Source organism: Neophocaena asiaeorientalis, unplaced genomic scaffold, assembly GCF_003031525.2.
Source record: "Neophocaena asiaeorientalis asiaeorientalis breed wild unplaced genomic scaffold, Neophocaena_asiaeorientalis_V1.1 scaffold26, whole genome shotgun sequence".
NCBI classification, from domain to species: Eukaryota; Metazoa; Chordata; class Mammalia; order Artiodactyla; family Phocoenidae; genus Neophocaena; species Neophocaena asiaeorientalis.
This window is the reverse complement of record NW_020173108.1, coordinates 10280629-10352717: the sequence shown is the minus strand read 5'-3', so window position 1 is coordinate 10352717 and position 72089 is coordinate 10280629. Positions and strand designations below refer to the sequence as shown.

General features: G+C 41.6%; 1 non-coding gene across 1 annotated transcript; it reads left to right on the top strand.

Annotated features, from left to right (window-relative positions):
- Window positions 1-33845: 33845 nt before the first annotated feature.
- LOC112398708 (small nucleolar RNA SNORA43) lies at window positions 33846-33980 on the top strand. The gene has a single exon (XR_003003046.1). It is a non-coding gene; the product is annotated as a small nucleolar RNA SNORA43 (small nucleolar RNA).
- The last annotated feature ends 38109 nt before the right edge of the window (window positions 33981-72089 follow it).

Sequence of the window (72089 nt, the reverse complement as noted above, 5' to 3'; positions counted from 1 at the left end):
GTCATCACAGTCAGTAAGTTGACCACTCCTGCCCAGTGGCTGTCAGTTCACTGCAGAAGATACAGGAAAGAGAGCAAGAAGTTGCAAAGGAAATGTATACTTCAGTCCCACACAGAGATCTAAAGGGCTGGATCTAGACTTGTTCTCTTTTCAGAATTTGGAATTAGAAATAGGCAGAGATGGAGTCTCGGAGAACAGTGCCTCTGGCATTATGACTCACTATTTAAGGATATCATTAGGAGGGGAAGCACATGTCCTTCAGTCAGTCATCAGGAAATCACGACTGTCCGCTTATTCTACCAAATCCTGCAGAATTTAGCTGGAGAGGGTAAGAATCTGGAGGTGGAAACTTCGACACTGTAATGATTTCCTTGCCTAAATCCAATCTTTTCTATTTCAAGTCATGAAAACACATATTTTTAGATGGATTGATAGACATACACATATACAGAGTGCATATATATTATCTTTTCATAAACATTTACCTGTCAATGTCTGTAACTTAGGGTGCCTTTAAATAAAATCCCAACTGAATTAACCTAAAATACGATGTTCTCAATAACAGTTCCCAAAAGAAGATGAATCCTAAGAAGGACTACTTAAATTCATTCCAGAGAAAATAGGGAATAAATGAGAATACCAGGTAGAGTTAGAGGGTTATTATGATGAACTGATTTCTATATAATATGACGGAAGATTAGAGCTCATAGGGTTCTGCATTTTAAAACAAATCACTGCATGGAGGCAGAGGAAACATCACTAAGAATTTTGTTCTGATGTCTGGTTAACACTTTCCTCTCTTTAGAGATTTCAAAATTTCAGAGGGAAAGCACAATTTAAGCAGCCCTTTCACCCATTCAACAAAAAAGGCATTGAGGGCCTCCCATGAGCCAGGCACAATGTTAGGCTCCAGGACAAGAAGGTGAACAAAAAAGACCTTTCTCATTCCTGGGGCTGAGAGGATAGTGGGGAGAGGGGGAGACCAGTAAACAATACTGGCACTGATGAATGTGTAATTACAAACTGAGATAAGTGCTTTAAAAGAAAAGAATGGAGCCCTCTAAAAAGCAAAGAACAAAGGACTCAAGGTGGAAGCGGGGTGCAGGGACACGGAAAGGCTTCCCTGAGAAAGGGCTATTTGAGCTGAGAACCAGGGTGAGTTAAAGCTAACCAAGGAAGGGGTCGGGGGGAAAGCAGCCGATACCCAGAGAAGAGCATGCGCAAAGGTCGATCCCGCCCCCAAGCTCAACCCTCACAGGGGCCTGGCTGTGCAGCTCCTAGTTAAGGGTTTAGCCTTTATTCCGAGAACAGTGGGACGCCTTTCAAGGGTTTTAAGCAGGTTGGTGACATGATCAGATTTGTGTTTTGAAAGAGCACTCTGGCTGCAACGTTGAAAACAAATTGGAAAGACATTGTCTAAAAGCCATTGTTTCACAAAGTAAATGCTAAGGCCTGCAGCTGTCACAATCACTTTCTTGTGGTCACCTGACCCCACTAATATTTTTCTGCCCCCCTGTGGACATTTGGAAGCTATTTGAGGCTGAGGATTAAGAATTTATTGATCCCAGATTATTATACGATTATGTCAACATTTGGGCTAGAGACACAACACCTTTCTGTCTGCTCAAAATTTTGATTAGCATGACTAATCACCATTCTTGTCCGTGATTGAACAAACAAGGCCTAACAAACAAACTTCCGCATTTTACAGTCAGGCACAGTATCAGATTACCCTTCTCCTCCTTCCACCTCCATCGTTGTAAATGCTCATCATCTTTGTAGTGGCTCTGTCTGTGTGTTTTTGTTTTGTTTGTTTGTTTGTTTTTGCGGTATGCGGGCCTCTCACTGTTGTGGCCTCTCCCGTTGCGGAGCACAGGATCCGGACGCGCAGGCCCAGCGGCCATGGCTCATGGGCCCAGCCGCTCTGCGGCATGTGGGATCTTCCCGGACCGGGGCACGAACCCATGTCCCCTGCATCGGCAGGCGGACTCTCAACCACTGCGCCACCAGGGAAGCCCCCTGTCTGTGTTTTGACACTCCACGTATCTCACCCTGTCTCTGACTTCCCTGGTTTCTCATCATGAGCCCCTGGTCAGTCGCTTCAACAGTGCTCTTGCTGTGGTGCGTGACTGAGGACAGCAGAGAAGGCACCGTCGAGAGAAAGAAAGAGTCTTGGGTGCCAGGCGGGTTCCAGTCATCCTGAGTTGTTTGTAGCTTTATTGTAGAAAGGCCTGATCGCATAGGCCAGTTTACCAAATTTCAACTAACCAAAACCATGAGTGTGCAATTGCCCTCACCAGAACCCTGCATTGCCCTCAGGTTGCCTCAGCAGTAGTCCTGGAGCCCAGGGGGTGCTGAGCTGCAGTACAGGCTGGTGGTCTCTGCTGACATACACAGAGGAAAGCAGGGGCGGGGAGCCGGGCCAGTCCTGATGGCCCCAGCCTGGAGAACCCACCTTTCGCCATGCCGGCTATGAAATGTTGCTGTAGAGCTGATGTGCTTAGGGAGTATCCAAAACCTCCCCTCCACCGTGTGAAAAACTCTCTTCAACATTCCAGGCAAGTGGCCATCCCTTGGTGTCAATAACATGGCTTTAGTTGTTGTATCTTCCTTATATGGAGCCTAAGCAGACTCCTCCCTTAACTTCCACTAACTTAAACTAACTGTGGCCCCTGCCACCACATAGAAGGCAAATCCTTCCTTGACAAGGTGGCCCTTTAGTACTTTAAGTGTGTCATTATGTCTCCTCAATCTTCTCCACGCTGAAGCTCCCTATTTTCTTGCATGGGTGCTTCTCTGGTGAGCTTTCTAGGGCCCTGTTGTCCTGGCTGTACTTCTCTGGACTTGCTAGGAATTTGAAAAATACCATTCTTGAGAAATGTGTAATTGGCTGATTAAACAAGCTGGGCTCAATCAACTTTATTCTTGTATCCATTCTTTTCAAACCAGTTCTTTTTCCATCTGTGTACAAAATTTGAAACAGACCCCATAGATTTTCCACTATGGGAAATATTATTAGTCCCTTTGTTTGGGCACTAAACATCTAATAACTCTGTCCCAGTCTAATCCACCCCAGTTTAGTGAAAATTCCAAATACATGTCCAGTTTAGGGCTTACCCCCCACTCCTGCTCAGATCTGACCCAGTCTTTGAAGCCTGGAGTTGGGAGCAGTGTGGTTGCCTGCTTTACTGTTTCATAGCTCTTCCTCTTCTTCTCACCAGCTGCTGTTCCCAACCACGCCAGGGCTGGGCTGGGGTAGAAGAGACTAGGGGAAACTGGCTGGTACAGTTAGGTCTGTTGATGTCCTCTAGGCATAAGACATATGCAAAGCTGATTCTCTTATGTAGCACTTTTCCTGTTCCTCAGAGATGCTCTGCTGGTGAGAGCTAAGCCACTGCTTCTCAAAGTGTGGTCCACAAATGAAAAAATTATGATCACCTGGGAGTTTGTTAGAAATACACATTTTGGAGCCCTTCTATCCTAGGGAATCAGAAACCCTAGGAGTATGGCCCAGGAACCTGTGTATTAACAAGCCCTCTGGGTGATTCTAATGCAGGCTAAAGTTTGAGAAACATCGATCTAAACAATGGTTCCTCCCCTCTGGCTGGTCACTTAGAACTTTGTTCACACCCTGGGTTCCTGGGCACATTGCACCTCCAGGCCTGTGTTCCCCTGCTGAGCTAAGCCCACAAACCAACCCCGGGAAACTACCCTTTCCCTGTAGCTAAAGGCGGCACATTTCCCTCCCAACATTATCTTCTCATTGCTGTACTCCTCAGGGGTCCCTGCGCCTAGATTGTCCATCTTAGACTTATGGGGACAGGTAGATGTGAATGTCTCTGTGCCCCAAACTTCAGGAAGTAAGTGCCAAGCTCTCAGGATGTTCTCTTGAAGCCTCCCTCTCTTGGCTTAATGAGAAGAGTATGCTCCTCTCTTTACCTCCTGTTGAAGTGGGTGATGAGCTCTTGCTGACCAAACTGGACTTCTGATCTGTTAACATGTTCCATGAAATTGATCTAGCACACCCCTTTGGGACATGGGAGGACTTTGATCACTCTTGAACTATTCATGTCCTTTGGGGCCTACTGCAAAAATCCAAGACAACAGTAGAGTTAATATTTGACATCTTTTTGGACATGGCAACCAAAACTCAGTCCAATTGGGTGGTTGTACTTTTAGTAACGCAGTCCAAGCTCACACCGGTCACATCCCAGCATTGACATATAAGGAATATATTGTCAATTTCCGTAAATAATTTTCACTCATGTTCCTCTTAATTCACGTCTCCCAAAATTTATTCTTAGTTAGGTCTTTGTGTCAGTTTTAAAATGGATTTATGCTTCTCTTTATATTAAGCATGGTTATGTGCCACTCACGCCTTCTTGTATTCATACATTGCTGAGCTCATGGGACTTTTCAGACATTAACTTGCCTGGTATCTAGACTATCTGTCCAACTATGTTACCTACTTTTAAGTGAAATAATCACTGTTCCCATTATTCCTAGCATTTTTCCTTCTTGTTCATCAGAATTAAGAACAAATTGCTAATTTCCTGATCAATTCCTCTACATCCGAGAGATGAAATCATCAACAAGGCAAATGAAGTACTTATCAGATGTCCTGCTGTCATTGCATTCAATATCCTACAGATGCTCATTCTGTATAGGAGCTATTCACCTTTCCTAGTTGGGCACTCACTGCTGCTCGGTAACTGATTTCTTAACTGCTCTTTATTGCTTCTCCATGGAGCTTACACTAACTCTTCTTTACCCCTTAAAATCCAGGCACCATTTCTTCCCAACACTACTCATAGATGACCCCTCATCCATTTAACGAAAGAACTAATGTCAGACAACATGAGCTCCCTCAACTCCCCGCCTCTTGATCTCAAAATCTCCCATAATTTGATTCTTTTACTTTCTCCCTGTTACTATCTCAGAAAACATACCTCTTATGCTTGCCAAGACCATGCCTCCAACTTTATCATCTTTTCTTACCCTCTTTGGGACTTTCATTTCTTTTGCCTCCTTAACGTGTCTCTCTCCACCAGCCCCCTGACATTGGCCTAAAAAACAAAAGTTTTAGTCCCATATCCTACAAACCAACCAACAAGAAAACATCCCTAGATGCTCAAGTCGCCATCATGTTGTTTTCCTTTGCTTCACTCCTGTTGACCAATCTCAGCTCACTTTTCTCCATTCTCCTGATAACTTTCCATTCAGAGTTAGTCAGTGATCTCCTAACCATCAGATTCAAAAGCTTTTTCTTATTTTTCTTCTTCTTGGAACCATAGACTTTTCATATTACACTTTATAGTCTTGACTCTCCACTGGGCACATGATAAGTCCTCAATCCAGATCAGTCTCGATTGTTGTAATGACATCAGCTTCAAAACTGATCTCCCTGCTGAAAATCTCATTGTATATTCCATTGTCAGAATTACTTTTGTAAAGGAAATTCAGCTTTGCTTAAATCTCTTAAATAATCTGGCCCCAATATCCATCTCCAGCCTTATTGCCTAATGTTTCTTGACACACCAACCAAAGTGGATGACACAGAATGGAACCATTTCCCTCTTCTCCAAACAAAATGTTTTTTATTTCTTCAGGCTTTTGATTATGATGTTTTTCCACTTTGAACTTCTCCTCCTTCCCAGTTCTTTGTCATAGTACTTATGCTTTAAAATCTATCACAAATGCTACCTCTTCTGTGAAGACTTGCCTGATTCTGTTAGATGAGTGACTTCTTTTCCTCTAAATTTCTATAGGCTATTGGCATCCCTCATGTTATACATTCAAATATACGAATATGGATAATCACTAAATTTAGAGAGCATAACTTCTTTCTAAAATGACTACATCTTTCTTACACAAGGAAAACAATATAAAACCAATCCAGGGCTTCCCTGGTGGCGCAGTGGTTGAGAGTCAGCCTGCCGATGCAGGGGACATGGGTTCGTGCCCCGGTCTGGGAAGATCCCACGTGCCGAGGAGTGACTGGGCCCATGAGCCATGGCTGCTGAGCCTGTGCGTCCAGAGCCTGTGCTCCACAACAGGGGAGGCCACAATAGTGAGAGGCCCGCGTACCGGAAAAAAAAAAAAATTAAATTTAAAAAAAACAAAAAAAACTTATGACTACATCTTTCTTACACAAGGAAAACAATATAAAACCAATCCAGGGCTTCCCTGGTGGCGCAGTGGTTGAGAGTCAGCCTGCCGATGCAGGGGACATGGGTTCGTGCCCCGGTCTGGGAAGATCCCACGTGCCGAGGAGTGACTGGGCCCATGAGCCATGGCTGCTGAGCCTGTGCGTCCAGAGCCTGTGCTCCACAACAGGGGAGGCCACAACAGTGAGAGGCCCGCGTACCGGAAAAAAAAAAAAAATTAAATTAAAAAAAAACAAAAAAAACCCCAAAACCAATCCACCTTTCTTGTCTTGCATTAGTTTAGACAAAACACCATCTGAGAACTGGGAAAACCATAATTTTCTTTAATGTTTTGCCTGTAATTTGTAAAACAACAGAAAATATTCCTGTGGACATGTTTAAAATTTTTCCCAGATGCCATAATCTCAGTACTGTATGGCAATGTCTTCATGACACTCACTGAACATCCAGATGCTGAAAGAGTCTGGAGGACAGGAACTAAAATGATTAGCAATTGTGGAAATAGGCCCTTTGTGGAAATAATTTATATATGAAGAAGAAGAAGGAGGAGGACAAAGAGGAGGAGGAGGGTGAATTATTTGACTCAGAGAAGAAAAGGTAGGGGCAGGAAATGTTAGTTATTAGTCTCTGAGTGTCTAAAAAAACTATTACATGAGAGACACTGAGCAGCTTTTTCATGTTCCTACTCAGAGGAGGACAAATGCTTTGGGCTGTTGCATGAGAGATTACAAAGAGACAGTGGGATAAGTCTCCAGACTCTAAAGTTGATAAAATTGTGGGGTGTGATAACATGTTGTCAAAGAAAGGGAGGACATCTTTCTACACTGGGGTCAGGGTGGTACCTTGGCTGAAAGAAAAGATACTGGAGATAGGGTTTTTATTCATGAGGTCATACATGTAGAGAAAGAAATGATTCTATCACACAGTGTATGAGAAAGCTCTTTCAGAAAACCTAAGTTAGGAATCTAATCTATACCCAAGGAAGGGAGAAAGGTTCTGAGAATATGGCCCTGTGGGTAGATGCAGTCTTTGAAATGACATTCTGTTTACTTCTCATGGATCACCCACTCCCTAGCATTGTGACTCTGGGAAAGTTATTTGACTGCTCTAAGAATCAGTTTTCTCCTCTGCAAAGTGGGGATAATAGCTGTGCCTCCTCCACAGAGATGAGAGTATTCTCTGAGATGATGATCGATAAATGTTATTTTTTAAAATTGTATTAGATATGTAGCACCTTCTAGGTACTACATTAGGCATATTCCCAATCATTATCTCCTTTACAGAGCAATCATCCAAGCCCTATATAAAACAGATGATGCGACGACTTTTCACCAGAGTTATGTTCTTTAATTAAAAATGAAAGCCCTAGGTATCAAAGACCAGCCTGCTGAGTTTCTTTACCTTTCCCAACCACGAGACATTTCCCTGATGTCTGCAGCATGTCTTTGACGTCTGGGACAGAAGACCAATTTGCCTTTACCCCCACATGGCTCCACCTGTCACCATTATTATGTGATCTTTATAAAATTAAACAGAGAATGTACCAACCTTTTTTTTTTTTTTGCTATGCTTTCTACCAAAACCATTAAGCTTACAAATATGGTGTCTGTTTAATAAGATGAATGGATACCAGAAAGAAAATTCCTGTAGTTAATTTTATATCTTCAAAACAGTATTTATACCCACTAAAGTATGCGTGATCAATTTGAGCTATAATGTATTTCTCATCATCTGATGAACTTGTGATAGAGGGTCTCTTTTTAGCCAGTGGTTATTATAGAAAGCATATTTTCCTCTGGGTCATTGTTTCTTTCTTCCTCTGCCACTTACCTTCACAAAAAGCCATTTTCTCAAGGATTCCAGGGTGTGAATCCTTTAACTCTTCTCTGTTTCTATCAAGGGAAGAGATCACCATTCTGATCTGGGCAGTAGTTACTGTGTATCAATATAGACAACTGGTAAGCTTTCAATTCCCTATTTGAGAGTCAATTAAGAAGCACAGAATGCTAAAGTTACCTATGTAGTTGTAGTAGAGTGAGTGTGTGTGTGTGTGTGTGTGTGCGTGTGCGTGCATGTGTGTATATGTGTATGCATATGTATTCCCTTTTTTTAAGGAAAGTTTGGATACTCAGGAGCAAGGATAATGAGACATATGCTCCATTCTTAGCAAAATAAAGAGTTCAGGACAAAGCATTATATATAGCTTAATGCAAAAATATATTAATGACTATCTCTATGCTAATAGTGAAATTTAAAAATCCAAACTGCACAGTTGAATTTATATGGCTGAGTCAGAAAGAGTCATCATAATTGGAATTCGGCAACATGTTTGGATGATAGAGATCAGTGGGGCATGACAATCTTTACTTGGAGTTATACATAAAGATAGCTTAGGACTGGAATGAGACATGCATGATGTATAAAGGAATCCTTAGACACTATGAAAGTAGTTCGCCACTGTGAAGAGAAAAGGGGAAGGTTAAATTACTTTGGCTATAAAACCCTATGTAGGGCTTCCCTGGTGGCACAGTGGTTGAGAGTCCTCCTGCCAATGCAGGGAACACAGGTTCGTGCCCCGGTCCGGGAAGATCCCACATGCCGTGGAGCGGCTGGGCCCGTGAGCCATGGCCGCTGAGCCTGTGCGTCCGGAGCCTGTGCTCTGCGACGGGAGAGGCCACAGCAGTGAGAGGCCCATGTACCTCAAAAAAAGAGGAAAAAAAACCCCCATGTAATGCAAAAACCAACTGAACCAACTGTGCTTTCCAGGTGTCTTAAGAACTGCATAATTGCAGAACTTGGAGGAGTATATGAAGATGATTTCAGGGTATGTCTGATACTTTATTACAGAAACAGCAACAATAATGATAAAAGTTTTAAATGATCCCAAGATGAACAAAGGAAATACTACTGCACAGGTTTAATAAGACATCCTTTTATAGAAGATGCCTAAAGTGTCAGCCTTTAGAGTAAGAACCACTTGAGTTTGAGCCCCAGTGTCACCACTTACTCTCTGTTGGAGCTTGAAAAAGTCCTTTACCTCACTGAGCTTTAATTTGCTCATCTGTAAAAGCTGACCAAACAGGGCTAATGTGAGGTTTAAATGAGATATGAATAAATTTCTTAGCATAGAGTCAGGGGCAAGGATTAAGGGCTCAATAAATGTCAGCTATGGTGTTGATAATGATGAAGAGGAGGAGGAAGGAGAGAATGAAGAGGAAAATCAGCTAGATTGTCTATCTATAGATGCTTGTTAAAAGAGACTCCCAAGAAGAAACAATTGTCAGATGATGAAATGAGAGAATCCTCTCCTTCTAGGGGAAAGTTATATTATAGTAAATCATTTAGGTGCATTCCTATCTGTCCTTGTAGAAGAATATTCACTGTAAAATTGAAATGGGGTCATATGACTTCTGTCAGATGGAAAGAGGAATTTTTTTACCGAGAATTAAGAACAAACCTTAAATATGCTATTAAAAAAATCTGTCCTTTGGCTAAATCCCAATATAGCTAAGAGTTTATGAAAGAGAGCAGTTTGTTTGTTTCTTTTTGCGGTACGCGGGCCTCTCACTGTTGTGGCCTCTCCCGTTGCGGAGCACAGGCTCCGGACGCACAGGCTCAGCGGCCATGGCTCACGGGCCCAGCCACTCCGTGGCATGTGGGATCCTCCCGGACCGGGGCACGAACCCGTGTCCCCTTCATCGGCAGGCGGACTCTCAACCACTGTGCCACCAGGGAAGCCCGAGAGCAGTTTCTGCACTGTCCCTGAGTCTGCAGGTACAGTGGGGGTAGAACGTAGCACATCAAAAGTTAAGGTGCAATGAGCAGCAGTTCTTGAAATTGACAAGCCAATCCTAATATTTATATGAAAATGTAAAAGACTTCAAATATTTGGAGCAATCTTGAAAAAGAATAACAAAGTTGGAGAACTTACACTACCTGATTTCAATATTCTGGGAAGCTACAGTAATCAAAGCAGTGTGATTGTGGATTCACAGAGCAATGGAACAGAATACAGAGCAAGAGACTCCCACTTGGGTGGTCATTTGATTTTTGGCAAAGGTGCCAAAGTAATCCAATAGGAAAAAGAAATTTTTGTCAATAAGTCGTACAATGAATAAAAGGAAATAAGTATCAATAAATTGGATATCCATATTGAAAAAAGTGAACTTTGGCCTCTACCTCACATATACACATACATTAATTCAAGATGGATAATAGACCTAAACATGAAAGCTAACACCATAAAATTTTAGTAGAAAACATAAAAGAATGTCTTCATGATTTGGGGGTAGGCTAAGGTTTTTTTTTGTGTGTGTAATGGGACAAAGAAACACTAACCATAAAAAGTGTTTTGATAAATTAGTCTTCATTAAATGAAAAGCTTCTTTCATCAAAAGACACTACTAAGAAAATGAATAGGCAAAATGAAGACTGGGAGAAAATATTTGTAAAATAGATATCCGACAAAAGACTGGTATCCAGGATCTAAAGAACTTTTACAACTCAGGGACTTCCCTGGTGGCGCAGTGGTTCAGAATCTGCCTGCCAATGCAGGGGACATAGGTTCGATCCCTGGTCTGGGAAGATCCCTCATGCTGGGGAGCAACTAAGCCCATGTGCCACAACTACTGAGCCTACGCTCTAGAACCCGTGCGCCACAACGACTGAGTCCACGTGCCACAACTGCTGAAGCCCGTGTGCCTAGAGCCCGTGCTCCGCAACGAGAGAAGCCACCACAATGAGAAGCCCGCGCACTGCAACAAAGAGTAGCCTCCGCTTGACACAACTAAAGAAAGCCTGCGCACAGCAACGAAGACCCAACGCAACCAGAACTAAATAAATAAGTAAATAAGAGCAATCATTAAAAAAAAAATAAAGAACTTTTACAACTCAGTAATATAAAGTCAAATAACTCAGAAATAAAGGGGGCAAAAGATTTGAAGATGCTTTCCAAAAGAGGATGTATGAATGGACAAGTATACAAGAAGATGTTTAACAACATTAGTTGTCAGGGAAATGTAAATTAAAACTACAATGAATACCAGTATGTATCCACGAGGAAGGCTAAAATAAAGAAAAACTGACAACATCGAAATTTGATGAGGATGTAGAGTGATTAAAACTTGAAAATATTATTGGTAGGAGTGAAAAGTAGTACAATCTAAAGTTAGTACAATCTACTTTATGACCCAGAAACTCTACTCCTAGGTATTTATCCAGGATAAATTAAAACATGTGTCTACAAAGGCTTGTACAATAATGTTCATAGCAGATTTATTCATTATAGCTAAAAACTAAAGATAGTCCATCAACAGGATAATGTAGAAACAAATTCTGCTCTATTAATGCAATGGAATACTGCGATAAAACGGGGAAAAGCCATACTGATTACAGACAACAATATGAACAAATCTCAAAAACAATACCGAGGGGGAAAAGGAAATTTTAGAACAGGCAAAAGTAATTTATGGCAGAAAATGTCAGAACTGTGAGTGCCTGAGGGGGGCGAATAATTGACTGGGAAGGAGCCATGTGGGAGCTTTCTGGAGTGTTGGTGATGTTCTATATAGGGGTTTGGGTTATACAAGTGTCAAAACTCATGGAATGTTTCTTTAAGATTTGTGCATTTCATTACATATAAATTTTACCTCAAATAAAAACAAGACCATAAACAAATATTGAACCCTAATTAATAATATGCATACTGAAATGCTTGGGGGAAAGTGTACTGACATTTGAACTGGCTTTGAAATGCCTCAAAAAATAAGATGGATCGATAGATGCATTGAAGGATGGATAGATGGACTGTTAGGTGATATGTGATAAATCATGTGATTGATATGTGATGAAATAGGTATAGTAAAATGTTAATGGCACAGTCTAGGTGGAGGGTATGTGGGTGTTCCCTGTAAAATTCTCTCAACTCTTCTGGATTTTTGAGCAGTTTTGTAATAAAATGTTAGAAAAAGAAGTTAAGGTTGAATGGGTAGTTGATGGGTTGATCTGGGTCTGACCAAGACCCAGATGAGTGAGTCTGGTCCTCTCCTGTGGAGTATAGAATAGAAGAGCCAGGAAGGTTTTAAGCAGGGCAGTGCTATCATCCGATTTACATTTCAGAACGACCTCTCTGCCTGAAGTGTACAGGGTGAATTGTAGGCAGAGGGAGAGGAACTAACTGCAGTCTAGGAGACCAGATAGGAAACTATTCCAGTTGCACATGTGAGATATTTAACAGGGTGAGGTCTATAGAATTACAGTAGGCGATAGTTAGGTAATGGGGGAGAGGGCCAGGAAGGAGTCCAAAAGGGCACCCAGGTTTCTGGCATTGTTCACAGAAAGAATGGCCTGACAACCTCTGGAGGAAATGGAGATGAAGCAAATGAGGGGTTGGCGGTGGTGGGTGAGAAAAGGTATTTCATTCCATATCAGACATGCTGACTTTGAGGTTCTCTGTGGTTCTCTGAGATGAAGATGTCCAGGTGGCATTAGTAATAAGGGTCTGGAGCTCAGAGAAGAAGTCTAGGTTGGAGATATGGATTTTGAAATCATCAGCTAAATGATGGCAGTTGAAGCCATGCCAATGGATGAGATGGTCCAGGGGGAGAACATAAATGAAAGAGCCCTGGGGTTACTCACTCTTTAGGGTTTGGCTGAGGAAAAGGAGGCGGGCAAGGAAGGCCAAGGAGGAACAATGTAGAGCGATGTTTGTGGATCTCAAAAGGACTAAGGGCAAAATTCATAGAGAGGAGGGTACACATAACTCTGTTCGGGCTTTTGGAGTGGGAAGAAGAGGATGCAGCAAAGTTTTCACAAAGGAAATACCGGTGGGACAAGACTTTAAAGGGTGAATAGGCGTTTTCCATGTGAACAAGGGAGGTAAAAGAAAGGCAAAAGGAACAAAACGATAGGCCAGAAGTTTCAAGGAGTATTTAGGGAATTTCAGGCCATGTTTTGTGGGGGTTTTTTTTGTTTTGTTTTGTTTTGTTTTTTGACCCTAGGTTGGGGGTTACAGTTTGGCTTTTTCACCAAATATCAGCCTGTTGGAATACAGTGTTGGGTTAGGGAAGGACGATTTCTTTACTTCTCCCTGATATAAACTACTAGTTTTCAACAGTAGTGCACACCAGCATCCCCTGGACAGCTTGTTAAAACAGATTGCTGGGCTCCACCCCCAGAGTTTCTGATGCAGTAGGTATGGGTGGGCCTGATAATTTGAATTTCTAATAAGATCCCAGGTGATGTCAATGCTGCTGCTCCAGAGACCACACTTCGAGAACCACTGAGAATGCAGAGAAGAGGTGCCACACTAGCCCCAGAATCAGCTTCTAAGGGCAGGCTTTCCCTGTCAGAGGGGACTGGTTATATTGGGAATAAGGGACTGTTCACATCACACAGTCTTCACATCTTTCTCACTTTCTTGGTAGACAGCTCCTTCCTGTTTAATCTTCAACTTCTAAAAATTTTGGAAAATTTCAAGGCTGGGTTCTTTTCAACAAAGCAGACGCATGCTCGTTTGAGTGCCAGGGCCTCCTCTGTCCACTCACCCTGGTGACACACAAAAAAGAAAATGACTGCCGTGCCTCTCTCCCCAGTCTTGGCTGCCTTGTGGAACTGATTTACATCAGTTCATCATTTTCCCCTCCTAAGCCAGCCCAGTTATTACTGGAAGATAAAATAAGCAAGCATAAACGATGATAATGTATCAAATTCCCCACAATAGCTCCTGGTCTGGTGGTGACCCTAGTGACACCACAGCCTCTCCTAGAAACTGGTGACACTTTTTCATGTAAAATTTACCTCTTCTACAGTTCTGCGACATTTCGACAACACAATCTAATGCAACATCCCCAAATTAATCAGGAATTGTAGTCCCTCCACACCCTCCCCTCCCAGATTGTAGGGTTTTATGGCATTTGAATTTAGGCTGCCTATTACTTTGTGAGAATGAGCTGCTTTTAACTCTCCTCCTTCCCCCCAAACCTTGAGATTACGGGGGTCTTGGGTATATCTCTGTGCCACCATGGTGTAGGAATAGCATAGTTGATATGTCTGCAAGGTGAGTGCCAATTTACTACCCCAAGCCTCCCTGAGATTGGCGGAGAAGAGCTGGGCTGTTCCTCTTCCCACAAGAGGAACACAAAAGGGATGAGCAGGGATCAGAGGATCAAATTAATCTGTAGCAAGGAGGACATAGCGTGACCTGTGGGGCCCATGACAAAGGCCATGGTGAGAGGGAAACTGAGCTTGTTAGATGACTGATCATAATCCAGAGAGGTGTTTACATCAGGTAAGAAAGTTTAAATAGGGAGAATTATACACAATGGTAGAGACAGGGCCAAACTAGAATATACTTGCGAGATACTTCAGAGTTTTAGAAGGCATTCAAATCAAACTTAGCCAAAGAAGAGATAAAGTGATGCAGTTCCAGGAGATTCTAAGGGCGACATTATCACCAAAATACGAGGCTCCTATAGTCTAATCCATTCCTCTACCAAACTAGGTTCAGTTTATGATAAAGATATTAAAATGGGGGGGGAGGGTGTAGGATTCAGAGCATCAAAGAACCCTTACACAGTGTGTGATCTAATAGAAAAAAAACAGTGCAGCTGAGCCTCAAAACCAGACAATTCAGGGAGATGTAACACTGGATATTTAAAAGTCTGTCATGTGAAAGGGGATGAAACTTGTATGGATGGGTAGATGTTACAGGGAAAAGATTTTAGAGCAAGAAATATAATAAGGAATTTTCTGGAAGGTAGAACAGCTTGAGGAATTAGGAGCATGGCGTTTGGAGCAAAGCTGCTTAGGTTTGAAGGTCCTGTAGTAACCTTCTGATTGATTTACCCTCTTGGTACCTCAGTTCTCTAATCAGCACAGTGGCTTTAAGAATAGCATCTTCTAAGAGTATTGTTGGGAGATTAAAGAGTTAATAGTTCTAAAATGCTTACACAGTGTCTGGCACATGCCAAGGGTTATAGTTGTTGTTATTCTTGTTACTGATAGAGCTACCGATGGAAGAATGGCTTTGAGGGATGGTGTGTACCCTCCGAGTTGTTGTCTGAGCAGAGATGTTCAGGTAGGCAGGAAATCAGAGAGGAAGCAGTGGTAGGAGGGCAATGGCACCAGATTGATGGTTTCAGCGATAGGCAGACACGGGACTTCAGAACAACTACAAAGGATTAATTCTCCACCATCTCTATTTCCACTCGCGACAGCATCGTGACTACTTCTAAAGGTTGTTTTTTTCTTTAGTAAAAGCATGAGAACTCACTCCCACAAATACTTCCACAATTATAATATCTTTAAAACTGTCTATAGATGATATTTACTCCACAATTATAATATCTTTAAAACTGTCTATAGATGATATTTACATTTTCACAAACTAATAAAAGTCAGTCTTGAGAAAAAGTGAGCATTTTGAATCAGGTAAGATGCAGGGACATTCCTTCATCCTTTCATTCAATATTTACCAAGTAATTCATACGTCGGGCACTGTGCTAGCATCGGGGATACATATATTAGTAGTGATAAGCTACATTCCCTTGCCTTAAAGGAGTTTACGATTTAGTCACATGGGTCAGAAATAAGATACAGGAGGTTAAGAACCACTATGTGAAATAAACCTAAGAGAAGCCCTTCAATACTGAGTGCGAGTCTACAAATCTACAATTCTTGCCCCAGTAAGTAGCAGCAGCAACAGTCCCGTGGACAAATTTAGTACAGAGAACAGATAAAAACCAAAGCCAAAACCCAAAATCCCAACACACACACACACACACACACACACACACACACACCCTGCCGCCCAACCCACAGACAGCAGCCTAGAATCCGCCTTGAGGCTGTATAAGCATGTTGAGTTAAAGGCACTGAGGGTCACTTTGCTTTTGAGAAGTAAAGCATAAGGGCAAGAAAGAGCAATCCCTTTGTGATGAAGCAGAGAAATGACTTCTTCAGAAAGAAAACAGAAATTCTCTAAAGTAAAATATAATCTAAAAAATAAAAATCCACCTGGCTATAGCCATTGAGGTGTTAAATACATACATTAAATTCCAGTGGGATGGGGTAGATAAATATACAGTACAAAAGAGAGATTGCTGAGAACCTTTATGAAAACTACATATTGTAGTTTAGAAGCTGGATGAAAAAATCTGTTGCTAAAGATAAATTTAACAAAGAATAGAGAATTTAAGACATGCAGTTTCAACAAAAGAAGTTTAAGGTAAAACAAAAATTTCTCCTGCAATCACTTTTAGCAAAATGTTGATGGAGACTAAAGTCTCTTCCAGGAAGTCATTACGTAGCACTTAAGACATGTAAGTGTTTCAACTCTCCAAAGCCAGACGGTATTCATTGTGGGGTCCCAGGAGGACTCACATGTGAATGGCCACGGTATTGGTCAGAACGTAAAATACAGCCTCAATGTTACATACTTACCTAAACATCAGGCTCCACTGGGATTTTTGTCTTGAATAAAGGTTTGAGAATTGGGTCCCATCATCTATTAGTGCAGAGGAATTATTTCTGGAAATTAGAAGGGTGTTTTGTCCTCCAGAGATACAAGAAATTTAAAAACTCTGAACCTCTTGAATTCTAAAACACTTTCTTCAAAGATTAATTGAATCACTATGCTGTTATAATCATGATATATTCTGAAGTAAAAAATAAAATCAATATTCAATTTAAATTCTTTCTGGGGAAGGAAAACAAAATGGGGAGAAAAATAATCCAACATTAATTTCTAAAAGTGATTTATATTTTTCTGTTTTTTTCCCCAAATTTTGTCTCTTGAATATGTATCATTTCCATAATCAGGAAAGATGGTTGAAACAAAGAACTATAATATACCAATATTAAGACACTTCTTAAAATATTTATCTTAAAGAGTGCAATTAATTCTGGTAGCTCCACTCAAAAAGATTTAGGATAGCCAAGCATAATAAGAGTTAAGGTGACCACTCTGGATTAAGACTCCAAATAGACAGTGCAAGATGGATGGTCCAATACATGGTATGAAATTGAACAGTCTAACATTATTTTATGCTAGAATACAGAAAAATTATTAGAGACTTTGTTGAGCTATTTAAGCCCTCAGTGTAATCTGAGCAACTCCCCATTTTAACCTATGTGCTAAGGGGAAAAGAGGGATGCTGTACGAAATTAATAACCAGGAGAATTAGTAAAAATATGAATTAAGTTTTCACTCTATATAGAGCTAAAGTATAGAATATTGTGTCAAAGATTATAGTGGGAAAATCATGGAGGTATATATTTTACAATCATTAGTTATATTTGTCTCCACAAGTATAAAAATATTATTCTATCAAGTAGGTAATATAAAGCTATCAAAAGCAATAGGACATCAGTTGATTACCTACAAAAGAGATTACCTTTATTTCCCTTGCTCAGTAGTATCACACATACCCATTGGTTATTGTACTATGGGGTCAAGGGCCAGCTTATTTTAGTATTAGCAGATGTTAGCTACTAATGAAACAGGACACCTGGTGAGGGGGACCAAATATTTGATCATTTATGGGAGATCTTTATTTCTCTTGCAAGATTTTTCTTTAAGAGAAGCTCTTGGTCCTTAGGAAGACTAGTATGTTTCCCAGGGAACTGAAAGCTCTGTGTAGAATAACCTCTATTATGCATGAGATACCATCTGTCTCTGGGTCAAAGAGATGATATACTGTGTTGCAGGACACTGGTTCCTTTTTGCTCCCATTAGATTAAGTCAGACACTTGGCTTCAAGGGACCGTCTGCACCAGTCCCATACCGCGAAGTTTACCCATGGCCTAATGTCAATCAACAGTCTGGAGGGCAGAAGCTCTTCCTATGTAGCAACAATACTTCATTTTAACTGACAGCTGACATCCTCCTTAATAGCAATTAGCACATTGAAAACTCCCAACAATTAACCTTGGCGGGAAAATAAATAATTACGATTAACGTCTTTACCAGGGTCAAAGACTATCATTTCATTATGCTCATACCCTCGTTAGTACATAGATTTTCTATTAATTTGCTGATCATGTATGGACTTCAGTCTCAGTGTACGTATTTAAAATTTGTAGAGGTTGATCCTATAAAAACACTATCCTGTGAACGCTTTAATAGAGTTAAAATGCCTAAGCAGCCCTGCCGATACAATTCTTCCTTTGCATATCTGACTTCTAAAAAGCACACATTCTCTTTGTAGTGTTCAAGCAAGTAGCCTTGAGCTAGAAGCAAGAGCGAAGGTCAAATAAGAGAGGAAATCTTAACTAAATCAGATACGTTTCATTTTGCACAAGAATTTTCTATCAGTTACCTCTATCAAAAATCAGCCTATCTTTCCAGTTTACTTTTTACCAGGAGTAAAAATTAGTTTGCAAATTGTAAATGTAGGGGGGAGAGATAATTTAGCACACTGTTTTATCACTGTCAACCCAGTGGTTTTCATAACTGAATCCCACATATTCTGAGAACGTCATTACTGCCTTGCAGTGTTTATAAAGCGGAGTGGAACAAGCCCATCTCCACCAAAGGTCAGAGAGAGAAACCAAATGACCCAAGGAAGGACAGAGTGTGACCTGTTTGTGACTAAACTCTGAACAAGATCAACTGAGTTAGTATAGTAGGCAGAATGAGAGCGAAGGAAGATACACACTGGGGGCTCAGCCATATTTCCTGAGGTTTTTCAGCCCCCCTGCGCCTGCACACCCTGATGACGCCAAGGCTGATAACTGCTCTTTTTAGATCAGGGCATAAATGCTCTTTCCTCAGTATGGTCATTAAAGCCAGGAGAAGGTGAGGATCTTACTTAGTGATGCCAGGATGCACTTCTGTTTGTTTATTCCTTTCTACTTAAGGACAGAAAGAGGCAAGGGGAGTTTACCCTGGGTTTCAACATCTGTCCACATCCCTACAGAAATTTTCAGCAGCTGAAGTCAATCAGTTTCCACAAAGTGCTAAGCAACCGTACCAAGTGCTCCCAACTAACATTACCTCCGGATGTGCATGACCAGGCATATCTCAACGTGCTCTGCCAGGCGGTGTTAGTAATGTGAGCAATACGCAGCTCACTTTACTTGCTGACTGGCTTAAAAAGAGAAAATTAAATACATTTCTCATAAGGATATTTTGTGGAATTTTTCCACATCATTAAATAAAATGTAGCCCTGGTTTAAAGGCATTTCCTGAGAGAAAACATTTCTTAACCTAAACTAACTGAACCATGTGAAACAATCTGCCTGTATACACCATAATATTTTTTTCCTGATTACATGTAATGGCTCTCCTATCATCCTGCAAGCTTACCCATATCATCGAATGTTTCATGGCCATCCGAAAAAATTGACTGCAAACTTTTTAAAGCTGTTCTAGGGAAATGGGTGGTTATTCAATTTTCTCCTCGTAGTTACAAAAGACTGGATGGTATCAGAGATGACGTTTCGGAAATAATTAAGCAAAATAACGACTTGCTTTCTTCAGCTAGGTCTGTGCTTCCTTCACAACTTCGGCATAACAAGCTATAACATTGCTTTCTTATTGCTAGAATAAGGAAGATGAGCTCAAATGTGACAGACAGCAAGAAGCAGATGCTATAAAGAAATACAGAATCAAATGGAAAGCTTTCTTGTTTGCCATCAGAATGCATATTTTTCACTTTCTTCCCAAGGAAGGACTGCACATCCCTAGTGATGACTTAAATCCATTCACAGTTTGGGTTTGCAACACCGTTTAATTACTTTAGATCCCCAGTGAGGCAAATTACCACTCCTAACTCAGTCAGTTTTGGTTCCTGCATAGGGACTGAGGTGCTGTACAAGATTTGTGTTTCTTTTTATTTTCCATTGGAATAGCCACATGAGATGTTCTGATTTTTCAACAGACCCTCCTGGCCTCTTTGTCTCAGTCAGAAGTTTTCTATTAAAAAGAAAGAAAAAAAAATGCTCCTTACAAGAAGATACCACACATCTTCTGTTTAACCCCAGGAGTCCTCTCTCCAATTTGAAAGTCAACATCAGACAGAGAGGTAACGCTTTTTCGTTTTGTTTCAATCCAAACTCTCACAGTTGTTCAAATTGAATCAAGAAGCAAGAGTTTCAAAATAAGTGGTGAGCTAAAATAAAACTGGGAGACATTCGTTCTAAAGGTTGTATGGGAGAAGTGCTGAGTACACCCTGAGAGAAAAAGGAGGGGGTAAGGTCTCCATAAAGAGGTTATGGCTACACAACAATCCACAAAGCAATGTGTAGGAAGAGAATGTACATACCGCCCCCAGCATAATCCAAGTTGCTGTAATACAGCTTGGTGAAACATTTCAGCACTGGGGTTTTTGAAAAAACTCTGTGAGTGAGATGCCTTCAGAAATAAAAACAAAGTTGGGTTCCAAGAATCTTAGCGATTCTTGTCCCCATCTGGCAACACGGACAAATGTGCATGTGTGAGTGCGTGTGCGCCCACCCCACACACACACGTGATAGGACAAGGCTGCTGTGTCTAAAGAGAAACACAGAACAATTTTCTCTTTGGGATGCTGGATCAAATTCCCAGTCTCCTAACTAGGTTAGGACTTTGTCCCTGCTTTGAGCATTGCCTTGTGGCAGAGAATAACCTCCTGCTCCATTTCTATTCCCTGCAAAAATAAAACCTTCAAGAAGAAAGAATGTCCTATTGTTGGAGCAGAATTATTCCTCCAGCTTCTCAAAGAGGAGGTATTTTTGGCATCTGGGAAGAGATTGTGTCCAGAGGGGCTTCTTAGTTTTACAGCTGGGTCCACTCAAACCAGTCCAACAAGCCAGCATTACATAGAGGAGCCCCGCCAAACACAGGCACTTCAATCACGCTCGATTCACTTGGGTTCTGGTAAATGAAATAAAACCCCAAAGCTTGGCTTTTTATTTTTCTTAGGGCAAAGTCCATTTAGAATTGATATAATCGCTTGCTATGGTTACATATGCCACATTTATTTTTAAATAGCTCCACATCCCAAGGGCTCCTGATTTCCATCCACACGGCAGGTAGAAAGGCTGCAGGAAAATAATTTTCAACACAGCCTACATTTTACCAGGTTCCAAAAAAGCACATCTGGAGATGCACACCTAAGTTGGTGAGAAGCTGGGCTGCCTGGTAAATATGCCCTGCATTTTGGGTCCTGCTAAAGGATGCCCAGCCAAAGACGTGGCTGGGGATGAAATCCATCCCATAATCTGCTAGCCAAGCTGAACATCCTGTCATGGGGCTGCAATTGCCTAGAGGAAGAGGCCTTTTTTTTTTTCCCTACCCTGTGTAAATATGTCATCCACTCATAACTCTTGTGCATGTGGGGCTGTGTCTGCAAGTCACCTAATAGGCGACTGGGGGCCCTGATTAAGAAGTCCCGTGTTTGCTCTCGAATACCAGTGGAGGTGGACCTATAGAAGGCTGTTCCTCTGCTATACGAGGGCTCAGGGGCCAGACTTTCACAGCCCCTGCCAAGAAGCTGACTAAGATGCGGACCAACACTGGGATAAGACTCAAGCTCTCTCTGACTCGGGTTCCTCTGCTTCCTGGCCGAATGGTATTTTGTGCTTCTCCTGAGGAAGGTGACATTTGCCTACTCTTATCCAGGGCTGGTGCTTTACTTCTCTTCCTTATCAGCTCCTTGCAGTCAGGGACTGGGTCTCACTCATCTTTGGATGCTAAATAGAGTCCAGCTGAGTCTTGATGGTTAATATCTTGTTTAATCCAGAAATTGCAAACTGTGACCTGTAGACCAGCCTGGCTGCTTGTGTATTATCTGGCACAGATAGAGTTTAGCAAGTCATAAATTAGGTTTCATGTTTTACATACATTCTTACATTTACAAATGGAGAGGTTTCACATTAAAATCTGCATTTCTGGTTTCTTTGGAAAAACTGGGAATGCTGGCATCACTGGCTTTGCTTTGTCTCATGACAGCATTCAGCCAGAGCAGAGGAGCTGCTAGGCTTTTTGATCTGGCGTGTTCTCTAGGTCACAGAGTCACCATGGTGCCTTATTCCTTCCTGTGAATTATCTGCCTTGCTCTTCTACGAATACGGTTTAATTGAATAGGAGTCCATTGGAATAATGATCCAATAATCTCCCTTATTATATTCAGTTACCGGATCCAATGCTGTAGCATGGAGTTTGTCAACTTTTTTTCTTCCTTATCATCCATAGTAGATGACTTTCACATGTGCAACACACTCTCGAGGGTGCTGTCAGTGTTATTCTAGCTGTAACAAGACTGTGAGATGGTTGCTATAGCCTGGAAAACTCTCTTCTTAGAAAAAGAAAGCAAATGCTTTGCAGGCTTCAGAAAAGCTATTACTGGTAACAAATTTCTTGTGACATCTCACAACTGATCATGACACACTTGTGTGGAGTGAGAGTGCAGTTGCAAACAGCTTTGAAGCTGAAAAAGGAAAAGCATAAATAAGTTTAGAGAATTGTGTTTATAAAGCACGATAGAAAAGCATCAACAAGACCTCCCAGTAAATAATTTTAGGTCAGAGTAAATACTAGGTTTACTAACTTCAATTCAGTTTCCCACACATATATTTAGGACCAGGGCCAGCCCACTACATGGGAGAAATTGGCAGCCACCTTCTTTTTGTGATCGGGCTGGTAAGGAATCTCTACTATTAGACTCATTTCTAGGATTTAGGTAAAGACAGGGTATTGTCTCTAGGAGACTCTTGAAGACAGAGAAGATCAACAGATTCTCTCAGATGCTCTCCTAGAACTTGAATTAGGGTCGGTGTCTTAGATTTGTAGTTTGTACCAAGAGAGTAGCAGGAAGCCTGGATCTGTCTCAAGAGAAGGCGTGGAGGCTGAGAGCTCGGCAGCAATGGGGAGGGAGAAGCAATAGGTCTGGACAGCGGGTGATAGAACCAGATGAAGGATTGACAGACAGCCCTGGGGTGCTGAGTGCTGACTTAGGGAAAGAGACCCAGGAGATGAGCTTTTGAGAAAGAAGAATGGAGTAATGGCAAAATCCATGGGGATGGATTACTCCAGAAGTTCTTTCCAAAGCTGGCTTTGCTGGTGATTTTGAAATTCACCAGTGTTATACGGGCTCATTTAAGGCATGGTTGATGGATTGCCTTCACCTGGGGGGCAAGTGGAACGTCAGATGCTAGTCCCTAATGCAGAGTGTGGTTTTTGTCTTAATCACCAAGCTTTTTTTTTCAGGATTTTTAATAGGGTGACTGGCATTTTGCCTGAGAGCAATAGGGTCTTAAGATAAAGTATTGAACGTCTGATGTTTCTAGGAATTAGATTGTTAACAGGCACAGCAAATGGATCAGGTGGTTCATTTTTCTTTGCAGTCTGGATTATGTACAAGTTGGCCTGGGCAAATTAGGAACCATCTATTGAGAATTAAGTATTTATTACTCTGCCCAGGCTCTGATTTCTTCAAATTCAAAGATGAAGAATTTTGAACGAAAAAGAGGTTTTCAGAAGCTTCTAAAAAGGTGGTGTAGACTAATGGTTTTAGTCATAGCTCTTTAAGTTGTTTTTACCACCTCTCAGAGGGACTTAAATTTCAGCTGTCTGAGGCTGGCTAATTACTGAGGTAAAGTCAAAAGTTGTTCTGTGCTCAGAGAGGACAGGGGAATAAAAGCAGTGAACCACAAAACTGTGTCAGGAAAGTTTACTTTTCATGGTCATTGAATTAACGAAGGAACATGGCAGCTCTGGTCCGTCTCTGTCTGTCTTCGTGTCACCCTGGGCCTCGGTGCCACAAAGGGAGAGACTCTTGTCAGACCCAAGCACCTTTTCCACCAGAGGGGAGCTGGCAAAACAGAATGCTCCTTGATTAGAAAAAAAAAAAAAGGCTGGAAATTGCTAATCCTCACTTTCCACTCACTTGCTTAAAATGTGACAATTGTGTTTCTGGGGTGTCCTTTGAGAGACACAAGGATGAGAAGTGGAGTCGGGGGCAGAAAACACAATGCCTGCCTTTTTTCCCTCTGGAGACAGAGAGAGAGCAGAATGATTTGCAGGTGGCCCCACCTGCAGCCACAAGGAATGCAACGACTTGGAAAAGAGCTCTACTTTTTTTTTTTTTTATTGCAAAAAAAGAATGAGAAGAAAATGCTAATAGTTGCAGCTAGAAAATATGCCTGGGAGTATGGCCTTTATCATCTGCTTTTGAAGTAGGGGTTGAGAAAGAGATGAAGCCAGGGAGAGTGCCCAGAGGGCTGCTCAGGCGTACAGAGCGCCGTGGGCACCAGGACACATTTGGCACCTGAGGGAGAAACTTTTCTGTAAAGTCATTTCAAACTTGCTCGGTGATTTGGTGAGAATAATTTACATGGTCTTCTAAATGGTATATTCCTGTTTCATCTCCAGACAAGAGCACAAGAGATATTTATAAAGACCTTAGCCTCTGTTTAGGGATGTCTAAATGCATTCTGGTAATTAACTTAACTTTGATCCAATGCAGTGCTTTTTCTTGGTAAAATAAAGAAATCAGTGAAGGTTCTGGAACACTCTCCCCATTGAGACCCCTATCATTAATATCAAACTGAATTATTTCAATGGATATTGTTAAGTCTGTTTTTTTTTTTTAAATCTCCTATCTGGTTTTCCTATTAATAAATAATATTAACTATCTATTAATAAGAGTTCAAAGTGAAAAACTAATTTATTAGCGCAATGCTTATCTTTTCTCATAAAACAAAACCTAAAAGTGTTCTATATAAGACTGTCCACATGCTGGTAATATTCTTGTCATAATCTGCGTCTCAGTTCCTCACTATATTGTTAGGAAGGCTTAGTCACGTGGCACAAGCAATAAAGAGAAGAGACCACAGTTCAGCTTCCATAACAATGAATGGATTACGTACATTCAACTCCTCTTGCCATTTTTATGTATCTCTCTTCCCTGAAACCCAGAAGGGAAAGAGTGAGGTAGAATTACTATTTAGCTGAAAAGAATCACAGGCTAATATGTACTAGATATACTGTCACCCTCCTCTTGTCCCTGTTTCCTGGTATTTCCTCAGTTGTGGTGTCTGTGAAATGGACTGGTTCAATATCAGACCTGGAGTTATGAAAGGAAGTATGATTCTTTTCATAAAGGGAGAAACAGATATATTTAATCATTTCATATGAACATTGAATTTCATCAATATAGAGCATCCAGTACCAGTCCGCTGCCTGGGGGTTGAGGACCCCGAGTTAGACTATCCAGTGACATTGGCCCCTAACAAAAAGACTGTGGAATCCTTGAGAAAGGCAAGGTATTGTCATGCTTGATATAGGATACTGCACCCCACAATTCTTCCCAGCCACACTCTTGCAACTCGAAGGTTGCAAATTCAGGTGCCTACTTGGCCAGGAGAGGAAACTGAGTGACTGAAGTGGGAAGGTGTGAGAAATGAATAGGGAAAGATGGGAACCATGGTAAACAGGAAAGAATGTCTCATGGTGTGAGGGTGGAGTTACCACTCAGACTAGTACTTAATGGAAATGAAGCCTAGTGTTACCCTTTTGATTTTTTAAATGAGAAATAAGAAACCTAAATTTTCATGTGAATTTGCCCAATTTTTTAAGGTTGGCAATTTATTAAAACATTTAACAGCGCTGAACTATCCTTGCCTATTGGCTGCCTTAGAGGGCACTCTTATTTTTCTTGCATAAAAGCCCCCTCACTGAAGATGACCATTGCTTTAACTTTACCTGCAAGCCCTAGCTTCTCTAAACTCTGGAACAGACCTCCCCCTGCCCATCTGTTTCTCAGAAGGAAGCTCATGTGACACAGCTGGCTGGTACAGACCCTGACATAACATCACAGCATATCCAGGGCAAAAGATGAGCAGGGCCTTGGGGCAGGCATAGAACGAGGACAGTCCCATTTTTGCCATAGACAGAAAGTGGCATTTTGATCTCCTAGTTCTGCTACTATGATAATATAAGGGGACACCTGAGGCTGCAGGGTTAGGATGGTACCCACTGCCACAAAATGGCCCTGTCTGTCTCTGGTGGAATTCTCCTTCCTGTGAGGGAGCACTTAGGCCAGGGAAGTTGTGGGTAAGAGATCTGAAAATGGTCTAAATATCCTTTTTAAAAAATCCTCTTAAGATGGTCTAAAACCTTTTCTCCCATTCTAAAATACTCTTTCTGAAACCCAGCCCAACTCCCTTTATTTGTGTTAGCATATTTGCCCTTGAGTGTGCCTGGGTGAGTTTACTCTGTCACCTAAGAAGCAAAAGAAAGCAAATTCAATTTTATGTAAGTAGTGAAAGAAAAATACCATCAAAAATCTTCAGAGCAGCAATTGTAGATGTTTTGCACCAGGGGAATTGAGAATGTGCTTTGTGAAAATGACAAAAGGTTGCTAACAAGAGTCAACAAACCAGTTTGGGAACCGATGTCCCATAAAAATGATGGCCACTTGACAAGGTATGGGTGCCATAAAGGGCACTGGTACACAGCAGAGACCTCAGGTCCTATCTTTACAATGAGGCAGACATCAGTTCACTCAAAATGTCTTACAATTGATGTCTTTGCTATTCTCCTACCTAAAGCAGTGTCTCATTATTTGAATATTGAAACATGGAATCAAACAAACCGATCAATCTGTTTCTCCTAGTTATTTGCATTTCAAATTAGGGAGGTCTTTTAAAATATTCATGTTCTTTGACTCAGTAACACCACTTGCAGGAATTTAGTCCAAGGAAACAATTCTACACAATAGCAAAAAACAGAAAACAAGCTAAATATTCAGTAATAGTGGAACGGTGAAGTAAACCACAGTCTATGATCTCAGTGAAATGTTATACAACCGTTGCAATGATTATAAGGACTATGCAATAACATAGAAAATACTTCTGTTAAAATGTTGTCAGAAAGGCAAGATGTAAAATTCGAAACAAGCATGATTTTATATTATACAAACCAGCCAACTAGCGAGCAACAAAATCCTTTGTACAGGAAATACAGGATTACAGGAAAATTCATTGAAAAGTTAACAGTAACACTGTCTGGGTGATATCAGTTTTTCTCTTCTTTCCTTAATTTTCTGTATTTTCTAAAATGAGCATATATTACTTGTGTAATGAAAAAATGTATACATTTAAAAATGGGGCTCAGTCCCAACGCTTTAGAAAACGATAGCTAGGGACTTCCCTGGTGGCACGGTGGTTAAGAATCTGCCTGCCAATGCAGGGGACATGTGTTCAATCCCTGGCCCAGGAAGATCCCACATGCCGCGGAACAACCAAGCCCGTGTACCACAACTCCTGAGCCCGTACGCCACAACTACTGAAGCCCGCACACTCTAGGGCCCTCGTGCCACAACTACTGAGCCCGCGTGCTGCAACTACTGAAGGCCGCGTGCCTAGAGGCTGTGCTCCACAATAAGAGAAGCCACCGCGATGAGAAGCCCGCGTGCCGCAACGAAGAGTAGCCCCCACTCGCCGCAACTAGAGAAAGCCTGGGTGCAGCAATGAAGACCCAAACGCAGCCAAAAAAAAAAAAATAATAAGAAAAAGAAAATGACAGCTAACACAAAATGAAGCAGTCTCTTCAACAAAGTGGATGTAGGGTTATCATTAGCAGGATTTTCTAAAGCGAAAATGTTCATCCAGCGCAATAATGATCCAAAAGCACTGCTTGTGAGGAGGGGAGATAACTCCAACATTTCCCTCAAATAACTCTGCCAACACTGTGCCCAGAATCAAGTTAATTATTCCAAGGATGGTTTACAACCCGAAGCAAGAGATTTTCTTATTTTTATCATAATCTCAGTGAAACCTTGTACATGTGGCACCATCAGTGAGAAAATTAACCTTATTAAAATCCAGCTACAGTACTAAATAAGGGATTTCCATGGAAGCAGATTCAGAAAGTTGAATGAATGTGATGTGAAGTGGAATTTCCTTTCATTTTGTACCCCCTCCCCTCATAAACCTCTACCCTTCAATTTCATCAAGTGATCCTTTGTTCTGACATTCTGGGCAGGAAGTATGGAGAGAACTGATCAACTTTCCTAACACCTCTTGTGAGTTTTGAATATGCACGTGTTGGAATACATCAAACACATCTGCTTCAAGACAGTCCATGCTAAATAACCTCACCATGTGTAATTCATACACCACACCAGCTCCCTTCCTCTTGTCTCCCCTTCATATAATAGCAACTCACACAGACACACACTAGAGTTTTCCCAGCCTGATATTTAAAATGGAGGAAAACAAATTTGCAACAGGAACGTGAAAAGCACTATGTTGCTACGTCCAAATAACCATCAAGAGAGAAAGAAATCAAATTCAGCAAGTGAGAGGAGAGATGGGAAAGGGAGAGGACTGAGAGGAGAGGAGCGAAATTTAGGCTGGAAATTCCATTGTGTGGTTTTCAAAGGCTTTTCTGAGCTTTCTATTATCACCTTACAAATAGCCTATTGAGTAGAAAAGGATGCAAATATTTGTTTTGGGTTTCTTGCTACCTTCTTCTAGAAGATGGAGAGAAATGTTAAAGAGGATATTTTATTATTCTTGTATCATTTTTGCTTTATTTCACTGAAGTGGCCAAAAGACACAAAGTGAACACACAAAAACAAGCATTACTATTGATGCCACATTGACTTACTTTTTCATCTTGTTTTCTTCGTGTGTGTGGCTCAGGCTACTAGAAGAAATGTATTGATTGGTCGACAATTACTCCTAAGATCCTTCCGTAGGGATGTGTATGAATTAAGTTTGTATGTTTTAAGAATTAAGTTTGAAGTAGACAAAGTTTATATTAGCTTTCCCTAGTCATTATCATCTTTCCTTTCATTTGTACAAATTAAATACTACATGCTTTCCCCTGGCCTCTTTCCTAGTTTGGTTGTATCTGAAAAGTCTTCAAGTTTGCCACGGCTTATCCTCAGGGGAACAGAATCACCGGCGTTGACATCTGCAACAAGGCTTCAAATTTGGTTCTGAAAGTAATCTGGGCAGAATTATTTTCTGTCTTTGAGCATTAGTTTACTTATTTGAGTCTGTTCAAAAAACAAGGTTAATAGTACAGAGCTTAATTGAATGGAATTCCCAAGATGTTAAGTTAAACATCATTTATGGAAAACCGCATTTAGTTCATAAGCTCATCAGCAACACTCAACAAGGACATGAGGATGCATGTCCTACCACTAAATACTGCCTCACAAATCCAGCAAGTCCTTCCCTTTCCTAACTGGTTTTCGATTCACAAAGGGATCTGACCTTTACCCTATGGTTTCTTATTTCCTTTAAAAGTCAGAAAAAAGTTATGAAAGAGTTTACTAAAATGTCTTATAAAAGACTGTCCATGCCTCAAAAGCTGGCTCTTGCCTCTCAGCTTTTCTCTTCATCCATTTCCACTGGGATTTGAAACATTACTTTAGTTCCCAAGTCAGGGAGGACATTTCTCTTTATTTCCCACATATTCCTCTGACCGGAGCATATATTTAAAATAGCAGTAGCTTGCAAAATTGAATAAACAATTCCACAGGTGTTCCAGTGCCCACTCAGACTTATCAGGAGGTGTGGAGATGGCCTCTGAATGGCTGGGAGACTGGCACAGTGGTGCTAGAATTAACCAATGTGAGAGTTCCTCAGTGAGTTGTTTCTCAATTAAAAAAATAAAACAAAAATAGGGCCCCATAGCTACTGTGCCCTGTGTTAAGAACATTATGCATTACCTATTCCAATCTGAACGATTCCCTGGCCTCTATGAACCCTTCGTTTTTCCTCCCAGTCGCTCTGTCCCAGGAGGAATTTTGCTGTGTGACCCTAGCTGCCAGCCCAAATCTTTACTGGTCTCAGGTCCTTAGTGATTCCACTAACATCCACCCCGAAAACTTTGACACTTCCTTTTATAGTGACATAGGACAGACCATCTCTTTGTGATTGTCCCAATGAAAATGGAATTCAGCTAGTGCGTGCGTGTGTGCGCGCACACACGCACACACACCCCATACACATACAAATTCTTCTCTTGCTTCCAAACCCAAATGCTTTTACTTTCCTTTGATTTTCAGCATGCCTTTTTGGGAGTGAAGAGCTTCATTGTTCGAGGCAAGTTTCAGTGAATGGGTCATTTCCTGGCCTTCTGCATTGCGAACACACTCAGGATAACAATTAATGAGAGGAAGGGTTTTTATGATAGCGTCCAGCTTCCGGTTTTCAGCTCTTAGATTCTCCCTATATGCGCACGGATCCTATTACCTCTGGGAGAGCTCTTATTAATCTCAGTGTCAGAGCTGTTTCAACAAATCTACTGTAATAATGAAAAGTCATCTTATCACACTTTGCTCTCAGTAAATTTACCATTCTTTGATAAGGTTGCAAACAACTGGGAAGTAATTGATCTGTAATTAGCGTGGCAACTGCTGAAGAGAGTCTGGGCTGGGGTTTCAACATTTATCTGCCCAGCACAGCACATCCTTCTCCCCGATGCTAAATTATTTAGCATTCCTTTCAAATACAAATGGTCTCAATGGGTTCTCCATTATTTTAAGAACTTTCTGAAGAGGAGGCTAACATTTAAATTTGTGATTATCTGTCACCAGTGCAGTGCTTAGAGGAGCTGGGAGTGGAGAGGGATCATTTTTCACACATGACTTGCCTGCTGAAGCCAGCCTGTGCTATGAATGGAGAAGGACGGGGGCTCTTTGATCTGAACCAAACTCGCGCAATTTATCTTTCAAATGCACTAAAGCTTTTGATAAATGTCAATTTGACAATTAAATTCTTCAAGGGCCACAATATATCACCATCACAGTGTCTATTTTTGAGGGTTGGTCAGCCATGACATCTTTCAGCAGACTGCAGCAAGCAGAAGTCAGAGGAGAAATGATAGCTCTCAGGCTTTGCTCTTCTACACGTGGTATTTTTGTCTCTTGCTGAGTAAAAGAGCTGTGATCTTTTCCTTCAAGACAGGGCACAGCTCTGACGGCAGAGTTTAGGGTTTGGCTTGCAACCCAAAGGGATTGTGTTTGAGATCTGTCCTCTGTCATTTCTCTGATAGTTCAGGGGAGAAATGAATGAAATTTTTCTTGTCATTTGCCCTTTCTGACAGTCTATTTGCTACATTAATATATATATATGTATAGTCTACTATATTAATATATATATGAATATATATGTATTTCTCTTCTCAAAGGTATTTTCCTTTGTGTTTTGCAAGAGACAAGACAAGGCAAGCCTGCCGTTCTCACAAGTCTCAAAGTTGGTAGGAGGGCAGAAGTAGGATCACTGAGTTAGGACTTTGGTTTTATGTAAAACCCAGTTTAATGACAAAAGTCATTGTTAAGTCAAAGAGTGTAGATCGTAGTTGCAGGTTGAAGGGAATGGAGAAAATAAACGGTAGGCATGAGGGTTTGAGGTGAGATTTCACCTTCAAGGCCATTTCAATCTTTTAGGGTACAGGAACTACAAAGTTATTTCATGCCTAAGCCTGGATCTTTCTATGCTTCTTTGAGAACTAAAATAGCTATCAGATCATGAAGAAGGACTGGTTCCTGCCTTCTCAGGGTTGATGTTCAAAAGCACTTCTCCCCTTTGCTCTTTTTGCTCCATGAAAACTCAACCCTTACTGGAAGAATAACAACTGTAATGTGACATTTTGAAATGTTTCACATGAAAGATTATCGCGAACTCCATGGTTACGAAGGAGTTTCTGAAGTGCTGACAAAGGAAGATGCTTTGGACGGAGCAGCAATGCCTCTGTGATCACCTTTTAAGCTCTTCCGTCATCACAGATAGTGCTGCCATGGCCCAGTGTGGTCCCACCACCCAGACATTTGGCACGGATATGATTCTATCTTTGGCAAAACTGACATTTCAGTATGATTGTGAAGAAGACTAAAGCTCCCTCATCAGTTGGCTGACGTGCTGAAAATACAGACATAAGATGCTGCTCTGATGTCTGCGTGGTACCTTTTCTCAAGAACTGAGGAGAATTGCTATAATCCTTACTATCTCTAAGAAAAAGTAAAGAAGAACCAACTGACTGAGTGTCTTGAGGGCATCTCACTGTTTCCAACACAGATTAATTTTTTGGATGGGCTATCATGCACTATTGTCAATCAAACCCTCCTAGAATCATAACGTGACATCAGCCCTCAGTACAGCTAGAGTCATGAGTGCTGAAAGTTAGCTACAAAAGAAATGGAGGTCACGTCCCTGACCTTCAAAATGTTTGCAGTCTCTAACTTTTTTGTAAGGACTGAGAATAACAATTATTCTGTAGTTGGAGCTACCAGAGGATATCTGTCATATGCTTAAGGTTATTTCATGATGGCAAAACTGGATGTAATGACAGGAAAAAAAAAGTTATTTTGGTCAACGCCATTTCAAAGTACAGTTCTAAATAGCACCAACAACTCTAGTTGAAATTTAGCAAGTGATCATTTAGCTCTTCTATGGCAGCCGTGTAATATTTAGTTCTTTGTTCTGCTGTGCCTATTATTGTAAGGTACACACATGCCCTGCAAGTAAAATTCTCTTTTTTGTTTTTCTCGTATTTTCTCCAACCGTATCTTATTGGATACACTTAATAGATCAGTAAGTAGGTAAACCTCTGCTGATGGATAAACAATTATCCATTTTAAGTACCGATATTCAGACATTCCATATATCATAATGCATTTTTTAAGAGATGGGCAACGTCCTTTGGAACGATATTGCTGATGTAATAAACTTCTAAACTTTCATTCTCTATGTAAATTGTCTACTGAAATATCACTAAATTAATCATTGACATTAAACATATGAAATCAGATTAAAAAATTAATCCATAATTGAAAATTTCATCATTTACCCCCAAATAGCGCTTGGTAAGTGTCTCATGTTATCTAACACTCTCCCCTGCATCACTGGATGAACTGCTTCCAGAACTGCCCAGATTTTGTCCTTTTCACTGACTTTTGATACATCACACACTGTAGTAGGCGGAGTCTGAGGCAGAAGCACAAATATAGGCCAAGATATCACATCTAAATATTTAAAAGTTACACATGTCTAAAAATTATAAAAGTTACACATTAAAACTAGCACTCAATAAAATATGTTTATTCTTCTACTTTGGTAAATATATGATCATAATAACAAAATTGAGTAACGTGTTAAAAAAAGTAGAGTTTTTATATGACTGAAAGTCAGCAAAATATAAAATGACAGAATTCAGTTACTTTTACACATGTCTGGATGTTTTGGTGATGTACTGCTGATGTTTGGATGGATAATAAAATAAGACATATATAATTCATAAGTTATTATATATATGTATCCCCTAAAATTCTTTTTCTTGCCTTCCTTTCAACAAAATTATATTGCTTTATTTATTTTTAAAAAATTGTATTTAGGTGAAATTCACATAACATAAAAGTTACCATTTTAAAGTGAACAATCAATGGCACTTAGTATGTTCACCATGTTGTGGAATCTAGTTCCAAAACATTTTCAGGACCCCAAACAGAAACCCCACCCCCTAAGTACTAACTCACCGTTTGTCACTCCTCCAACACCTGGCAACCATGAACAAAATTATATTGTAATGATTAAGAATTTTTTCATACATTTTTGTTCTACTGCCAAAAATCATCATGTGTTAAATGTGAAAGGTACTAGTAATCAAATATGTGAAATTCAAATACATTTTTTATCAAAAACTTAAATCACTGGGTGGGAAGGAGGGGACTCTGCCCTGCAGATGCTGGACCCGCTGGCATCACGGGTGTGGCTGCCCTGCTGTACCTGTGACGTTGGGGCAGAGAGGAAGCAGCTATTTCTATGCTTTAGTGCTCAGAACAGTGGGTGCTAAGAATGGTTTGTAGCTGGACATTGCAAAAAAAGCCAAAAAAAACCCCACTTAAATCAAACATAAAAATTATTATTGGGTTGGCCAAAAAGTGCCTTCAGTTTTTCAGTAAAAATAAGAAACATTTTTCATTTTCACCAAGGACATTATTGAACAATGTATTCACTGTTTTGTTCCACTACCTTCTGCCATTTTTCAGGCAACTTCATAATTCCATCTTCCCAAAACTTTTTATCTTTTTGAGCAAAGAACTGCTCCAGGTGCCTTTTACAGTCTTCCAGGGAATTGAAATTTTTTCCATTAAGAGAATTTTGTAAAGACCGAAACAAATGGAAATCCGAAGGTGCAATGTCTAGTGAATATGGCAGATGAATCAGAACTTCCCAGCCAAGCTGTAACAGTTTTTGTCTGGTCATCAAAGAAACATGCAGTCTTGCGTTATCCTGATGGAAGATTATGCATTTTCTGTTGACTAATTCTGGACCCTTTTTGTTGAGTGCTGCTTTCAGTTGGTCTAACTGGGAGCAGTACCTGTTGGAATTTATCATTTGGCTTTCCAGAAGGAGCTTATAATAGAAGACTCCCTTCCGATCCCACCATATACACAACATCACCTTCTTTGGATGAAGACCGTCCTTTGGTGTGGTTGGTAGTGGTTCATTTTGCTTGCCCCACGGTCTCTTCCATTCCACCTTGTTGTACAGTATCCACTTTTCATCACCCGTCATAATTTGTTTTGAAAACAGAACATTTTCGTTACGTTTCTGTAGAGAATCGCACATGGAAATATGGTCATGGTCAAGAAGGTTTAGCTTCACTTATGTGGAACCCAAACATCAAAGCAATTAACATAACCAAGCTGGTGCAAATGATTTTCAACACCTGATTTGGATATTTTGAGTATGTTGGCTGTCTCCCACGTGGTATATGATTGTTCTCAATTAATGTCTCAATTGGATCGCTATCAACTTCCACTGGTCTACCTGACCATGGAGCATAGTCCAGTGACAAATCTCCATCATGAAACTTCAAAAACCACTTTTGACGAGTTCGATCAGTCACAGCACCTTCCTCATACACTGCACAAATCAAATCTTTTTTTGCGTTTCAGCTGCATTTTTACCTTTCTTGAAATGATAGAGCATAATATACCGAAAACGTTGCTTTTTTCCTCCATCTTAATATTAAAATGGCTACCAAAAATTCACCGATTTTGATGTTTTTTTTTTTAATGCAAGCTGATATGACAGCTGTCACAATACAATCTAACAAAATTGTTTCGAATGAAATTAAAGACAACTAAGCACTACTAGAGCCAGCTTACGGAAAAAACCGAACAAACTTTTTGGCCAATCCAATAGTTTTCATATATTTTTCAAGAATGTTATTTTTCTTCTACAATATTAAAATTACATATTAAAATTAAAAGGCAAAATATAAACTACAATTACTGACTATATGAATTTTTCATAAACTTTCAAAAGTAAAGTTGACTTTTTAATGTACTTTTAAAAAGTTGTATTATTTTTACAAAAATATACACAATTTTAACGTTCAGTGTTCATTTACAGTGTAAGATACCTACATATATACAAATTTAATAGCAACATTAATTATTTTATATTGCAAAAATTTCCTCAGCTACCACACTTTCAAAACTGTTGCAAATACCATGCTAAATTGTGGGTACCTCCAAAACAATGAAAAAGGACATGACTAGACAAAAAAAAGAAACAAAAAAAGGAAACTTCATACCAGTATGCTGCTAAACCAGCATAGGGAGAGAGGGGATTAGGACTAATTAATTACTAATTAGTACTAGTAGTGTCCTGATTAGTAGTATTTACCAATTTCATTTAAGGCTACCAGTGATTTAAAATCTGGCTTGCAAAATTCCTGCCTTTTTAACTACTGGCTCTTGGAAGCTGGTATGAGCTAGCTCCAGCATACCACTGTTAGCACCTTGGGAAATGATAATTCACTAGGCAGGATTTGTACCATTTATGCCCTCTGAGAGTAAGAATTTGACAAGTTACTTAATATGTCTTTTCTCATAACCAAGCATCCTCAGCTCAACGCTCCTCAGAGTTTAGATGAGCTTCCCAAGTTGGCAATACTCTATGTGTACTGTTACACATCAATGCTGGGAGGGTAATGCGTCCTGGGGACAACAGAAGCTTCACATTTGGAACCAACCCCAACTATGCCTTAGTAGTCTCTTCCTTTGACTGATTTTCTGAAAAGTTTTTTTCTCTCTAATAAACTGTAACCATGAATATAAATAGCTTTCAGTGAGTTCTGTGAGTACTTCCAGAGAATTATTGAAACTGAAGGTGGTTTTGAGAACCCCTCTTCTCAGAAGTGAGGGTGGTCTTATGGAGAACTGTGCCCTTTGGCCCTGTAATTTAGCTAACTCTGGGTATGCCCCCTTTTATTGAATTATAGATGTTTTTACATATTCTGAATACAAGCACTTTGCCAGATATATATATAAGGCAAATATTTTCTCCGTATGTGTGGAGTGCCTCTTTACTTGTTTAACAGTATCTTTCAATGAGCAGAAGTTTCAGCTCTGAAGAAGTAAAATTCATTATTTGCTTCTTTTATATTAAGTGCTATCTATGTGCTAAGAAATCTTTCCTGGCCCTGGTGTCATATTCTATGTTTTTTCTAGAAGTTTTATGCCCCTTATATGTATTTTAGAATTTGTTGATTATATCTGTCTCCTATCTTCTCCCTGAAAATGATGTTTACAGAAATTTCTTTATTTTCTTTTGCTTTTGTACAGAGCAAAGGGGAGACCATGCTGACCTGTACTGCTCTGGTCATACCAGGAGTCTACATCAATGTAATTTGAATTTAGAAAACCAATCCCAATATCCCATTAATTTTATATATTTGGAATCTGTTCCATTATGAAAAGTCATGAATTTATAGCTCATGTAAAAGTAAACTTTACTCCAGGAGATTGTAGGACCAGCCCCAGATAAGCCAAGTATATGATATTGAAAGAACACCTCAATCCTGAGGGGGGAAGAGGAGGAGATTAATGACATGTACTTTTAAGACAGGGACCCAATGCCCCATGCACAAATATTACCAGCTGGTGTGTGAGTAAAGGAGGAACAATGGAAGAAACAGAACAAAAGAAACCATGGTAAATTTTCAATCTAAATGTTTTTTTTTTCCTTAAAATAATATTTAGAAAATCTGTAATTCCTCTTTCTATAATAAACTCAAAAGTCCCTCCCACAGCCCTAATGATTTTTACAAATGCTGGTCTGGTCCAGATGAAGGAATGAGAACTACATGCACTTTGCGTAGAAAAGAAATATTTGGTAAACACAATCTTGAATAAGATTGGTAAACTGAAGTCATAAATACAAATATGTTGCTGTCTAGGCCTACTTACCACTAGTAAAATATAAATGGGCTCAGAATTTCAGTGTTGCAAGAGATTAGATGATGAGTTAGTAAGCTTAGTAGAAGGAATGCATATGACAGTGGATTTAACTATTACTGGGTATCCTAGACTTAGTTGAGATCATGTCAGAGCGTTTACTACTGTGACACTATAATAAGAGAGCATTGCTGGGAAAAATCTTTTGTATAAACATTTTGCTGTGGTATCAGCCAAATGTGTACCTGCATGCATGTGTATACACATGAATGCATATTATTTGTAAAATATGCACATGGTTTTCTCGTTCATCATTTCCTGTCTAATAATACAGGGCAAGAACAACGTCTATATGAGTTAAGACTAAGTAATTCTCTAATTTTGTTTGTTTCCTTTTGAGTTTTTTACGGTAAAGGTGACTAGTTTAAGAAATTAAGGTATTATATGAGCTTTTTGGTGCCATTTGTAAAACTTATGACATTTAACTCAGACTCTTTATAAAACCCTACTCGCCCTTCTAATATGACAGTCTGAAAAGTTTTAAAAATAGGATATAGTCTGGAGCTTGCCCTCTTGTAAGGGCTCTGAAGGTGTTTTGCGGCCTCTCTGTGTTTAGAAGGCAAACTTAATTTTTGTCATTGGCTATAAAATAGTAATTTCCTTTCACAGATGGCTGCTGAACTCACTACACCCAACAAAAGAATATTCAACTGGTTCTTGCTAATGTAAGTTCATGAAAAAACTGAAGCAGAACTCCTTGGAAAATAGAAAATGTTCTTTCCTTTTCTCTGTTTCCACAAAATGACAAGAGTATCAATGAACTGACAAATGAGCAGAGTGCCAATTTCATCTGAGGATTTCACTATTTCAGAAATACAGGTACAGATTAATATGTCTTTAGATTTATATATTGAGATGAAATTTTAACACTGCAATACCCTTGATATATAATAAAATATAAATAATATTCAGCTGTTATGTTCCATGCTGAAATTATCCCACTGATTCTCATCATTTATCATTCCTTTCTAACTAAAGAAATCTATAACTCTTAAACTGATGAGTTCTCTTTCATTTACTTTGAGACTGTGATTGTAGCAGGATTAATACATTCACTTCTTGCCTCAGTTCAGTAGCTATCTATAACCTCCATTTGACATAGTTTTAATCCCCTCCCTAATTTCAATAAAAAAGTTCTTTAGAAATAATAAAAACAAAATTAGTGTATTATATTCACATTCATTGATTATATTCTGGAAGGTTTACCTATTAAAGCCACCAGGTCATTTGTACTTTTAACAGAACTGCATTCTGCTGATAGCGTTTTCCTTCTAGTTTCATTTTGCGCTGGAAAAACCGTGTAGCAGGTTTTTCCAAAGTGTGTTTCTTGAAGTATCAGAGTCCTGCAGGATATTGTAGTTCTTCAGCCAAAATAAAGGGAGGTAAGATTTAATGAGCCAGTGTATTTGGGAACTTCTGGGTTAAAACAAGGGAAGGCGTTTTCACCTCTTTACTACAGAATTCTCAGGGTTTTTGAAATGCTGGTATGTACTGTGACTTTCTAAAAATGCCATGAATTCTCAAACTTTTCTCAAATATTGGAAACCATGAAATCATTCAAAAATATAAGTTTTTAAAATGAAAACAGGTTGTATCAAGTTAATATCCCAATTCCCTTTCCATCAAGATACTGAAATCAATCTTAAACCAATTAAAGAATAAAGAAATAAATTACAGAATATACAGTAGAATATTGTACAGCCATCAGAAATGCAGGCGGACTCTCACCCACTGCGCCACCAGGGAAGCCCCTTTAAAATATTTTTTAATGGTATTGGGACATGCTAATGATATAATAATATTGAATAAAAATAATATACAACTATAGAGAATTTGGCAATATTACTGGATGTTATTGAAAATTACCAGAAAAATAGTAGAAAATTAATGAAAGGAAATACACAGGAAAAAAATGGCCATGGTTTTCTGGCTTATTTTTTTCCTTGCATTTTTCTGTAAATTTTACTTTTTAAATATTAACATGTATTAACTTTATAATATGAAGAGAGTGAAAACTTTCCCCTTCATTTCATTTTCTCTACTATTGTCAGCCCATCATTATTTCTCTGTTTTAGCTGACTCTTTACTTTCTCTTTACCTCAAATCAATCCTCTGTATCCGGAGTCAGCAATTGGGATGCTGCCTGTTTTTTGTCAATAAAGTCTTATTGGAACATGGTCATGCCCACTTGTTTATATATTGTCTGTGGCTGCTTCTGCTCTGTGGCAGAGTTGAGTAGTTAAGACACAGACTGTATAGCTTGCAAAGCCTAAAATATTTACTTTGTCACCAGGCTAGGACCAGAGAGGCAAATAGGGCCCCCAGGATACACTCACTCTCAGGAGACAGGCACTTACTCTTGGGGCAATGATGGGTTCAGATGTGTGCGGCACTCACCTGTCCAGTAGATGCTTGTGTCAGTTTGGCCTGGGAGGAACAAATGCAATAAAAGAATTGGATGTGCAAGAGATTTACTGGAGGAAATGCCTATGGAGAGGAAGAGGAAGAAGCAGCAGGAGGAGGTGTGTGCTTGGGGAGAGGAGTCATCAGACCCACATGCAGGTCTGACCACTGTGACAGGAGAGAGGGACAGAAGATCCGATAGGAGGAGCCTCACAGTGCAGAGCTGTTCTGTTTCAGCACTGCCCACACGGAGCCCAAGAGCAAGACTGACGGTAGAGGAGTCCCACAGTGAGCAGGAGTGGCCTGAATCTAACACCCCTGCTTCAGCAGGAACGTCCAGGTGGGTCCACAGGTGCCACTGCTGGAGGCTGTCACCTGAATACATATATCACAGAAAGTTCTCTTGAAGAGACCTCTGAGCGGTACATCTCCATCCACCACAGCGCTTATAATATTTGCCTCTGTGATTTGAGGTGTGTGGTGAACATTGTAGTTATTTTCTCCAAACCATCACACCTCTGATTTTCGGCTTGGGAGAGATTGATTCCATTTTGGACTAAAGCAATCAGGGGTAGGTCATTCTGGGCCATAGTGGTGCATGGATGGTTCAATCAGAATGAACTTTAGGATTTTTATTAAGTGGGTGGAGTTTGTAGTAGGTTCTCTCTCCTTGGATATGAACAAGGAAGCATGTAACCATGGCTGTTGCTGGGTTAGTCAAGAATGCTTTCAGCTAAAAGTATCCAAAATACCTGATTGGAGTAGTCTGTTACAGTTAAAGAACAAGCGGATCAGAGATGCAAGGTTGCTGGCATTAGTTCAATGGTTTTGAGGGAACATCCACTTGGCCTCATCACTGCAGCAGCTCCATCCTCACGCATTCATATTCAGCGGCAGGGGGTAAAGTGGCACAAGGCACCTGGCATTATTTCTCCTCACGTGCCTTCCGGCCCTCCTCCCATCAGGGATGAATAAGTATCATTCTCAGACACCTCAGAACCATGACTGGGTTACACACTGACATCTAATGCAGACCATGGACCCACATTCCCTGAATCAGGGAATCTCTACACAGAAAACAAAAGTAGGGTTTCACCTAGTGTGCAGGTTCCAAGGAGGTGGAAAAATAGCTTCTGGAAGGGCAACACACAGAACTAGCACCTAGTTATCTTACAAGGCCAGCCTGAGGATGAAGCTGACACACAGAGATAGAGCTGGGAAAACACAGAGAAGTGGAGCCAGAGCCCCCATCAAACCACACGATGATATTCACTCTATGTCACGAATTTTCTGTTATGTGAACCCATGTAACCCTTTGGCGGTCTGGTAAATTTTAATTGGTTTCCTCGTTCATGCCTCTGAAGAATTCTAGTTAACTGAAGGAAAGAAAGGTATCTTTGTCTTTAGACTTTCTAAAGTTGAAAATAAAGGGGGTTGGGTTGTATTTGTTAAGATGCTTTGGGTTATAAGTTACAAACAAACAAAAAAATTCCTAACTCAAAGTGACTAAATGGTAATGAAACACATGATCTCTTCTAGCAGGAAATCTAGAAGTAGGGCAGCATGCAAGAATTCAGCAGCTCAAGAACATCATCAAGAAATGAGATTCTTTCTGTCTCTCCACTCTGCAATCGGCATCAACTTCAGCCTAAGGCAAAGATGGCTGTCACTGGCAATGGAAGCTACATCTAAGAGGAGAGAGAAAGAGCACAGAACCCAAGGTTTCTCTTCAGTTTGACAGGATCCACCTGGACCAACAACACATGAAAAAAATGGAGAAGCAGCTGGGATGAGATTTGGGAATAGCTGATAATGTATGTATATACATGTGCATGCACACACACATACACACATACCTATGTAGCTAGTGGCCTATTTCTTCAGTTTAGAATAAATATAGTCTTAAGTACCACTTTCATCATCATAATTACATAAACTAATAACTGCTAAGTGTTTACCATATGCCAGGCATCCTTCTAAATATCTGTACATGCACTATCCATTAAATCCTCACTGTAACTGCCCTTTGAGGCTATTTTCATCATCCCTGCTGCACAGAGGAAGCAACTGAAGGCACAGAAATGTTAAGTAATTTGGACAAAGTCACACAGCTAGTAAGTGGCAGAGCTGATATTTGATTGCAGGAAATTTGAGTACAAGTTTTAGTTTCAAACAGTCCTGGATTTGGGTCCTTGGTTCTGTTATTTTCTGGCTGTGCAACCTTGCGCAAGTCACTTCCACCTCCTCAAGCTTCATGCTCCTCCTCCACGCAATGAATCAGATGACAGATCATGCTCCACATCATGGGTATGCTCATCACTGTGCTGGAGTTCTCCAAGACCACCCTACGATTCTTCCTTAAAAGGACTCAGAACTCAGAAAAGCTGTTTTACTTAGGGTTATAGCTTATTACAGTGAACAGATACACGTTAAAATCAGGAAAAGGAGTACAGTGCAGACATAAGCTTCCAGTTATCCTCTCTCGGTCGGAATCTCCAGACAATGCTTAATCCTCCCAGCAATGACGTGGAGCAATATGCACAGAGTACTGCCAACCAGGGAAGCTCATCTGAGCCTTGGTGTCCAGGGCTGCTGTTGCAGGTTGGTAATGTAGGCATGGAGTACCCACATGGCTGACCATAGTCACTCAGGCTCAGGCTCCAGCCCAAGGACAAACCGATGGAGTGTGGCCCAAGGCTGCCACCATCAATCACATCATTAACATAAACTCTCTGGTGTGACCCGAGGCCCTAGCTATGCAAAGTCACTCTTAGCAAGTAGGATATTCTGAGGATTTAGAGGTTATCTCCCAGAAGCCAGAGAAGGGCCAGTCCTTTCTTTGGGATACGAAAGATTTGAACAACCCAGGCCTGCTAGTTAACCCTTTACTGAGTAATCAGATCACATGAAATTTGTAAAATGTAATCAGTAACATTTGTCTCCTGGCAATCACTCAGTTCTCTCCTTTTACGCCCATCTTCATGGCCAGAAAGCAGCATTTAGCAATGAAAGACTTGAGAGGATCTATCCAGTTTCAACTCATTGATTACCCTTATTCAGAGATTAATACTATTCCTGGTCCCACAACTCATAAACATCAATAAATTGCAATATTTTGAAATCTCAGAACCAAGCGCTTTTAAAAGGGAAGATTCCTCAAAAGTCACAGCCCTGGGCAGAGTTCGCATCTCCCCACAACTGGGGCACCTGCCAGATGCTGGTGGGGGACCCCGATGAGCCCAAGGAGATGGGAAGAACCCCCAAGTGAACCAGTAGGACGTGGGGGGACTAAGGGGAGAGGAGAAGTGGAGATCAGATAGGACTGGCGCCCCTGAGGGGTGGCTGAGAGGGGGGAGGGGTTCCCACACCTGGAGGGACCCTCAGGGGCTCAGATCAGTGGGGGGGAATGGGCCCAGCGTTTCTCCTGCCCAATCAGCTGGGGAAGTCTGCCCAGCTCTCGGGCCAGGTCCTACACCCTCAGAGGTCCCCTCCAGGCTGGGTTGGTCCTGGGGGCGTAGGAGGCAGGCCGGGGAGATCAGGAGAGGCAGGCAGGAGGGGCCTTCCAGGACCAGAGGAGCAAGAGAGGAGTGGAGGGTGTTTACCTCACCCACTTGAGCCCAGGAAGCCTGCTGGGCTCCCAAGTGGGGTCCCCTGCCCTCTGAGACCAGAGGTGGGAGGCACATCTGGGCCCCTTCTGTTCTGTTGAACCTAAGCCCACCCCCACACCTCCTGGGCCTTTTCCAGGCCTGTGGGTCCTAAGTATAGGCCCCTCCCACCACCCAAACCTCACTCCTGCTTAGGCCCCGGCCTCCACAGCCAGGGCCTTTTCCACCTTTTTTTTTTTTCCTCCTCCTCTTTTTTTACTACTGTAGCTCTGCTTTACCTTCCTGTTGTTGTTTCATCTATGTTTTTAGTTTTATATTTTTTCTAACATAGCTGTTACTTTCCTAGTCTAATTTTATTTTTCACTTTGTTATTGTCCCTTTTTTTTTGCTGCCCTGAGCAGCTTGCGAGATCTTGGTTCATGAGCCAGGGGTCGGGCCAAAGCTCTTGCAGTGGGAGCTCTGAGTCCAAACCACTGCACTAACAGAGAACCTCAGAACCTACGGAATATTCATCGGAGTGAGGTCTCCCAGAGGTCCTCATCTCAGCACCAAGACCCAGCTCTACCCAACAGCCTACAAACTCCAGTGTTGGAAGCCTCAGGCCAAATGACCAGTAAGACAGGAACACAACCCCACTCATAAAAAAAGAAAAAAACAAAAGAGACAGCAAAAAAATATGTCACAGATGAAGGAGCAAGATTAAAACCTACAAGACCAAATAAATGAAGGGGAAATAGGCAACCTACCTGAAAAAGCAGTCAGAGTAATGACAGTAAAGATGATCCAGAATCTCAGAAATAGAATGGAGGCACGGATTGAAAAAATATGAGACGTTTAACAAAGATCTAGAAGAACTAAAGAATGAACAAACACAGATAAACAACACAATAACTGAAATAAAAAATACAATAGAAGGAATCAATAACAGAATAACTAAGGCAGAAGAATGAATAATTGAGCTGGAAGACAAAATCGTGGAAATAACTGCTGAGGAGCAGAATAAAGAAAAAAGAATGAAAAGAATTGAAGACAATCTCAGAGACCTCTGGGACAACACTAAACACACCAATAGCAAATTATAGAGGTCCCAGAAGAAGAAGAGAAAAAGAAAGGATCTGAGAAGATATTTGAAGAGATTATACTGGAAAAATTCCTGAATATAGGAAAGGAAATAGTCACCCAAGTCTAGGAAGCACAGAGAGCCTATTAATCAAACTAACAAAAATTAAATTCAAAGAAAAAATATTAAAAGCAGCAAGGGGGCTTCCCTGGTGGCGCAGTGATTGAGAGTCCGCCTGCTGATGCAGGGGACACAGGTTCGTGTCCCAGTCCAGGAAGATCCCACATGCCGCGGAGCGGCTAGGCCCGTGAGCCATGGCCACTGAGCCTGCGCGTCTGGAGGCTGTGCTCCGCAATGGGAGAGGCCACAACAGTGAGAGGCCCGCGTACCTCAAAAAAAAAAAAAGCAGCAAGGGAGGGGCTTCCCTGGTGGCACAGTGGTAAAGAATCGGCCTGCCAATGCGGGGGACAGGGGTTCAAGCCCTGGTCCGAGAAGATCCCACATGCCATGGAGCAACTAGGCCCATGCACCACAACTACCGAGCCAGTGCTCTAGAGCCCACGAGCCCCAGCTACTGAGCCCATGTGCCACAACTACTAAATTCCATGCACCTAGAGCTCGTGCTCCACAACAAGAGAAGCCACCACAATGAGAAGGCTGTGCACTGCAACAAAGAGTAGCCCCCACTCACCACAACCAGAGAAAAGCCCACGCACAGTAACAAAGACCAACACAGCCAAAAAAAAAAAAAAAAGCAGCAAGGGGAAAACAAAAAATAACAGACAAGGGAATCCCCATAAAGTTATCAGCTTATTTTTCAGCAGAAACTCTGCAGGCAAGAAGGGAGTGGCAGAATATACTAAAAGTGATGAAAGAGAAAAACCTACAGCCAAAATTACTCTACCCATCAAGGATCTCATTCAGATTGGATGGAGAAATCAGAAGCTCTTCAGAGAAGCAAAAGCTAACAGAATTCAGCACCACCGAACCAGCTTTATTACAAAGGCTAAAAAAACTTCTCTAGGCAGGAAACACAAGGGAAAAAAAAGACTCACAAAAAGTTCAATTACAGGAAAAAAAAATGTAAAAACAACAAATACATGGAAGCTAAACAGTGCACTGCTAAATAACCAAGAGATCACTGAAGAAATCAAAGAAGAAATTAAAAAGATACATAGAAACAAATGACAGCAAAAACACAAGGACCCAAAATCTATGGAATGCAGCAAAAGCAGTTCTAAGAGAGAAGTTTATAGCAATTCAATCTCACCTCAAGAAACAGGAAAAATCTCAAATAAACAATCTAATCCTACACCTAAAGCAACCAGAGAACAAAAACAGAGAGAACCCAAAGTTAGTAGAAGGAAAGAAATCATAAAGATCAGAGCAGAAATAAATGAAATAGAAACAAAGAAAACAATAGCAAAAATCAATAAAACTAAAAGCTAGTTCTTTGAGAAGATAAACAAAACTGATAAATCCTTAGCCAGATTCATCAAGAAAAGAAGGGAGAGGACACAAATCAATAAAATTCGAAATGCAAAAGTAGAAATCACAACTGACACCACAGAAATACAAAGGATTATAGGAGACTACTACAAACAATTTATGCCAATAAAATGGACAACCATGAAGAAATGGACAAATTCTTGGAAATGTACAATTTTCCAAGACTGAACCAAGAAGAACTAGAAAATATAAACAGACCTACCACAGGAAATGAAATTGAAACTGTAATTAAAAATCTTCCACCAAACAAAAGCCCAGGACCAGATGGCTTTACAGGTGAATTCTATCAAACATTTAGAGAAGAGCTAACACCAATCCTTCTGAAACTCTTCCAAAAAAATTGCAGAGGGAGGAACACTCCCAAATTCATTCTATGAAGCCACCATCACCCTGATACCAAAACCAGAAAAAGATATCACAAAAAAGGAAAATTATAGACCAATATCACTGATGAACATAGATGTAAAAATCCTCAACAAAATACTAGCAAACAGAATCCAACAACATATTAATAGGATCATACACCATGATCAAGTGGGATTTATCCCAAGGATGCAAGGATTCTTCAATATACACAAATCAATCAATGTGATACACCACATTAACAAATTAAGGAATAAAAACCATATGATCATCTCAATAGATGCAGAAAAAGCTTTTGACAAAATCCAACACCCATTTATGATAAAAACCCTCTAGAAAGTAGGCACAGAGGGAACTTACCTCAACATAACGAAGGCCATATATGACAAATGCACGGCCAGCATCCTTCTCAATGGTGAAAAACTGAAAGCATTTCCACTAAGGTCAGGAATAAGACAAGGATGTCCACTCTCGCCACTCTTATTCAACATAGTTTTGGAACTCCTAGCCACAGCAATCAGAGAAGAAAAAGCAATAAAGGAATCCAAATCTGAAAAGAAGAAGTAAAACAGTCACTGTTTGCAGATGGCATGATACTATACATAGAAAATCCTAAAGATGCCATGAGAAAACTACTAGAACTAATCAATGAATTTGGTAAGGTTGCAGGATACAAAATTAATGCACAGAAATCTCTGGCATTCCTATACATTAACAACAAAAAATCTGAAAGAGAAATTAAGGAAACAATCCCATTTACCATCGCAACAAAAAGAGTAAAATACCTAGGAAAAAATCTACCCAAGGATGTGAAAGACTTGTACTCAGAAAACTGTAAAACACTGATGAAAGAAGTCAAAGATGACATAAACAGATGGAGAAATATACCATGCTCTGGGATTGGAAGAATAAATATTGTGAAAAAGACTATACTACCCAAAGCAATCTACAGAATCAATGCAATCCCTATCAAACTACCAATGGCAGTCTTCACAGAATTAGAACAAAAAAGTTTACAGTTCGTATGGAAACACAAAAGACCCCGAATAGCCAAAGCAATCTTGAGAAAGAAAAGTGGAGCTGGAGTAATCAGGCTCCCTGACTTCAGACTATACTACAAAGCTACAGTAATCAAGACAGTATGGTACTGGCACAAAAACAGAAATATAGATCAATGGTACAGGATAGAAAGCCCAGAGGTAAACCCACGCACATATGGTCAACTTATCTACGACAAAGGAGGCAAGGATATACAATGGAGAAAAGACAGTCTCTTCAATAAGTGGTGCTGGGAAAACTGGACAGGTACATGTAAAAGAAAGAAATTAGAACACTCCCTAACACCATACACAAAAATAAATGCAAAATGGATTAAAGACCTAAATGTAACGCCAGGCACTATAAAACTCTTAGAGGAAAACATAGGCAGAACACTCTTTGACATAAATCACAGCAAGATCTTTTTTGACCCACCTCCTAGAGTAATGGAAATAAAAATAAAAATAAACAAATGGGACCTAATGAAATTTAAAAGCTTTTACACAGCAAAGGAAACCATAAACAAGAAAAAAAGACAACCCTCAGAATGCGAGAAAATATTTGCAAGTGAAACCACGGACAAAGGATTAATCTCCAAAATATGCAAATAGCTCATGGAGTTCAATATCAAAAAAACAAACAATTCAATTACAAAATGCGTGGAAGACCTAAACAGACATTTCACCAAAGGAGACATACAGATGGCCAGGAGGCACATGAAAAGATGCTCAACATCACTAATTATTAGAGAAATGCAAATCAAAACTACAATGAGGTATCACCTCACACTGGTCAGAATGGCCATTATCAAAAAATCTAGAGACAATAAATACTGGAAAGGGTGTTGGGGCAGGCGGGGGGGGGGGGGGTGGGTAGGGGGAAGCTGGGGCAAAGTGAGAGTAGAATCGACATATATACACTACCCTATGTAAAATAGTTAGCTAGTGGGAAGCAGCAGCATAGCACATGGAGATCAGCTCAGTGCTTTGCAATGACCTAGAAAGGTGGGATAGGGAGTATGGGAGGGAGGCTGAAGAGGGAGGGGATATGGGGTTATATGTATGCGTATGGCTGATTCATTTTGTTGTACAAAAGAAACTAACACAGTGTTGTGAAGCTTTTATACTCCAATAAAGATTAAAAAAAAAGTCACAGCACTTATCATAGCAAGAAATGTCAATGGTTTGGGGTTACACTTTATGATGCTACATCAGACTGGTTCCTTTTAAAGTCAGATTATCTCTTTCATTGTATTCAGAAATATGTGGACAGATCAAGGTAGTTATTTTTCTGCTTGCACTTCTATGCCAGTACTCTCAAAGATTTTTTGACTGCACATCTACTTCTAAAATAACTTTGGTCTCTCCCCTCCAATTTATGTGTATTAATTATAAATTACATGCACCTATACTACTGTACTAATATAATACATGTATGATAACAATTATACCCTCAATAAAAATCTTAAGAGGATGAAACTGAAAAGTAAATGTAAATAGAAGTTCTAATACTGTCTTCCTTTACTTGAGTGGATCATCTTGTGAAACCCTTGGGGTACATGTCTCCAATGTGGATACCTTTATTCTCCACATGGGAACCACACCACAATTCCTTTATGTCACGCTGTCCTGGTTAGCCTGGGCCTCTCTGAGGTCCTCACTTTAGTATTATGGCAACAGCATTGAATTATGGAGAATATTACTTGATAAGGGAGAAGCAGAAAGAATCGATATGTAGGAAATAACCCAAAGCAATGGAATGCTAAACTGTGTGTCAAGGGGATTAGAGGTTGAAGGCAATCTCCAGGTGTTGGATTTATTGGACTAGGGTAGCCAGGAAGGGTCCGAGAAAGAGGGAAAATATGACTGGCTTTTAAGATGGATGGAACTGGGTTGGAAGATGGAAGCATAAAGTGAGCAAAGCCCTGGAGGAAGGATTAAATGTGATCAAAACTGGGGAGAATGTGAGACCAGCCCAGCTGAAAGACACAACCCAGGCCAACCGTGAAGCTCTTGAGCCTTTCTCCCATTAGGCCACTAAAGTGATTCAATCTGGTTCCTTTCCTAATTCTCAGGAGCTCCAGAGCCTGAAAGCTGTCCTCTCGAGCCTCATCTGTCAAGGCAACTAAGGACTGTCCATAGTTCTCAGAGGTCAGCTCCTCGCAAACTCCTTTCTGAGCTTTGTAGCCTCTGGCTGGCTTTCAGGCTCTCCCCTGAGAAGTCATCAAACCCAGGCTTCCTCTAGGTAGAACTAAGCTGTAGGTGATGGAAAGGGAGTTTTTGACAGGATTAGGACCTCCCTGCATGGTAAGCAATTTGTGTTTTCAAGTTAAAAGTCCTGACAGTAAGCTATGTAGTGTCTTGTGCTGTGTGCAGTTTTCATTTAAAACGTGTGTGGGGCTAAGGTTGAAATAAGATTTCACTGATACATCAACTTTCTCAGTCAAGTTCACTTGGGATCATGTCTTGAGAACACACCCTCTCCTGTGAGTGGGTCTGAAGGAAGATCACTGAGAAGAGAGCGAGGATGGTGGGTGGTGTGGCAGGAAGTATGAGTTAATGGAGTTAAAAATTAATCGGTGTGTGTGTGGTAACAGGAAAAATGAAAGGAACAGATGTTGAGGAGAGGCCAGTTGCCAGCACACAGGGATGGATGGTCTGTCTCTCTGCCAGGGCTCAATCCGAGCTCCAGGGAGAAATGGTTTCGCTGCCTCCAGATCTTAATGGAACATTAGTCAGGGCTGTGGGGACTAAGTCTTTGCCAAGGAGACGTCATCTCAGACCAGAATTTAGAGAGGCAGGTGAAGTGTGGGACTCTGCCCCTTATATGCTGTTTCAGACAGACAACTTCCAGACTTGTGTGCTCTCGTAGCACCTTCACGAAAGCAAAACTCAAGGAGCCTGTGGTTTTCTCTCAACACTCATTCTGAGTGATCGTTGACACATTATAAGCCACTGAATCTCCAGATTCAATCCAGCCACAAAACAGGACTCGGGCTGCGCCGGTTATCCTTTACAGAATTACAGCCTGTTAGGACACTGGGGCTTCTGCAGAGATCGGTTTCCATGCATAATTCTGTTCATTCATTAAGTCACAACAAAGATACAGTGAGTGCTCCTACTGTACTTTGTGGCTACGTACCAGAAATATATCAGTGAACAGAACAAACATTTCTGCCCTCATGGAGCTTACATTCCAGTGGGAGAAGATAATCAATAAACAATATTCATAACAAGTAAATTATACATTATGATGGAAGGGACGTGTGCTATGGATGGAAAGAAAAAGTAAAACAGAGTAAAAGGGATAGGGAATGCCAGGGCTGGAAGTGAATGACAATTTTAAATTGACTAGTCAGGGCAAGCTTCTTCATTAAAGCGGGTATATGGATATTAGGGGGAAGAGTATTTAAGGTAGTGGCAACAGCCAGTGTAAAAGCCCAGCGTTGGGAGGTACATGAGCAGAATGAGCAAAGGAGAGAATAGTAGCAAATTAGGTCAGAGAAGAATGGGGCCAGAGCACCAGGGACCTTGTAGACCATTGTAAGGGCTTTGGCTTTTAGTCCAGGTGAAATGGGAGCCATTGCAGTGTTTTGAGCAGAGGAGGGACATGATCTGACATGTTTTGAAAAGATGTCTCTGATTGCAGTGTTAAGATAAGGGGCAGTTATAGACACAGGCAGATGCTTTAGGAGGTCACTGCAGTGATGCAAGGAAGAGATGATGATGGCTTGGACCAAGGTAGGAAGGTAGGAAGAAGCAATTGGATTCTAGACATATTCTTTTGAGACTGTCCTCCTCTTATGTTTGAGTGTCCTAAAGTATAAGCTACTGCATGGCCTTCACCATGTGTGAGTGACTCACCCTATCTTGAATTTCCCAAACATGCTTTTTCATATAACACTGGTTATGATTAATCTTGGAAAATGTTGTTTTAATGTCTAAGCCTCGGGGTGAAGATGGGTAACTGGCATCCACAGGCTACATCTGGTATAAAGCTTTTTGTTTCTGTAAAAACTGAACTAGCGTTCTAAGAACAAGAGATTCACATAAAAATCTGAATTCCCAGTTAGCTTCATTTAAAAAATCAGGAAGTTGGGCTTCCCTGGTGGCGCAGTGGTTGAGAGTCTGCCTGCCAATGCAGGGGACACAGGTTCGTGCCCCGGTCCGGGAGGATCCCACATGCCACGAGTGGCTGGGCCCGTGAGCCGTGGCCGCTGAGCCTGCGCGTCCGGAGCCTGTGCTCTGCAACAGGAGAGGCCACAACAGTAAGAGGCCTGCGTACCACAAACAAACAAACAAACAAACAAAACAACAAAAAAATCAGGAAGTTGGCAATACATTTTCTTATGGCAACCATCACCTGGAATTGAGTAACTATTCCCATCGTGTCCTTCAATTCCCCGCAGTCCCTACTTGGCTTCTTTCACATGTTGACATTACTTGCTTAGACCATGTAAGCATCGGGGTTTATGAAATGGCCCTAGTCCAGGGGGAGTTCTGAGGAAGAACAGGGCTATGGGTCAAGACCACAGAAACTACTGGGCCATTAGTCTCGGACTGTGGGACACTCAAGCAGACGAAGAAGTTTAAAGCTCTTCTGTCTAAACAAATACCCTCTTTAGATTTTCTCTATGGGCACGTTTGTCTCTCTTCCTCAGTGGCTCTGTCCCCTCTCACACAGTGGCGTGATGAATGAAACCAGGCCTCTTCGGGCTTGTGGGAAGACTGCTTCTCTCCTGTAGAGAGCCCAGTGGGTCCAAGGAGGGCTTCAGGTACTAGGACCCATGGAGTGGGTGGCAGAGGCCACATGCTCTAGTCTTTAGGGGGAAGACTGCTCTCTCTTGCTTTCGTCTCTACCATTTTCTGCCTTTTCTTGCCTTCTGACTAGTAAGAATTGGAGGGGCAACACTAGTAAGAAGTTCTAAGTGACAGACTTGAGCCACCGTCCTTGGGCAACCACCCTGCCCAGCTCTCCAGGGCCAGGGGCTCCATGGAGGCCGCGGGACCAATTTTCTCTAGTCATGAGACATGTGCCTCTGCTTAGTTTCCCCTGTAAACCTAGAGTGTCTGTAAACAAGTGTTCAAAGACATGGTGACTTGAGGCTCTCGCCACCTTTCTTTACATAAGAGGTATGTGGCCCTCAACTAAGAGTGAGAAATATTTCAAAAGGCTTGTTTCTGAATTTATTAGGAAAATGCAAGGAAAGACTCATTCTTTCCCCTCTCCTCTTGTTATGGATCCTGAGGATGGAGCAAAAAGGTCTACCTTACCCATTTTACAGAATGACCTCAAGCACACGCTCTCTTCCATGACCCTTACCAAAATCATCCACACTCTTGATGAGGCCTGAAATTCCAACAGTCTTTCATTCCACAGTTAAAAATAAGACTCAAAATGCAAACTGCAGAAACACCATCCTCTAGTACTGCTGCTCCTATTAAGGTCTCAGGGAAGCATGGAGAAGGCACAGGTGATAAGAGAAAGAATCCAGGTGTGTTTACCCTTCATCACATAATGAGAATCAAGCAATTTCTTGGTCTAGGCTGGACTCAGAGGAGGACATATTCACAAAAGTTTTATAGCATCTCCTCATCTTTTCCTAAGTCCCATCCTCCTATCACCATGGCAACTCACACGTTACAAAGGCAGGTGAAGAGGTTTGTGAATCTTAGCTCCTTGACCTTCAGGCCTCTTTAAGTTTTATTCTGTGCTTTTGAAGAGCATAAGTTACCTAACTTGTACATTGCAGGGAAGAGGATTTCTATGGAGGATATAAGAAATAGAACTTCTAAATGTTTAGCTGGAAATAGCAGGAAAGCCTTCACACTAATGACTGGCCACTCAAGGCTATTGCACCAAGAGAAGAAGATGTCAGGCCCCTAACTGAGAATGGCTGCAGGGAGAGAACTAAAATGCTTATGACTCATCTAAGTTAGCTCCAGTCTTGTTCAAATGTTAGACCTTCTTATCATTAAAGTTTACCTTTGCGGGCTAAACTTATTGCACAAAAGCAGAAACACATGAGAAAAGTGATGCGTGCACACACACACACACATACACTCTAATTCTCACTAAGGTAGAAATGACTGACTCGAGATCATTCCAGGAGAACCCAGTTTTTTTTTTTTTTGGCGGTATGCGGGCCTCTCACTGCTGTGGCCTCTCCCGTTGCAGAGCACAGGCTCCGGAGGCGCAGGCTCAGTGGCCATGGCTCACGGACCCAGCCGCTCCGCGGCACGTGGGATCTTCCCGGACCGGGGCACGAACCCGTGTCCCCTACATCGGCAGGTGGACTCTCAACCACTGAGCCACCAGGGAAGTCCGAGAACCCAGTTTTAAACAGAGGAAAGAGAACACCGAATCTAAGAGCAGAGGTGAACACAATGGAGCAAAGAAAATCAACTAACTAGAAAAGTTAGTAGGCGATAGGTACAGAAGAATGCTGGAGTATAGCGTTTAAACAGTTTGCTTTTGGATGTATGAATTACACCTGAGTCTAGAGTGCAACGGGAAGGTCAAGCTGTAGGGATGGTCTTTGCTCTCACAAAGGAGTTTACATAGTGAGTTTGATAGGGTTTTAAATTCTAATGCATGTCTTGATGCTGGGTGAAATTTCAGAATTTCCCCGTTCTGGTTCAAATGGGTCTCAGCATTAAATCATTCCTGGTATGAGGCAAGTCCATTCAATGTGGTTCCCAGATGCCCCTTAATAAGCTCTAATTTGAGCCAGGTGCTCAGGCACGGTCACCTCCCTGTACTCAACTAAGTCTGAGCTGTTGCCTGAATGGCATGTCCATTTTTCTAAGCCCGAAGAAGCATACGGTCAATGCATTATTGCTAACGGTAATTAGTGGCCCTGCTGAGGTCTGGTGCTTTCTCCCGGCTCCTGCACAGAGCCACATTTGTTGCTGCCCACAGCCAAAGAACTGCTTCTTTTTTTTTCAATCGTTTGAAATCTGAAGAGGGATTTAGACCTCAGGATGTGAATGACAAAATGCACGTTGTACCCTTGTAAGTGGTTGGAGCCCCTGAGATTCTAGTGTTCTCATCACTGACACAAGGACACAACATGCCAAACGAGGAGAAAGACCCTGCTTCAGCAGAGAGCGATTCCCGTGGACAGCCTGCTGTTCTCCAATAATAGCTCCGAAACGGAGAAACAGGAAAACAAGATCAGCCATTCCGGAAATCAAAAAGAGATGGAGTGGAGGGTGAGGAGGGATGAGACAGCAAACATATGGAAGAGTTTTCAGTTATGGAGGAAGGAAGCCAAACACGCGGGCCATTATTTCAATTTTCTTCAGTTTTCAGCCTTAAGAGATGCCCAGGAAATACTTTATGCTAATTCTCTTTTCTTAAAAAGCTGAAAAATCTTTCAAAACTAGAGAGAAGTAATTGTGGCTTACAGCCGGTTTGGTGTTTTTTTTTTTCCCTGTCCTTCAAAATAACCTGCATTTTTTTTCTACCCGGGAGTTAACTAGTTCAAATTCGATTCATGAGTGACAATTTCACTAAAAGAATCTGAAACTATTTGCTATGAGGAAATTCTTATGAAGCTGAAGACTGCATGGGAGCCAGTTATACAACACTGGATTCATTCACTTTAGAAATCCTGAACACATAGAGGATACCTTCTATTAAGAGGATCACTCTGGACTTCTATAAATTTCCACAGTGCTTCTTGGCCTATCTTCACCTTTTTGTCAGTAGCATTCTCTGTAGAGAAGCGATTTAGCGGAAAACAATAAACAGATCAGAATTTAAAGCAACTCTTCTATTTTTGTAAGCCTTACATGGTTTCTGACTATTTCAATCAACATAGCCAAAAATTTTCATGGGGATAAACATCCTTTTGTAATAGTTTTCTGACAAAAATTTTCATACTTTTCAAAAATTACATTAATTAATACTCATAGCCATCAAGGTGAAAATTGTACTAGTTCTATTACGGAGTCATTTTAATCACTTAATAAACATAAGGTGTTGATTGTTTCCTTGGATAGCAAGACAAGCCAATCAACATAACAGAGTAGAAAATAATCTCGGGCAAACAGACCCCATCATCTCTTCATACACAAGTGTAAGTTTGTGAGTGTATGTTTGTGCATGCAAGGTACATTTTAAAGTAAGTTTTAATTCTCCCAAAATGTCACTTTTGAAACAAAGCAAGATTAAAGGTGAAAATTTAAGAAATTAAATCTTAGCAGTAGTTCTATCTTTAAGTTTAGTAATAGTACCACCTTTTAAAACAGTGTTGCTTGGAAAAGAGTTCGCCTAACCTCATCTTCATCTTAAAATTTAGGTATTTAAATTAAATACGCCTATTCCTTGGTACATATACCAGGATCACAAAAGCCATCGTATCATTTGCCACAATCAAGAAATAAATATATCATTATCACAAGTAATAAGGAAAACTGAGATGCTTACAGTCCCTTGGCAATGAAATCCCTTGTATGCGCCAGTTCCTTGTGGTATCGGAGTAAATCCTTTTAGAGAAATCTGTGGAGAACCACAGCAATCCCCATAACCAGAGTCAAGGGAGCAGGTAGTGGAGCCATGGGGGCAGAGGTGCGGTTGGGAAAGGACGTCTGTTGCGGGAAACTAATCAGAAGTTCTGGCTCCTCTTACAAAAGTGGACAACCCGACAACAAAGAGCACGCGTTCCTACCAGGAAATGCTGGGCTGGAGCCCTGCCCCCTTTAGACTTTTAGACAGTGCCCGCATTCTGTCTGCAGCGTTTCTCACACCTTGCCTGTTGCAGTCACTTGTGTTACCTTCCTTACAGCTGTAGGCACTTGAGTTGACTCTGACTTTATGGAGCACATGACCCAATACCCTTCACCTGGCAAAATTCTACCCGGCCTTAGGCGCCCTCATCTAGGAGCCTTCCCTGCTCCTCTGAAGACGAGCCTAGTGTCTGCCATTGTGCTTCTCACAGGGCCCTGTACCCTTCTCCGCCAGTGCGCTTTTCATGTCACCTGAAGAGGACAGCTTAGTGTGTTTGCCACCCCAAGGTTTGTATATAGCCCCTACTCTCCACCAGGCCCTGGAAGGATGCTGGAATAAGCATAACATATTCTCCAAAAACATGAAAAGATAGAAGATGGGATAGGATAAGGGCTATATTCATTGTTCACTTAAGGAGATCAAGAAGGGCTTCGTGGAGTAATTGACATTGAAAGTGCTTTGTGGAGGTTTTCACAGGAAAAATGAGGCAAGGGATGTGTTCCAAAAGGAGGAGACAGAAATTGGAGGAGCATTTAAGGATCAGTGAGTTTATAGGGTGTGTCTGAGGCACAGGGAGGACCGGCAAGCAGGGTGGAGGAGTAGGCACTCGTATAAATAAATGAGAGCTCTTTGGGTTGCAGAGTGACATAATCAGTGCTGGACTGTGGTGACAAAGCAGGAGGAACCGGAGAGGAGAGACATAATGTGAAAAGGAGCAAGCATTTGTTGAGTGTGCCAGACCTGAGCTACATGCTTTTTATCTATGGTTTCTCTTATCCTCACAGCCCTGTGAAGAGGTTGCTAGGATTTTTGTTGTAATTTCAGAGGGGAAAGCTCAGACACAGCTGGTTAAGTGAATTGCCAAGCTCTCAATTTCTGTACCCTTAACATCTTGCCCAGTGTTTGCTATATGAGTACAGAAAAAAAGAAACAAATGGGGACTTCTCTGGTGGCGCAGTGGTTGAGAATCCGCCTGCCAATGCAGGGGACACGGGTTCGTGCCCCGGTCCGGGAAGATCCCACATGCCGCAGAGCCACTAAGCCCGTGCGCCACAACTACTGAGCCTGCGCTCTAGAGCCCGTGAGCCACAACTACTGAGCCCTCATGCTGCAACTACTGAAGCCCGTGCACCTAAAGCCCATGCTCTACAACAGGAGAAGCCACCGCAATAAGAGGCCCGCGCACTGCAGCGAAGAGTAGCCCCCGTCACCCCAACTAGAGAAAGCCTGCACGCAGCAACGAAGACCCAACGCAGCCAAAAATAAAATTAAATAAATAAATTTAGAAAAAAGAAACGAATGAACAGACAAATGGATGGAGCTGGCACTGAATCAGCTCTGCCTCATGCTAAGCCCATTTCTTGCCTTCCACTGGCTGGAAGATATTCAGTAGGCAAGAACAGGCTCAGTAAAGGTCAGACCTTGGGTTGTGGTGCTGAGGGTGGATGGCGCAGCCAGCAGGAGAGGGGGCGGTGTGCTACAGACACAGCACGGAGACATGATTTCTAGGGAGGCCAAGCACCTGATTTTCCTGGTAAAACTGGGACAATACCAGACAAACCAGGACTGTTAGTTCTCCTAACTGGGAGCCCAGAGGTAAGAGTTCTATATTCCAAGGCAGAAGCTCCAGGACACCCATTGGAAAAGAAGTAATGCTATAAGTGGACAGTGGTGGCTCTAAAACCACCAGCAGGCATCAGCATCCCCTGGAGGGCTTGTTGAAACACAGAGTGCTAGATCCCACCGCCAGAGTTTCTGACTCGGTGGCGTGGGGTGGAAACTGAGGATTTGCATTTCTAACAGGTGATGCTACTGCTGCTGGTCTGGAATCACACTTTGAGAGATGCTGCTTTCCAGTTTGCAAAGCTCTTCTGCAGCCTCAGCTCATTTGCTTCTCATGATGACCTTACGGGGTGGGCTGGGACCACTGGGAAGGTCTGAGGATGACTGCTGGCCCATGGAGCTGTCCGGTCTCAGACCAGAGAAAATTAGAAACAAATGTCAGACTAGACACTGTCTTGGAGTCGAGTCCCTGGGGGTTTCTGTGTACTTTCGTGTCAAAACCAACCCTGTTGCTCTTATACCGTATACATCCTTGCACCCCCAGAGAGCTTTTATGCACAGTGAATGCTATCCCGAAGTCCCAGAATTCATGAAGTTGGTCTCTTATAACTAGACAGAATCATGAATGTCTTTCCTTTTCCTGCCATATGCTGTGCATTTCTTACCCTGTGATCCCGAGCAAATGGTTTCTTCTTTAAAAAATGTTATTTTATTGAAGTAGAGTTGATTTACGATGTTTTGTTAATTTCTGTTGTACAGCAAAGTAATTCAGTTATATATATATTCACTTTTATATATATGTGTATTCTTTTTCATAGTCTTTTCCACTGTGGTTTATTACAGGATATTGAATATAGTTCCTGCTTCCCAAAAGTGCTCTTCCAGAAGTTGCCCTCTTCTGGTGTTTACAGAGATGCCCGGCTATAGGAAAGGAGCTATTCATTTGTAATTAACCGTTTTCTAAAAGCACCCCTAAATCCTTATCTGACAGTCTCTGGATTAAGCCAAAAGTTGCTTGCATTAGTTTTTAATGCTTAACTATTGAAGATGGTATATAGGCTACCAACTTTTACAAAAGAGATCAGAGGAAAAAAGCTTATTTTTTTGTATTGCTTACAATTTACAAAGCCTTTCATAGGTCATGTCGTGCTCAATCCATATTAAATCCCTCTGGGTATATTCCACGTTTCATAGATGAAGAGGATAAAGTGATGTATCTTAGGGTTGACAGCTGAGAAGTAATAGACTTAGGACACATTCCCACTTCTACCCACTGTCTATCTCTACCATTCATAGAGGCAGAAAGTCAGACCAGCTGCATTCTCTCATATGTACATTACGAACATGCATCATTCTTTCTTATGAATGTCAAGTCTGTGAGATATCCAGATCCTAGCCAGACCCTCAAACCCATATCCCCGTAGTGAGCACCCCCTTCTCTCCTATAGCTCTTCATCCACTTTGTATCATAAATTTCATATGTACATGTTTATTTTCTCTAATTAGATGGTAAGTCCTAGCAGACAGAGTCCTGCATTCCTTCCATTCTTCCTAAGACCCTAGAACAATGCTATATACATAGCAGGAGCTCAGCGAGCTTGTGCTGAACGCTCAGTGACTATTAAATAAGAACCTGGCCTTCGTGCAGCTCTATAAATGCCAGACAGAGTGAGACGTGTTTTAGTTTCCTATTGCTGCTATAACATATGACCGCAAATCTAGTGGCTGAAAACAACACAGATTGATTATCTTATGGTTATGGAGGCCCGAAGTTTGAAATGGGTTTCATGGGGCTGAAACCAAGGCGTTGGCAGGACTGCATGCCTTCTGGAAGCTCTAGGGAAGAATCCCTTTCCTGCCTTTCTCCAGCTTCTTGGGACTGCCTGCCTTCCTTGCTACACCATGACCTCTCTTTTCCATTTCCAAAGCCAGCAGAGGGGGTTGAGTCCTCACACTGTGTCACTCTGACCTTCTCTTCTACCTCCCTCTCCCACTTTCGATGACCCTCGTTGATTAGCAATCTTAATTTCAGCTGCAACCTTAATTTCCCTTTGCAGTGTAACATAATATTCACAGGTTTCAGGGATTAGGCTGTAGGCCTCTTGGGAGGAGAAGGAGAGCCTTATTCTGCCCACCACACTGAGGGAGGAAGAGAGTAAAAGGTGTCCAGAAATTGGTAAAATCCAAATAAACGTAACTCACTAGAAGTGCCTGCTACCACTGCCTACTGTCTGAGCACTTATGAGGCATCTAGCTCTTACATATATGAGCGCCTTGTGTATATTTTGTGCATCATTTAATCCTCACATCCATCTAGTGATACTGCTATTAGGCCCACTTTCAGACTAGGAAACAGAGGCAAAGAGAAATCATGCAAATTGCTTATAATCCACACAAGAACTCAGTAAGGGAGCCAAGATGGCGCTATGCTCTTCACACCACTGCACACCCCGCCTCCTGGGGTCCATCTCAGCTCTGCTCTGCAGGCCACACACGGCCTTGCATTTTCCTCAGCTCCCTTTCTGTAACTCCCAGCCCAGAACCTGCTTAACTACACAACAAGAGGTAGGGTAAAACAAGACCTGGCAAAGCTCTCCAGCAGGTAACTCTTAGGGGATTTGTTTTTCCTCTTATTCTTGTTGTTCAAGGAGACATGATAATTAAAATGTCAGAGCTCTTCATGCTTCCCTGATCAAGATAACTACTTTACCACAGGTGATAGAAAGGCAAGGAGGAAAATGTCTGCTGTGGGGGAAGGTAGGTGATGATTCTGACAGGGGGCAAAGCTGGGGAAACTGATCCCACTGGGCTCAGGGGGGAGTTGATTGCAGCTTCGGCTGAACCAGGATGAGTGCTCACCCATGGGGTCTTCAGGGAGCTTCCCACCCCAGCCCTCCTCCCCAAATCCCCATCCCCACCGGCTCGAAGGGAGCCAGTTCCCAGCGGATCCATCCAACAGCTTGCTAATTCTATCCAATCTCTCCAATTCAGTTAATTCCCAGTTTTAGTGACAGAAGCAGCAGCTGTCAAGCTCGGCAGCTGTGTTCTTTGTCTCTCTAGCTCTACCTCTCCCCCTTCTCTCTCCAAGTTAACTGAGTGGATCACATACAACCTTCTAGGGGGAAAACAGAATAAAAGTCCTGGATAAGATGAGAGAAGAAAGGAGAAACAAACCTGTAGGTGCTTGAAATTGTCAGGTCAGCTGGAGACAATGGAGAGAATTCTTTCCCAGCCTGATGTCTCAGTTTAACACTGAACAGTCTCCTCAATGCTCATGTGCTCTCTAGAACAGACAGGGAAGTAGCTTTTAAGTTCTAATCTGTTGCAGGCCAGCGCATGGATCTACTGTGTGTGACTAAGGAGCAAGCTCACACCACACGTGACTCACCCCCAAGAGCAACAGTACCCGGGCTGCCCTGCACTCTGTTCAAGAGACCCCATGCACGGATGTTGCAGTAATGACAAGCTGCCATAAAAAATTCCTATACACTTCAATTTGTGTATTTATCTCATTGACTAAGCTGCACTGTCCTAGAGGCCTCATGGAGAAAGTATGATCTGCACAAGGATTTAAGTTATGTTAGTTAGCCTTGTGAATTTCTGGGGGAAGCATACTTCAGGCAGAGGGAACAGCTAGAACAAAGGTGGGAGACAGGATGGGCAGAGTTGAAGGAATGAGGGGAGAATTTAAAAAAGAGGAGATCCAGCAGGTAAGGGAGGGTAGTAGGTCATGTTGGGCACTGCAGGTTGTTCAAAGATTTTGAATTTTTTCTTACTCTGAGTGAAATGGTGTGTGTTGTAGGATTTTGAGCAAAGAACTGGCATGATCCAGCTGCAGTATTAGGGGGGCAAACCTAGATGCAGGGAGAACAGTAGGTGTTACAATAAATCAGGCAAGAGATTGGAGGACTGACTACAGAGGCTGGGTGAAGATAGAGGATGGACAGGGTACAAGAGAAGAGGAGCCAGGGATGGTGTCATTGTTTTTGGCCTGAGCCACAGGAAGGGTGGAGTTGCCATCACTGGGTTGGGGAAGGCATCACGCAAAGTAGATCTGGTGAAGGAGAATCCGGACTTTAATATTCAGCACGTTGAGATATTGAAATATCTAAAAGACCTCCAAACTGAGAAGAGAGATGCTGAACAGCAGTTGGAGATACAAGTCTGGAGTGTGGGAGAGACGTCTGGGCTGGAAATAGAAATGAGGGAGTTGTATTTCAAGCCATGGGGTTCAATGAGATTTCCAATGGAGTAAATTTAGAAAAGAAGGTACTCCAAAATTAAGAGATCAGGCAGAAGAGGAGGAATGGGTAAAGGAGGGGGAGGATGGAAACCAAGAGAGTACAGTGACATGAAAGCCAAGGGAAGAAAGCATTTAAAGCAGGGGCTCGGGCAAATTGCCAAGCTTCACTTTCTACATCTGCTAAACGGGAATATGAACTCCTCCTGTGAAGTTATCGTAAAGATTATAAATGAGTTAATCCATTTAATAAATATGTACTAAGTGCACTCACTGTACTGGGTATTTGGATTTGAGTAACATATGGGTTCCCTGCCTCGAGTGGGAGGTTACCCATTTGTAAAACACCCAGTGCAGGGCCTGACCCCAGAAGGTGCTCAAATAGGTAACATTACTGCTCGGGTAAGAATAGCAATTGCCTGTGTGTGGCCTATGTGGATTTACATTCTCCTCTGCTTCTTGAGGCCAATTAAAATTACTTAGTGCTAATTAGTGAGTCTGGGTAAAGCAGGGGATCTTCCAGTTCCCCACCACACCAACCATCTCGGTCTAATGCTCGGATACTCCACAGAACATATGGATTTCTTTCTTGGTTGGGGAATAAGAAGGGACCGCTTCGGGAACTAGTAACTAGTCTTACCTGTGTACACAACTCAGCCCCAACTCCCCAGCTCCCAAGCCTCGAAGGAGATGAAATAAGGCAAAGGGCAGTTTCCAAGGGGGAAGAAGATCAAGGAAGGGGAGCCCGGATCCTGTGGCCTGGAGAGCAGGCCCAGGGAGAGGCTGTAGACCGTTCATTGCCTACACGTTCCCAGAAGGTGCACATGGGTTTATGTGTTGATGTGTAAGATTCACTTTTTAATTTTCCCACAGGCCGATCAGCTGCCTCCTTCACCTGTTTGCTTTGATATTCCAGCAGCCTGCGCCCTCCCTTCTACAGGCTGGATCTGACGCTAGGGCTCCACGAAGGTAGCCAGAAGCCCCTGGAGCCCAGGAGGCCTCCCTGAGGACAGTCCGCAAGGGCCATGGGCTCCAGGCAGTCAGCATAGGGCTCTCTCCCAGCTGCCTGTTTTCTCCCCAGATGTGCCCTGCCTACCTGGCCTGCTGCAGAGAGAGGCTCCTGGGGCCTGCTGTTTTCCTTATGACTATGGGTGACATTGCACAGGCACTCCAGTTTCTTTCACAATGCCTTTGTTTTGATCTACAAAAGTCTTGCTGAGTTTCTTTTGGGCCTTGTCATGTTAACAAAAACAAACGTAATAATATGCACTTGAAAAGGCTCGCAAGTCTTGATATTCTAATAAGCTTTTGAGGCTACAGGGACCTCTGAGGTTTTTTAAAAGTTTAAAGTTAATAAAGAGAGTAAAAGAAAAAAATATGAATTGTTTTTAATTATTATTATACAAGATTAACCAAACCAGTTGTGTATAATTAGACAGTAGCTACCTTGCATAGTAGAGGCAGTAAATAGGTCCACAGGGGGGCTGCCAGAAGGCTGAGGTGTTTACAAGGCACTGGAGATGTTTTCACCAAGCACATAATCCCCATTGCAGTTACTATTGCTTTTATAATGGATGTGTTCATTACAACCAGAGACTAACAGACGTATCCATCTTCTTTCTAGCACAGATGACTCTGAAGCGGGGGATGGCAGTGGAGAGTGTATGATATAACCTGGCGGTAAAATTATTAAGAGGGCCCATTAGTATGCAGCTTTTTTTGTGGTTTTATTTTTGTTGCCATTGCCGAGAGGAATTTTAAGTTAAACAAACAACTGCCAAAGGAGTGATGATTAAGATATTGCTAAGAAAGTGTGGTTTAAAAACAAAAAACAGAAAGAACCCTCCAGCATTGAAAGCAATGGGTCAGGAGTTCCAGGGCTTGGTTATGAACCAACCTATGACTTCGGGGAATCCACTCATTAACTTAACATTTATTGAGTGCTGCCATATGCCTGGCATTGTCTTAGGTGCTGGGGGAAAATAATGAGTAAGAAACACTGAACCTTTCTTCCCAGGTGTTCTGAAAGAAGGACATCCGTCAGAGTCACCTGGAAAGCTTTTCAAAACATATTCACTGAGACTGCAGTCCAGAGTCAACAGAGCTAGGTATGACCCTGGGCGTATGAATTTTGATAAAGTGTTTCAGTGATTCTGAAGGTTGTTGACTGGAGTGGGAGAGATACATAATTAAACAACAAATATGATGAGTGTTTGATCTGAACTTCCAGTCCTATATTTTTATAGTGGGGATAATAGTATCTGTCCTACATATCTATCTTGGGTCAGGTTCCCCAGGAAGCAGACTCTGAGAAGGAGTGTGTAGGGAATTTATGGGGGAGTGGTCTAATTTTGGGGAGTGAAATGGACCAGTCATTATCTACCCCCCTGGTAGGGATGTGACTTGGGGCAGGGCAGCTCTCTCCAGCCCTAGGCTAGTTCCTGGTGTAAGTTAGCTGACAGTTATCAGCCATGACCTCTGCCTGCAGTCCCACTAGCTGAAGGAATGAGGCCCTCAGTCCTGAAGGGGGATGGGAGTGGCATGTCATAGCACCCTACAGTATAGCTATTTCCTACAGAAATAGATATTGAGATGGAGACTGGGAAGTAGTCTAGACTGAAAGTTACTCAAGACTAGAAGGTACCCATTTTCTATTATTAACACATCACCAAATTTGCTCTTGACAATGGCTTTTGAATTTTATTCATTTTTGATGTGAGAATGATCTGACTGTGAAGTGTCACCCCATAATTACCAGTGTTGATTAGGCTGAGCTGGCTGGCTGGGTCAAACCTGCACACCCTGACTGAGAAGGAAACAAAATGAAAAGACAACCCACAGAATGGGAGAAAATATTTGCAAACAATGCGACCGACAAGGGATTAATCTCCAAAACTTACAAAGAGCTCACGCAGCTTAGTATCAAAAAAAGCAAACAACCCAATCAAACAATGGGAAGAAGACCTAAATAGACATTTCTCCAAACAAGACACACAGATGGCCATCAGGCACATGAAAAGATGCTCAACATCGCTAATTACGAGAGAAGTGCAAATCAAAACTACAATGAGATGTCACTTCACACCAGTCAGAATGGCCATCATCAAAAAGTCTACAAGCAATAAATGCTGGAGAGGGTGTGGAGAAAAGGGAACCCTCCTATACTGTTTGTGGGAACGTAAATTGGTGCAGTCATGATGGAGAACAGTATGGAGGTTCCTTAAAAAACTAAAAATAGAACTAACATATGACCCAGAACTCCCACTCCTGGGCATATATCTGGAGAAAACCATAATTCGAAAAGATACATGCACCCCAGTGTTCATTGCAGCACTATTTACAATAGCCAAGACATGGAAGCAACCTAAATGGCCACTGACAGATGAATGGATAAAGAAGATGTGGTACATATGTACAATGGAATATTACTCAGCCATAAAAAAGAATGAAATAATGCCATTTGCAGCAGCATGGATGGACCTAGAGATTATCATACTAAGCGAAGTAAGTCAGACAGAGAACGACAAATATCATATGATATCACTTATATGCAGAATCTAAAAAATATATATGTATATGTATGTATATATATATATATATATACATATATATATAACTGAACTTATTTACAAAACAGGAACAGACTCACAGACTTATAGAATGAGCTTACCAGGGGGGAAGGGTGGGGAAGAGGGATAGATTGGGAGTTTGGGATTGACATGGACACACTTATATTTAAAAGAGATAACCAACAAGGACCTACTGTATAGCACAGGGAGCTCTGCTCAATATTTTATAATAACCTAAATGGGAAAAGAATTTGAAATAGAATGGATACATGTATATGTATACCTGAATCACTTTGCTGTGTACCTAAAACTAACACAACGTTGTTAATCAACTATACTCCAATATAAAATAAAATTTAAAAAAAGAGAGAGAGAAGGTACATTTCCAGGGATAAAATAACTGAGTGTTGATAAGAGACATAAATGAGCTGAGTACTCTTGCTACACGCTTTAAACAAGTTTGCAGGTTCCACTCATAGTCATATAGCAACTATGTAAGAAGCAGTAGTTTTTTTGTTTGTTTGTTTTTTTGCGGTACGCGGGCCTCTCACTGCTGTGGCCTCTCCTGTTGCGGGGCACAGGCTCTGGACGCGCAGGCTCAGAGCCCATGGCTCACGGGCCTAGCTGCTCTGTGGCATGCGGGGTCCTCCCGGACCAGGGCACGAACCCGTGTCCCCTGCATCAGCAGGCGGACTCTCAACCACTGCGCCACCAGGGAAGCCCCAGAAGCGGTAGTTTTTTAATTCACATTTGTCGAATTTTTTTCTTTGATTCTCCTACTCAAGGATGAGTTGCTGGAGTTGATTCATGCATTCAAGCAAAGAGTTGAAACCTGTGCTTCTCCATTCCAGCACCTAGAAATGAAGGGATTAATTAAAATGACCTTTAAGATTTCTCTGGCTGTAACCTTCTATGATGACCCAAGTATTTATCTTGGGCTGGGAAGACCAGATTTCCTCTCAGACAAGAGCAAGCAATGCAAGGAGACCTCCAAGCAGAAGCCTGTTATGCTAGAATGAAAGCTTTATAAAATGTCTCTAAATAACAATAAAGCTGGAAGATTTTTTTCCATGCAGCTTCTCCAGTACTGTCTCTTCTTTGTCTTCACTGTGGAGCATGCAGGTCAATAAGTGTGTATACACAGTGGCAGGAGGGGTACAAATAGGAAGATACTATAGATGGGAAGAAAAAAATTGATTTAAAATTGGGTGAAAAGTTGGAGTGTCCTCCATTGTCTTGGCTGGACACATGTTAACACTTCATCCCCACCCTCAAATTGTATTTACCCATGTTCTTGATGTAGTCAAGCAATCTGATGTGTAAAATTTTTTTTAAATTTTACATTTATTTAAATGAGCCATCTCAGCATGTTCTAGAATATTTTAAACAACGAGAAATGCTCCACGCGACTTCACTGGGGCCTAGAACTCCCTGCTCTGGGAATTGAGAACCATAAACCAGTTCGCTGGGGGATAGTAAGCCAAAACACAAATAGAGCTAGAAAAATACTTGGAACTTGAGAACCTAGATGGCAAGTTGGAAATGAGTTTTCAACATACTCACTTGATTTCTAGGACTTTGAGCTTCAACCACAGGCCATTGTATTGGATAGATATATAAAAAGGTATTTGCATAAATATATGTTTGTATAAAATTTCCATAATTTTCTTCCCTCTGGAGTTAGAGATGGGGCCATCAGGACAACCTGTCAGACCTGGAACCAGACTATTTTGGGACCTGAAAGGGCAATTAGGAGATGGGGTAGCTACCAGGATTTGGTGACTAGGAAAAGTGAATAATGACAAAATGCTTTAAGAAAAGATGAAAGAAATACTTTGGAGCAGAAATGGCTAGGAGGAATGTTAATGGTCTGCCTTCATTGTGCTGTATAGGAAGTGAAGTACTGAGAATCCAACGAAGAAGCCTCATCCCCCTGGTATAGCTGAGAGGTATAACAGGCGGAATTTAAAAAGAGAAATTTGAGACAGGCATTAGGGAAGAGACCAAACTTCCGTGTTCCCAGGGGAAGGGGAACACACTCAAGGCATTTGAAAATTGAGGTTGAATTAAACTCTAGGAAGTATTTTCTATTGTCAGCAACAATTCCATGCTGGCCCACTGGGATGGAGTACATCATCTAACAAGACGTTTTCATTTCTAATTTCTTTAACTTCATGGAAAATCCTTCCTGAATTCTCCACAACTCTCTGTGGTGTTTAATAAGTGAAATAACTTAGTGCCCTCCACGGCCTTCACTAATTTACTATCCACTCGCACTTCCAAATCAATAATAAACACATTAAATAACATTGGTCCCCAAACGGACCACACTATTAACCTCCCTCCACTCCAAGAGACCAACCAACACTGTTTCCTGCTGCTTAGCTGGTTTTGTAAAAATCTACAGTCTTTGATTGCTTCTGCCCAGCTGAAAGAAGAGTCCAACTCCGCTTTTGTTCTTTCCGGGCTAATGCCGCGTGACTATCAGGTCACAGGGCCTGGACCCCTGGGCGCAGGGGTGGGGTCACACCAGTTGCTTTGATGGGAGGCGCCAAAGATTGAGCAAGGGAGCAAAAGAAGGTAGAAAAAGTTCATTGTTCTTGCTGAAAACTCAATTGCACTGCCATTTTTCAATTCCATTGAGAAATGTCAATGTTCTTTTTTCCAGCGTCTGGCGGAGGCAGATTTGACCAGGTGTCTCCACACAGAGTGGGTTCTCACAGTTGGGCTGCGTGTGTGTCATAAAGCTAAATAAGGAGCCAGCTCAGCCCGCCACCCCCCTTCGCTTCTGCCGGCCAGACACACTTCCGCATATGACAGTCTTATAAATAGATGCTGAGCAGCTGGTCCTCCTCTCACCCCCTGACTCCATCAGCTTCCCCCATCAGAAGCCCCTGACAGTCACGCAGCTGGGAGCTCTCCCTTTCCCTTCTCCACCCTCCACCTCCGACACGTGGTCACCACCTCAGCTCTGTCCGCTATAACCATTCAGAGATTGGCTGGTGTGGGAGAAGGGCTCAAGGAGATGGGGGCTGGATCTGACCACTGAAGCAAGCTGTCACCCCACTAAACGAGGGGATGGAAGGTTGTGAGACACCCAACAGCCCATAGTATGGGGCCCAGATGGCTGCCCCAGCCCAAATCCCAGGATCATTCCGAAGTGAGTTAAACGTTCTAAATATCTATGGGGCTCTGCTATACCTCTATCTATATATGTACCTAGTCGAGAATAGTTTGGGGCAAATAAATATAAGATAAAATGCATTTATTAACTTCTACAAAGTACCAAGAATGTATTCAGGGTTCAAATGAGGGTAGGATTTAGGATAAGGAAAATATATAAAAGAATTAAAGATTTGGAAGCCACTATGTAATTAGGAGGTAATATAATAGAAGTGATATTTTCTTCCTAAATACTGTTATTTTTTATGAAAAATTCAGGCTTTACAGGATATCAGAGTTACAGGGATGGTCAGAGTCAAGTCATTTTACAGGAATTAATTGAGTGTCACTATGTGCCGGACACAGGGAATGCAAGGAGATATCTCCTGGCCTTGATCGGCCCCTGGGCTGGTGAGACAGACAGACAAGTCGAGGGCCAGGGAATGATGCAGAAGATGGAGTGGCCAATTTTGCTTTCCGTAAGGAGAGTTTGGGAAGTATGCAGAGAGGACATAGTGTCGTCTAGGCTACAGAGACAGCAGGAGTTTGGGCAGCAAGAGGTGCATTTCCGGCAGGTCTAGGAAACAGTGAATGGATCCACTGAGGGTGGGGACTGGCTGACATGGGCTGGGGCAGAGTGTGCCACCACAGGAAGGGGATTATAAATGTGAGAGAATGAAGTCTTTGGACAAAGTGTGTGGTAACCACAGGTTAATGCTGAAACTACAGATCTCGATTGTCACCTAAAGAATCCTTCCACTTTCTGGTTCATTCAGGTAGGCTAACCTGAATATTTAAATCTCTCATAGTTTGAATCTCCTACCGAGGAGTCATCCTTAAACCATGGCCCCATCAAGATCGTTTCCCAAAATACCCACATATTCACTGGAAATGCATAGGCACACCTCCACTGAGGGACCCTTCACAAAGTGGATAAAAGTTCCCAAAGTGGATAGAGCTCCCTTCTGGGTTAACACACACCAAGTTGTCACATTCTATGGGAAGCCCTCCCCGGTCCTTCCTTATATACTCTCATAGCACCATGTACCTGTTCTTTTCATTGCTGTTGTGACTATGATTTTTTTATTGATATCTGTTCCTTTCTCCTGGAGGATGGCAGAATAGCTTTCCTCCCCGCTGAATCTCCTATCCCTACACCTGCCTGGCACACACTATACACTCAGAAAATAACCATTTCTTGAAGTTTTATAAGAGCTAGCATTTATTGAGAAGTTTGTGTTTAATCTTTCAAAACCACTTGTGAAATAAATAGTGTTAACTGATCCCATCTTACAGACAAGTAAATGGAGAATCAAAGGATTAAGTAATCTGCCAAATGCTAACGAGTGGCAGAGCTGGGATTTGAACTCTGGTGTCTGCTTTACCAGCTTGCATGGGCTGGGAGCGGCCATGGAGAGGGCCTGGTGGCAGTACAGGAAAGCACAGTGACCCAGAGACGGGGAGGCAGGGAAAGTGGTGGATAAGGAGTGGGGGGGTGTATGGAAATCCTTTCTTCCTTTTAGGCTCAAGGGACCCCAGTCTCTGGCTTTACCACTAGCTCACCTCCATCTCAGCTGTTGAGAGTATTTGTCAGTGAATGAGGCTGGTCATCTTCAAGAAACACTGCCCACCCACTCGGACGGCCCTCCCCAGCCGTGCACTGCCGAGTTCAAGCTCAGGTGCCCCTTGGCAGCAGGTCCCCCCAGCTCCCCATGCAGGCTCCCTGGTTCTCACCTCTGACCTAGGCCCTGTTCTTGGGAGCATCTCCATAGCAGGTAAGAGGCCAGGTGGCTCTGAGTTCAAGGGTCACATAGTTCCTGGGAAATACAGGAGATGACCCTAACGAAGACTATCACTACATGCGTGAATCTGAAGTGTCCCGTAACCTCCCTGAGCCTGGGATTTAGATGGTCCCCTGTAAATGTTAGTCTTTCTCTATTTCAAAGCCATTTCATTAAGTCTTAATTTGATGCCAAGTAGACAATATTTTGTCCTGTCCTGAAAGTCAAGCTGGCTTTCTCAGGGTAGTTTTCTTAAATAAACTGAACGCTGACCTGTGCTAAGTGCTCTACATTTATCGTCTCATTTCATCCTCACAGTAGCCAACGAGTAGGTATTAGTATCTCACATTTATAGATGAAGAAACCAAGGCTCAGAGTGATGAAGACGCTTAGTGTCACCAGGGAGTGAATGGCGGAGCTGGGATCAGAACACTGATTTTTCTAAATGACAACTAGGGTACTATAGGTTAAGAGCCCATTATGGCTGCCAATGTACTATATGTGTAATTTTTTTCCATTTTGGGCTCTTGAAAATAAGATTTTTGAGCAGTCAAATCTATTACCTGAAATATTGTAAGGAGTCAATGTGAGGATTTCTTTCTCAATCAGCAGCTTGGTTGTTTAATGATCTTTTCTTTTAAGAAAATTAGCCACCAGATTAATAAATCCCATCTTGGTCTGTAGTGCTAATTCTAGGAAGCCTAATCTTTATCTTCATAGAGAAAAATGCAAGGGGAAAAAGGGGGGGTAGTATTGTCTGAATGGTTTCATTTGGGGATTTTTTCAACAACAGCTTTTGTCTAAGAAATTAAATGTGACAAGAAATTAATCCACATTGTGATCTAATTATTTTTAGAATTATGAGAAAAATGTAAGGTGTCTCAACTATTTAATTTTGAAAAGTGTCTACCGAAATTAACTTTTATTACCTTTCATAAAGATTTTTAGTTTTTTTGACGTCCTTAAATGGCATTTTCAACAGTCACTAATGTTGCTATTGTTGTCATGCAAGGTCACTAGCATATAAGGTAGGGTGTCTTACAAAGCCTGACTTTAAAGAACATGTGATATATGATGATCTGGGCTTGTCCAAATACAATTTATCAAATTCATGAATCAGAATGTGGGAGCAAACTAAAGACCCAGCCATTTTCCTGACTTCCTTTATGTCTCTAAAGGATCAAATGTTAATCAGGAAGGAACCCCAAACATGGGGAGCTTCCTTGTGGGGTGTTAAAAGCAATATCAATCTGCCCCTTGAAAATTAGACTAAAGTAAGACCAACAATAATGGAAAAATGGCTAATGGGGATGGAATTAATTAACATCATTAAAAATATTTGAATCGGGGAAGAATTCACAATTGTGACATTTTAATAAGGAATGTTTTGAAGATGTTTAAATCTCACCTATCTTTCCCAAAATATGTCCCCCAACTGCAGGATCCATTGACCCAAATTCTGAATATTGAAGATGATCTTCAGAGGAAAAAGGCACTGGATCCAGAAAGCACCAATCAAACTCAAGAGTGTACTCTGGGAAGAAACCTGCCTAAGTCACCTACTCTCAGGAAAAGTGGGTTCTTAGAGCATTTGGTAGAGAACAAGTCACAAGTGAAGTACAAGAAGTTCTGTTGAGGGGGAAAGTAAA